Below are 72089 nucleotides of genomic sequence, written 5' to 3' on the forward strand. Positions count from 1 at the left end.
ATTTCTCCATGTAATTCATCCAACAATTCATCAATGATAGGAATGGGAAATTTATCTTTAATAGTGAGCTTGTTGAGATCCCTATAATGTGGACACATAGGGCCATGATCCATCCTTCTTCTGCACCAATATTACTGGAGCAGAGAAAGAACTCTGACTAGGTTGAATTATACCAACCTCTAGCATTTTTGCAACCATACGTTTAATTTCACTCTTTTGGGAATAAGGATATATGTAAGGTCTGATGTTTGGAGGAACACTTCCTGGAATCAAATGAATAGCATGATCCTGACCAAGAATAGGTGGGAGACCTTTGGGAGTCTCAAATACCTTGGAATGATTGTCCAATACTTTTTGGAGATCTGGAGAAATAGATGATTTTGATGTTTGAACCTCTAGTGAGCATAATTGTACAATTACTTCTTGTTGTTCTTTCTTCAAAATATTTGTCATGACATTAGAGCTTATTACCTTTCCTAGTTTCCTTGCGATACCCCTTAATTCAACTTGCTTTCCTTCCCAAAACAAATTCAAGAAAAGTTCTTGAAAATTAAAACTTATCGTCCCCAAAGCTTGTAACCATTGGACTCCTAGTCCAACATCAATGCCACCCATTGGAATAGAAATCATTGGACTATTCAATACATATTCCTCCATGGTTAGCTTGATATTATGACACTTTCCAGAGAAATTTATAGTTCCTCCATTTGCAATCATCAATTGACACTTTGGTGCTAGATATAGGAATAAATTCAATTCCTTGGCTATATTACAATGAATAAAATTATGGGTACTACCCAAATCAATCAAACCTATTACCTTTTTCTTCTTGATATATCCTTCTATCTTGAGATTTTGAGGAGTGGTAATTCCTACCAATGCATTACAAGATATGGTCAGATTCATTTATTCTTTCTTTGGGGTTTGTTCCTGGTGTATATCCTCCTCTTTTGATGTTTCTTGTTCATTTTCTTCCTCCTCTTCTCAATCTATGTAGAATAATTTATTCTCAGCACACTTATGACCTTTAGTTTATTTGTTATCACAACTATAACAAATCTCTTTTGCTCATTTTTTCCTCCAATTGTTGTGGAGTCAGCCTTGTAGGTTATGGAAGACTAGGAGTAGAAACACTTCCATCTTTATAGTTGTGAGTGATAGACTTCCTTGTTGCCATAATTTTTCTTTCAACTTTTCTTGCCACCCTGAATTCCTTCTCCAATGAATTAGGTTCCCAAAGGAAAACCTCATGTTGGATGTTATCCTTTAAAGTCCCTATGAATACATTACTCCTATGCTCCTCTGGAATATCAGTTACGCTAATATTCAATTTTTTGAAGTTTTCAGTGTGCTCTGCCATTGAACCCTTTTGTTTGAGATTTACCAATTGCTTAAAGAAGGTGTTTCTCTTTGTATCTTCATAATGCGTTATCATTTCCTCTGTAAAAATTGACCACATGAAAAGTGGTTTACGATAACAAATCCATCTATATCATACAAACTGGTTGGGTTCTAAATATAAAGATGCAATATATACCTTTTGTGAGGGTTGCACATCATGTAGATCAAAATATTGTTCCATTTGTAGTATCCATGTTACCAGATCCTTTCCATCAAACTTCCTCATATCAATCTTTGGAATGTGGTAGGTCTTCAACCCAAAGTTAGAGTCTCTAAAATCATGATTAATATTCCTTTTGTTCTCATCATGAGTTTCATGGAATACCTTGTCACAATTAAGAATAATTTCTTGTAGAAACTTTGTCAAACCTTCCATTTTTTCTTTTAAACCATCCTTAAAATCTTCCATTTTTTATTCTAAAGCATCCATATTCCCTTTTAAACCATCCATCTTAACATTCATCACCACTTCCAATTCATTTTTTATTACACTTTGTGAGAGTGAAATTTGTTGCACTTGGTCTCATAATTTTGATATATCATGTTGCATGTCATCCTCTTCTTCATGCGTCATAGAAGAGTTTTATGGTTTCTTACTAGGTGTGACCTTTTTTTTGTTTTGAGGAATTTTGAAATTAAACAATGATATCTATGCTTCTCTATGCCCTTTGAATCACTTCAAACTATTTTTTTTCAAACAAAAGTTATGAAAAATATAAAAAAATACACGTTTGTTTCTTGTTTTTTAGGAGCTCGATATTGAAGTTGTTGTATCTTTGTAATTTTGAATCTCTAAGGTCTGAAATTTAATCCTATGGTATCCCTTTGAGTCTTTTTTCCAACCCCACAAGTCAGAATGAGATTGGATTCTTCAAGAAAGAGTTATGCCCAATCTCCCACGATGGCTTGATTATTCACTGGTTTAGTAGAGAGGACTTGTATGGAGTGACACGTGTCATTGTTTTGACCTTTGGCCCTGAAAATGATATACGAAAAACTAAAGTTTGTGGAATTTCAATCACCTTTTACGAAATTCAAATCCGATGCTCGAAGAGAAATTTACGACAATTTTTACTAGGTCACATGCTTGAGAATGAATTCTAGAGCCTACAAAACCCTAACTTCCTCGGATCATATCTCCAAAAATGTAGTGAACCAAGATTTGAAATTTGTACATGAAGTTCACCAATATTTTGGCTCCATGTAGTTGCAATTTCATCTTTTGAAACCTCGTAGAAAAAATGTTATAGCAAAAATTCCAAGATGACCTGTTTGAAGAAGCGAAACCCTAGAATCCAAAGTTTTGATACCAAATGTTATGCAACCAGATCACAAAATAAAAGAAAAGATAGATCAAAAACTTAAAAATTAGCCTCTTCAAGGGGGAAACCTATTTTACATCACATACATGAACAATTCTTGGATAATACAAATGATAATACTTCCTTGGCATATATATAGGAGTCTAAGGGGTCACATTTTAATCAAAGCCTGCATAACAATAATAATGTAAGGGCACAACAATAACAATAGTGGGATTTTATGGGGCACAATAATGACGACATGGGGGATACAGGGGCATAAAAATCACAGCAGGAGGCTATAATAACAATAAAAATAAGGGGAATACACTGTTGGAATATATTATATTCCTTGGGATAGGTAATAATTTGTAATATGTTGGAATTTGTGCCACAATCTTAGCAAGAGTAGATACATTATATCCCATATTTATTATGGCATAGTATACTTTTGTATCCATTTATTATATTAAAGAGGTGTTATTTTGGAGAGAACACATTTAATCCACATACTCCTGGAGAATTATATTATCCCACATTTAATATGTGAGAGAAATTCCTCCACATCTCTGGGTATATAAAAGGGTCAAGGGAGCCTCTTAAGGCAGATACCATTTTATGATACCATCACATCTTATCCTGTTCTCACATCATACTACTATTTGTATCGGGTTATTTGTAGTTGATCTCTTTGTAATATTGCAGGAGATTTATGGAGATAATAGAAGACAATCTTCCCATGGTCATAGCCCAATTGGGTGAACCACATATATATTTTGTATTATTTTTCCTTGTTCTCTTTCTGTTCTTATTTATATGTTGATATATTGATGGTTTCTTAGATAGATAGCTAGTTCAGTAGATCTAATATTCTAGCATGGTATCAGAGCCATGTCTACTATGATCTAGCGTCTTCTTTTAATTTAACCATCAATGTGTATCTTCATTTTTTGTTATCTAGGCACTCATTATTTTTTGTAGATTTGCTTTCTATCTGGTCGCCATTAGGCTTCTCTTCAGATCTAGGCATGATTCTACATATTTGGGTTTTTTTCTCATAACCCTAACTTTGTTATGTAGTATTTTGCATATTTTTTTTTTCAAGGGGCTCTTGATTGTTTTTGTGTAATATCTATATGGTTTTTGAATTCTCCTCAAGGAGATTTATCTTCCAATTGTAAGATCTATGATTTTCATCCAGTTTTTTGGTCCTCTTTTTTTGCAGGGCAGAAGATTAGTGGTTTGAGGGTTCAGATCAGGATTTTAGCTACATAAGTGGATGCAGAGTGGCTGTCTCATTTCCGAAAGTTGGTTTTAATAAGCATTTGGAGAATTATTGAGTGTTTTTTATTTTGACACCCGATGTTTTTTATCAAATATGTTACCTTCTATGAAAAATTTCCCAGAACATAGTAGATATTTGGGTTCCTCTCACCAAGATACCCAATTTCAAAAAAACAAATTAGCTCGAATGGAGCACCGGAAGCAAAATTATCGTTGATTTAATATTGACAATTTTTTCAGGTTTTCTGGTGACAGCAGGACAAACTGCAGAAATTTACAATTTTCTATCCACTTTTTCTCTTGTCATTTCTTGCATTTGGGATTATATTTCTTGTCAAAATTTCTATCATTATGACTTCAGAAGTAGCTTATGTTCTTGAACTTGTCGGTTCTAACTATCTTGCATCGAAAAGGAAAATGATTGATGTTCTCAGGAGTGAGAATCTATGTTGGTTGGTTAATGGTGAACACAAGAAACCCACATATGCTCAAGCCTTGATTAAATGGGAAGAAAAGTGTGATCAAGAAAGGGGGCTCATTGGTCAAACGGTTTCAGATAGTCTTCAGGTAAGTATTGAGGTAGAAGACAACCTGGTTGAGGTATGGATAATTCTTGCTTCTTTATTTGATAAATCTAATGAAATTTCTACGTATTACCTTGAAAACAAGATTCATGAGCTAGATCCTACTAATTTTGATAGAGTAGAATTATATCTTACTGAATTGAAAACCTTAAATGAAAAGTTAAATAATTGTGGTAAATATTAGAAGAAGAAAAACACTTCTCTTATCATTCTTGTAAAAAAAAAATTGCCATCTTGTTTTGACATGTTCATCCAAAATAGGAATAGGGCTCTTGAATTGTCTCAAAGTACCACGAAACCTACTTTTGATGATTTCTATAAAGGGTTGATAAATAAGCAAGAAAGGTTGATTTCTTCAGGACAAGTCTCACCTAATAAAGCTCTTATGGCACATAATAAGAATCCTAAGAAACATTTTAATAATGCTAAAGGTTCTTATTCACACACTTCTAATCATACTAATAATAATGGTCATGCTTCTCATGCACATCATGAAACTAGTAAGAGGAAGAAAGTGTATGATCCTTGTAAGCATTGTGGTAAAACTAACCATCTTAAAAAGAATTTCTTTAAGGCGAAACACTTAATGGATAAACCTAATAAGAAAAATTCTAACGAATCTCAAGTAGCTTTATGTGCATATGTTGTTTCGTCCAGTGATTCTTCTTCTAATGTGGAATGGATAATGGATTCTGGTGCTTCTAAACATGATTGGTAGTTTTTATTTATTTACATCTTATGACATTAATAAGCACTCATATTAAAAAGTTTCTATTGGTGATGGTAAACAACTTTCCGTAATTGGTTCTCGTAATATTAATGTTGCTAATGGTCAATGGAAGATGTTTTTCATGGTCAAAACATGCCCATCAACTTACTTTCTATTTATCGTGCATGTCAGAAAGGTTTTAAATTTGAAGCTTGGCCTGATAAATATGTTCTTAAAGATATCAACCAAAATTACAAAGTAGTCTCTTTTGGTCTTGTTGTTAATTTTAGGTATATTCTATGCTTAGAGCAATTTATTTCAATTTTCACAATTAGCTCAATATCTTTTTCAGATTAGCAATCACATCAGCATTAAAGTAAAATGCAGATAGAACATAAACATAAATCATAGAAGACAAGCCAAGACAAGAGGACACAAGATGTGGTGCTAGCCAGGGACAAACCCCAATGTGGGGAAACCCTTGATCAATTCTTCTTATATGTTCTTCAATAGTTCAATAGAGAGAGAGAGAGAGAGAGAGAGAGAGAGAGAGATAGTACATTTACAACAGAAGTCGACACTTTGGCTTATCTAAATAAGAGCATAGATCATCTCTAAGAAGATGATACATGAGGTAGCTGAACTCAGTTGAAGACAACTACTTCAGCTGATTTTCCGAGGTGACTCCATCACCTATCATAGTGTTGCACCTCACTGTGTTGCACCATGTTGCATTCATCATCACTATGTTGGACCTCATTATCATATTGTTGCGCCCACTAGTGCTGCCTCATCTTGTATCTCACCGTGCCCATCATGTTTCATCTAATTGTTGCACCATAATGCTTGTTGTCCCATGTACCATGCTTCACCAAGCATTGTCCTTGTTGTCCCATTTTCCATTGTTGCACCATGCTGTCACACTGTTTATCCCAATGTTTAGCACTGTTGTACCTTGTTGTCACACATGTTGTTCCAATTTTTAGCACCTATGATTTCTTGCTATCCCAGTGCTAATCATGGTTGCTCCTATGATTTCTTGTTGTCCCATTGACCTACAACAACCCAACAATCATGCCCAAAACATTCCTTGGACATGGCTGCCTCCCCATTCTGTTATTTTGGGCATGTGGTAGCCCCTAACACTTCCATGCTGACCTATTTAGGAGTGACTAGGCCAGTGGCCTGCCACAGACCTTAGCTGCACACACACCAAGCACCTAAGATGCATGCTACAGCTCACAGTTCTGAGGTCTGTTGGTTGCAACAAACTAGGTCTGGTTAGGGCACACAACAGTCCTTAACCAACCTTATTTTTGTGCACAAAACACTCCCAAGAGATGTGGTTGTCCTTCTTTGAGGGGTCGAGGGTGGTTGCTTCAATTTAGGGCTGCTCTAGCCCTTGTCTACCCTTCTGCCTACCTTTAAATTGCTGCGGCACCCTACTGCAAGACTGTGTAGGGTTGTGGCTACCTTTCCATGGATCTGCAACCCTCCAAAGTGCCCTTAAAAATGTCCTATGGTTGCGGATCTTCTAGCAAGGGAACTCGTCCCCTTCTCCAGCACTTTGGACCCCTGAAATAGACCCAAAACAGTCCTCCTTTTACACGCTATCCCAACCTCTTCTTGTTGTAGCTACCACAGGGAATTATCCTCCTTCAATGAGCTCTCTTCCTCCACAAACGGATGCGTAGAGATGTCATATGCTAGGGCTGCTAAGAGCTCCTCCATAGCTTTGTAGATCCTCCTTCTTAGGACTGCGTTAGGGCATCCTCCTTAGGATTGCGTTAAGGCTTGTAGACACTGTGTCTAGGGCTTCAAACTAGGGCTCCTTTACCTTCTACGTTTTAGGGCTTCCTCTCTTAAATTTCTCTTCCACTAAAACCTAGAACAAGTGGAGAGAAATCAAGAGTGAAGAGTGTGTGAAATGACTCTCAAGTCATCTCCTTTTATACTAAAACGTTGACCACATGTGGGTTTTATTTGGTTGCTTGCCGACGTTGATGAATTGTCTATTAACACAAATAAATTCATAACTCCATGAATACTTATCGGAATCGGATGATCTTTAGATCAATCCTACACCTCTCGATGAGAGGGATCAAAGAAAAATATCAGCTGCCATAAATAAGTTGACCCACATGGAGTTTGGCCCTAGTTGCCAATTTTAACACTCCCTCTCAACTAGGGAGAACTCCATCCGCTGATCCATATTTCTGATTGTACTATCTCTACCATCAGTTCCCTGCACTGCTCTGCTCTGCTCTGCTTTACTCTGCTTAACTCTACTCTACTCTACTGAGCTCTGCTCTTTTGAACCATGAAGAAGAATAATTGATCGAGAATGTCTCATACCATTCTCTACTGACTTGAAGTTAGTTCCATATGAAGAGAGTGTATCATACCACTCTTACTGATCCCAGATCAGTTCCAAGAGAGTGAGTCATATCACTCTTACTGACCCGAATTCAGTTTCATTGATCCCATATCAATATCACAAGAGAGTGTCTCAAACCACTCATATTGATCCCAAATCAATGTAGGTCATCCTATCATAGGGAGTACGGTAGATACAATGATGCGTCCATCAATAGTACTACTATGGTCCCTAACCCCATTTCCCTGCTCATTGGCCAGATGAGAGGTACCTCCCATGAGTCCCAGACTGCATGGGCAGGATGCCTCGACAGGAGAACCACTCATCCTGTCCCTAAGTTTCTATGGGGTATCATAGGAGAAGGTTGAGCCATTCACCCTATACACAATGCACCATTAGGGGAGAGTGAGTCGCCCTATGGTCGCTTGTTGCTCCAAGAAGTACCGTAAGCCCCTTGGAGCTCCAAGAGCTCAATGCATGCATCATTCAAGACCCTCATAAGAGGGTCTCTCAACGACTCCAAGTCATTCGGGAAAGTCATAAAGTTGACCTTTCCCTGGGGCTTCGACAAAATGTCTACGACCTGTACATCTGTCTCAATGTGATGGAGCCTCCTCACTCATCGATGTACCATATCCCAAATAAGGTAGTATCTGATGTCTATATGCTGGAGCAATCACAGAATACGGGATTCATCAACAATTGAATTCCCCCTGGTTGACACAAAAGATCATGGTGGTATCCATCATGTGTATGAACAACTCACTGAAGAGCTTCTGCAACCAAGCAGCTTTACACGAGGTCATACTCGTAGTTATGTATTCAGTCTCAGGGGTGCTCAAAGCAACCGTCTTCTGCTTCCTGCTCATCCAAGATATCAAGCAAAACCCAAAGGGAATAAACACTCAGAAGTGCTCTTGAGGTCCTCCACACTGCTTGCCCAGTCAGCATTCGAATAATCAAGCAGCTTCATATTTCCAACAGTGTATCTCAATCCATGAGAGATTGTGCCTTGAAGATATCTGAGAAGCTTCTTGTCACCTAAGTCACCAGATACGCCGAATTTGAAGCATTAAATTCGAAATTCGGCGTTTTTCAAGGGAAAACGAACATATTCGTTCGAGTTCGCCATTAAATTCGGCGAACTCGAATTTCGACCCGAATTTGATTGTCTGTCGAATAAAATCGAATGAAATTCATTTAAAATCGTTTAAATTCGGCTACATTTCATTAAATTCGTTTTTTTTTTTCGCGCGCCCGCGGGTTTTATTGTTCCTGTTTGGGACGGCCTGGGTTTCATTGTTTCGTTGTTTCATTGGCGCCGACAGTCCAGACTCGTCACTCAGCAGACATACTCCAGTCTCCAGTCTTTGTAAGGGCTTCTGTTCACTGTTTACCAGGCCGAGAAAACTGCAGGCGTGCCCACTGGCGCGTGAGTCTACAGCTTGAAATTTACCACAGGCGTGCCGGTGCCGCGTGCCCACTGCCGCGTGAGTATTTACCTGCGATTGTTTTTATGTTTTATTTAGGCTCATATAATCGTTGCTCAACTAATCGTTAGTAACATATGGATTCGTTACATATAAATTTATAATCGTTTACGGTTTCCGTTTATCTATCCCAGCATTCCCAGCATAACATTCCCAGCATAACATTCGATTCCTCATCCTACGGCACAAACTGCCTCGCGATTCGCAACAATTCTGTCGGGTGTATAACTATTGCCATGCTGATTGACTGTACCAACTCCCCCGTATAAGCGAACAATCATTTTCCATAATTAATTAGTGTGTGAAGGGTGATTTTGACCCCACAATAGCTGGGCACATGTATCGCAGATTTGCATGTTATCATTGCATGTGCATCGTTTATCGTCCCCCAAGCACTCTGTCAATCTCTACAAAATATTTTCTAAAGCACCGTGTGAATATATGCAAGATAAGAATCACGAGATCGGCAAAATATACTTATTTATTTATTAATCTAACTTATTTTAAAGTTTAATTTGATCATTTTCAAAATTTCATTATATAAAAAATATATGTTAGAACATTAAGTACAGCGGTGGTGAGATTCAATATCAACAACCCATAAATATTTTATGACCATAGACCTCACAAAAACAATCTTAGAAAGTGAACACAGTTTTAAGACAAACGCTTTTTAACAATAACCATGCGTTCCCACAAACATCTTAAGAAAAACATTAAAATTTGACCATTATAAAAAGTTCATTATGTAAAAAATTATATATGTTAACATATTAATTGCAGCGGTGGTGATTTAACATGAACAACCCGTATATATTTTATGACCACAGTCATCACAAAACTATGACTACGACTTCCCAAAAAGAATCTTCAGAACAAACATTAAGCTTAAGAATGTTACAAGATTATGGCCACTAAGAGAACAAACATTATAAGATTATGTTATATTGTTATAATGTTATGGCCACTAAGAGAATAACCACTCAGATAATGTTATAAGATTAATGTTAGATTATAAGTGTTACAACTTTTAATAGTCTGATTATAAGGATAATCATGATAAAACTCACTCCATACCATTTCTCATATGCATATGATATATCTATCTTTAATATACATTTTTTTTTTCGAATTTCTATATGTCGAATTTTATCGACAAAATTTGAGTTGCCGAACTTTATTCGAATTTCATGGTCCTTGAACTCGAACTCGAACTCGAACCTGGTGACTTAGCTTGTCACCAATCTAGTGAGGCTCAACCAAAATATGAGCCCAACATGTTAACTGCAAAACATATATCTAGATGGAAGTTCACCAAGAACATCAATGCAAATGAGTTTATGAAACTCAGAGGCATTTCCAAAATCTGGTTCGACATCACTACCATATAACTTTTGAAAGTTAAGATCCTCGAAGTAGTCAAGGGCTTGCAGTTTACCATTCCACATCTAGAATCCAACTCCCTCTTACTTCTGTAAATCAGAGGGTCTGCACCTATCAGAAATAGGTCGTCCTCAGAAGGTGCCAGTATGAGAGGTCTATCATCCACAACCTTCAAGCAATGGTTTGGATCAGCTTCACTACTAGAGAATCTCAGCTTCATCAGACAACTATCAATCCTCTCATATTAAGCTCGGGGTGTTTGCTTCACACCATTAAGGGATTTCTTCCACCTGCATACATGAGATTCCTGATCATGAATCTCAAACCCCTTGGGTTGTTCCAAACCTGTGGACCTGCTACATGAGGGGAATGGTCCCCTTGTAAGATTTTCCTTCGGTACATCTCAGACATGTACCTTAATGCTCTTCTTGAATTCAGGCATCCCTGTCACCATTTGACTCACATCATGTAGGGCCCCACAATAAGTAGACCTCCAGTGCTATAGATGAGATGTGTCAACTGACATGGTCCCCAATGGACTTCCTACAACTTGATACAAATTGCCAACCCTGAACCCATGAGTAAAAGCATCTTTGAAAATTTTATTTTCAAACACATATCTTTCCATAGATGAATGCCACCTAGAAACATTTTATTTCCATTGCCAGAATGAACGCTAGGTTCTTCTCGCGATCAAGTACATAAAAGAGATTTTGTAAACGAATCGAGTTACCCTCAGTAAATTGAGGGGTAACATTCCCTACACCCTTTCTGGGATAGGTGGCATTGACTCCGATAATCCCATGATTGTTTTTATCTCTACCATATTCAAGAGTGCACCTTTCTACCCGATGAAGTGCCTTGAAGCACTATAATTAATAAGCCAAATTCCCAAAGAGTCTAGAGGAGAGGACCAATATAAGATAATGCTTCTTTATCTTACTAGAAACAAAATTTGATTCTTCATACCTGGGGTTCCTTGCTTTCTTGAAGAGTCGGTCGTTTCCTTGATGACCTGCATTACCTGTCATTCCTCTAATCATTGAAGATGTCCCTGGAATGATTGTTATCATCATCAAGTGATGTGTCCCTATCATTCAGACACTCCTTTGCATAATGGTTGAACTTATTACAAACAAGGCATTTGCCTTTCCTTTTACCCTGAGATCCAAACTTCCCATTGAAGTGATCTTAAGTAGGCCATCAAAAGCTTCCACTGTGCCTTTCTAACAATATACTCTGCTTCAACTTCACCCTTGGTGAATTTGAAGAGGGATGAGGAATCCACTAATCCTATTGTCCTTTCCCAACGGTCTTCGGTGATTGCTCTTTCCCTCTTGCTTGGGCTTTGTCTTCACCTCACCTCTGATACCATGTTAATTTTAGGTATGTTCTATGCTTATAGCAATTTATTTCAATTTTCACAGTTAGCTCAATATCTTTTCCAGATTAGCAATCACATCAACATTGAAGTAAACTACAGATAGAACATAAACATAAATCGCAGAAGACAAGCCAACATAAGAGGACACAAGATGTGGTGCTAGCCAGGGACAAACCCCAATGTGGGGAAACCCTTGATCAATTCTTCTTATATGTTCTTCAATAGTTCAGCAGAGAGAGAGAGATAGTAAATTTACAACAGAAGTCAACACTTTGACTTATCTAAATAAGAGCATAGATCATCCCTAAGAAGATGATACATGAGGTAGCTAAACTCAGTTGAAGACAGTTGCTTCAACTGATTCTCCGAGGTGACTCCATCACCTATCAGAGTGTTGCACCTCGTCATCATGTTGCACCTCCCTGTGTTGCACCATGCTGCACTCATCATCACTATTTTGGACCTCATTATCATACTATTGTGCCCACTAGTGCCACCTCATCTTGTATCTCACCATACCCATCATACCGCATGTCATTGTTGCACCATAATGCTTGTTGTCCCATGTACCATGCTTCACCAAGCATTGCCCTTGTTGTCTCATTTGCCATTGCTGCACCATGTTGTCATGCTGCTTATCCCAATGTTTAGCACTGTTGTACCTTGCTATCATACACGTTGTTCCAATGTTTAGCACCTATGATTGCTTGTTGTCCCAGTGTTAGTCATGGCTGCTCCTATGATTGCTTGTTGTCCCATTGACTTACAACAACCCAACAATCATTCCCAAAGCATTCCTTGAACATGGCTGCCTCATCATGTTGTTGTTTTGGGCATGTGGCAACCCCTAACACTTCCATGATGACATGTTTAGGAGTGACTAGCCCTGTGGCTTGCCATAGACCTTAGTTGCACACAAACCAAGCACCTAAGATGCATTCTACAACTCACTGTTCTAAGGTCTGTTTGGTTGCAGCAAACTAGGCCTAGTTAGGGAACACAACAGTCCTTACCAATCCTCCTTTTTGTGCCCAAAAACACTCCCAAGAGATGTGGTTGTCCTTATTTGAGGGGCCGAGGGTGGATGCTTGAATTTAGGGCTATCCTAGCCCTTGTCTACCCTTCGGCCTGCATGTAATTTATTGTGGCACTCTACAACAAGACTATGTAGAGTTGTGGCTGCCTTTCCATGGATTTGCACTCCTCCAAAGTTCCCTAAAAACTGTCCTATGGTTGCGGCTCTTCTAGCAAGGGAACTCGGCCACTTCTCTAGCACTTCAGACCCCTAAAATAGACCCAAAACAATCCTCCTTTTACACGTTGTCCCAACCTATTCTTGCTGCAGCTACCACAGGGAATTATCCTCCTTCAATGAGCTCTCTTCCTCCACAAATGGATGCGTAGAGTTGTCATAGGCTAGGGCTGCTAAGACCTCCTCCATAACTGCGTAGATCCTCCTTCTTAGGACTACGTTAGGGCTCGTAGAGACTGCATCTAGGGCTTCATACTAGGGCTCCTTTACCTTCTGTGTTTTAGGGCTTCCTCTCTTAGATTTCTCTTCCACTAAAACCCAGAACAAGTGGAGATAAATCAAGAGTGAAGTGTGTGTGAAATGACTCTCAAGTCATCTCCTTTTATACTAAAACGTTGAACACATGTGGGGTTTATTTGGTTGCTCACCGACCTTGACGAATTTTCTATTAACACAAATAAATTCATAACTCCATGAATACGTATCAGAATCAGATGATCTTTAGATCAATCCTACACCTCTCGATGAGACGAATCCAAGAAAAATATCAACTACCATAAATAAGATGACGCACATGGATTTTGGCCCTAGTTTCCAATTTTAACACTTGTTGATCATACAACTAGTTTATATAAATTTGTTGATTTTAATTCATCTAAGAGACAACCCTTTTATTCCTATTGTTCTCATGTTGATGAACTAAGTCAATTATGGCATGAAAGATTGGGCTGCTTGAATTATGGTAAAATTCTAATGCTAACTAAAATGGTTCATGGTTTGCCTAATATTTCTTCTACTACTGGTGTTTGTCAAGGATGTGTTCTTGGTAAACATCATAGAGAAATGTTTGATAAAGGTAAAGCCTGGCATGCTAAAGAACGTTTGCAATTAATTCATAGTGATATCTATGGTCCTATTGAAGTTCCTTCAATATCTCATGCAGTTTATTTTCTTACCTTTATTGATGACTTTAGTAGAAAATCTTGGGTTTATTTTTGAAAAATAAAAGTGAAACATTTGTAAAATTTCAAGAAATTAAATCCATGGTTGAAAATGCATCTGGTAAGATTATTAAGACCTTGTGATATGATAATGGGGGGAATTTGTTAAGCAAGAATTTGATGCATATTTATGTAAACATGGTATTCAACATCATAAGATTGTTCCTTACACACCTCAACAAAATGGTGTTGCTGAAAAGAAAAACAAAACTTTAGCTGAAATGGCTAGATGTATGCTCTATTCTAAAGGACTGCATAAGAAATTTTGGGCTGAATCTATCTATTGTGCTAATTTTATTTTAAATAGAGTTCCTACTAAAGTTGTTAAGCATGTTACCCCTAAGGAAAATTGAAATGGATGTAAACTAGATATTAGTAATTTTAAGGTGTTTGGTTTTGAATGCTGGGTTCATATTCCTGATGAAAACAGAAAAAGTTAGAACCCAAATCTCACAAGTGTATCTTCATTGGTTATGATGAGAATTCCAAGGCTTACAAGTTGTTTGATCATTCTAATCAAAGTTTCATAATCAGAAGGGATGTTCAATTTCAAGAAGTCTCTTCCCCACCTAAGTCTGTAGAATCTCATGTTACCCTGAATTTACCAATACCACTTGTTACTCCTTCTAGTTTTGTGCCTCTTATTGATCTTGATTCTTTCTCTCCCTCATGTATTCCACCTGAAACTCATGAAGCTCCTAAAGTGACTCTTGTTCCTTCTACTCTTCTTGTTTGGGCTCAGAAAAATCTTGAATTTGCAGGTAGTGAGGTTGGAAATCCTTCCGACACTTGTTGAACTAGATCTAACTTTTCTCTTATGACCAAAGTTTTGGCCACAGATTAATCATCCTACTACCTATGCTCAAGTTGAGGGTAAGCCTCATTAGAAACACGCTATATATGTTGAATATGAATCTCTTTTGAGAAACGAGACTTGGTCTCTTGTTCCTCTTCCTTTAGGAAAGAATATAGTTGGTTGTAAATGGGTTTATAAAACTAAGTTCACTATAGAAGGATAGATCGAAAAGAATAAAGCTAGATTAGTTGCAAAATGTTTTAATCAACTTGAAGGTATTGATTATAATGAAACTTTTGCTCCTGTTGCTAAAATCAACACAATAAGAACCATTTTATCACTTGTTGCATCTTATAAGTTGGAAATTCATCAAATGGATGTTAAACGTGCCTTCTTAAATGGTGATATTACTAAATAAATTTATATGAAACAACCTCCTGATTTTATTTCTACTGAATACTCAATTTTAGTATGAAAATCACAAAAATCTTTATAGGGTCTCAAACAATCATCTAGGGCTTGGTATGATAAAATTGATGCATATTTCTTGAATAATGGTTATAAGAGTTGTATATCTCATCCAAATATGTATGTTAAGAACTTTGGTGATAATTTCCTAATTATTGTTTTATATGTGGATAATCTAATTATCGCTGGAAGCCAGCTTGTATTAATTCAAGATATGAAAATTGCTCTTCAAAAGCAGTTTGAGATGACATATCTCGGTACATTGCACTATTTCTTAGGTCTTCAGATCTGGCATATGTCTGATGGTATTTTTCTCTCTTAGCCTAAGTATGCATAGATTTATTGGCTCGTTTCCATATGAGTGATTATAAAACTTCTCCTACGCATTTCAACCCGGTGTAAAGTTAACTATTGAGTGTACCACTCCACTGGTTGATGCTACTCTTTATCATCAGCTTGTTTTCAGTTTGATATATTTAACTCACAGCATACCAGATATTTCTTTTGCAGTCAGTATGGTTTCTCGATTCATGCAGCAACCTCGTGAAACTTATTGGCAAGAAACCAAGAGAATTCTACGATATTTACAAGGGACATTGAATTATGGTGTATTTTATTTGAGCAGTGCTACAATTTTACTCTTTGGTTATACAAATTATGATTAGGCAGGTGACAGTTCTGATCGATGGTCAACTACTAGTTACATATTTCAACTTGGTTCAGGTCCGATCTCTTGGTCCAACAAAAAGGTGAAGACTCTTTCTTTATATTCATGTGAAGCAGAGTATAGAGAAGCCAAGGAAGCAACTAAAGAAGTTGTTTGGTTATGGCATGTTCTTACTGAGCTTGGTTTGGTTCCAAAATCATCCACTGTGTTGAAATGTGACAATCAGGGTAATTCAGTATATCACTCCAAGACGAAGCATCTTGACCTTGATGCTCATTATATTCGAGGTCTTGTCGCCGATCGTATTATTTATCTGGAGTATTGTCCTACCGAGTAGCAGGCAGCCGATATATTCACCAAATCCTTGACATAAGCGAAGTATGTGCATCTTAATTCTTTGCTTGGTAGGAGGGAAGTTGTCATCAAGGGGGAGTAGTAATGGCTCCTTCCTTCCTTAGTGTTAAGATGGACCCTCCTCCCATCCATTATTAAGGGGGAGTGTTGGAATATATTATATTCCTTGGAAGGTAATAATGTCTTTGTATTATGTCGAAAGTTGTCCACAATCTTATGTAAAAGAGTAATACATTATATCCCATATTTATTATGGCATAGTATACTCTTGTTTCCATTTATTAAATAAAGAGGTGTTATTTTGGAGAATTATATTATCCCACATTTAATATGTAAGAGTAATGCCTCCACATCTCTGGGTATATAATAGGGTCAAGGGAGCCTCTTAAGGCAGATACCATTTTGTGAAACCATCACATCTTATCCTGTGCTCACAACATACTGCTATTTTTATCGAGTTATTTGTAGTTGCTCTCTTTGTAAGATTGTAGGAGATTTCTGGAGATAATAGAAGACAACCTTCCCATGGATGTAGCCTAATTGGGTGAACCACGTATATATGTTGTATTATTTTTCCTTGTTCTCTTTCTGTTCTTATTTATATGTTAATATATTGTTGGTTTCTTAGATAGATAGCTAGTTTAGTAGATCTAATATTCTAACATACACTATTATTATAGGGACCTAACACAATAATGGAAAACATAGGCATATAAGGCCAAGAAAAGGTTTGTTAGAGAGGTATAATTAATAATAAGCTTACACAAGCCTTCAAAAATCCCTAAGTTGAAGTTTTAATGCTATACTAGGGTTTTCCTAAGGTAAAATTGCATAGGGATTGTGATGTCAACCCTGGGGAGGATATTCCAACCATGCAAAGGGGAAGATTTTGATGTTGTGAGGTCCAATCAGTAACGAGAACCTCAAAACTAGCCAACGACTTGAACCTAGTTGAATTCGTCCCTATGCCCTGGCCCTAAAGACTTTCCTTGTAGAGACAAAATTGAAAGAATGTTAAAATTGGGAACTAGGGCCAAACTCCATGTGGGTCATCTTATTTATGGCAGCTGATATTTTTCTTGGATCCCTCTCATCGAGAGTTGTAGGATTGATCTAAAGATCATCTGATTTTGATAAGTATTCATGGAGTTATGAATTTATTTGTGTTATAAGACAATTCGTCAAGGTCGGCGAGCAACCAAAGAACCCACACATGTGCTCTATGATTTAGTATAAAAAGAGGTGACTGGATAGTGATTTCTGCACACACTTCTATCTTGATTTCTCTCCACTTGTCTTGGGTTTTAGTGGAAAAGAAATCTAGTAGTGGAAGCCCTAGACATTGGAGGAAAAGAGGTTGCCCTAGATGCGGCTAGAAGGTAGCCCTAGACATAGATGGAAGGTAGCCCTAACACTATCCTAAGGCAGCCCTAACCTACGCTATTTCAAGGGTAACCTAGCCGCAGTCAAGAAAAGGATATACGTTGCCCTAATAGGTCCTGGCCGTAGCAAAGTCATGATTCTTTTGTAGGACTGAGCTGTTGTTAGGAGGGCCTAGGAGCTGGCCTAGAAGGCAGAAATAAAAGTCCTACTTTAGCGAAGGAGAAGGGACATTAAGGTCACCCTTGTGACCACTTGAAGAGGAAGCAAGGTTTGTGTGAAAGCCGCACGCCTCTAAGTATTGTTTTGATGGTCAAAACAACCCTTTACATGGAGCTGTAGGTGTATCCTCAACCAGCGAGGTCACCTACCTTGTAAAGATAGGGAGGATGCATAATTCAAGGTGAGTTATTGGTTGATCATTGGACTGTTGTAAGTTACAGGAGGGTTCCCTAACCCGTGATCTAATTCTGTCCATGAACAACAGTACAGAGGTGTTGGATACTGCCACATAGGAGCTGCAATGTCACTAACAAATAGGACATTAGGACAACAACATGTTAGGACGACAAATTTTATGGGACAACCCAATGACATAGGACATCTATGACAATTGTGTTGAAATTTGGTACCGGAGGACAGGTGGTTCCCTTAGGCTTTGATATTTGGCCTAGGGAAAAGTGTCCAAAAGAATTTAATTTTTCTCCTAAAGTAACTTATAATTTTATAAAGTTAAATCTAATTTAAAAGTGACTTTAAATGATAAAGTTACTAAGTATAATTTTAAAGTGACTTTTACAAAGTCAATGAAAAATTAGAAAGGAAAAGTGACTTTGGAAATAAATGACTAAGTGCGTCTTTATTAAAGTGGGGTGAATTAAAAAAATAAAAAGTGAGATTTAAATGAGAATTTAATCTCAGCCTTAGATCTCAATCTATTTCAGACATTGGATTTAGGGATCACCCAAAAGTCACTTGGGGTTAGATTAAAGGAGGAAAATGAGGAAAAGGTCATTCATTCTTTCATGAGAAGATTGAGAGAAGGAGAGCAAGAGAGCAAGAGAGATTTCTGAGTAGGGAGGAGAAGGAGACAGCAGCTTGGCACACATTCCAAGGCAGCAGTTGAACAAATTTGTACAGCTGATTCAGCACATAGTGAAAGGCAGATTTTGGCACAATTTTCGAGGAGTGGTTTGCACAAAAATCGAGGAGCAGTTAGCTGATTTTTCCGCACGTAAAACGAGGTCCATACAATGCATTTATTGCAATCCGTACAACGCATTTAATGTTGGCCATACAACAGCATTTAATGCTGGAAGTGGGCACGAAAATCGAGGAGGCCGTACAACATTTATTGTTGTCATGTTTGCTGTAATTTCTAGTTTGCTGTGAGGCATGGGAAAAGAGATAAGTTGTAAAAGTTTGCTTGCTGATTTTTGCTGAATATTTCTCTTACTGTAAAAAGGCATTTTCCAGAAATAAAGAAGAGCTCTCAAACTGGTTTTTCCCAAGAGTTATAGGGGGTTTTTCCAGGGTCACATTGACCAAAAATCTCAGTGTTTAAATGTGTTTTAATGGTTGTTTATTACTGCTGATTTTTATTTCTGCAATTTCCAGCATTCTATAAAATTTCCAGAATTTGTGTTTTCAGCAAATTTATTTTTTCCAGATTGTTAAATGTATGGTTATGGGAAAGGGCATTTAACTATATGGGAGAAATAAGGAGAAACTGAAAACCGGGGTGGGAAATGAGAAATTTCTACAAATTGTGTAGCAGTGGCACAAGTGGGACAATAGTTATGACAAGACAGTGAAGTGGGACAGTAGCTATTACATGATAGTAGCAAACATGACAACAACAACCATGGATAGCATGGCAAGCATGGTGCAGCTTGGCAAGCATGGATAGCAGTGGCAAGCATGGTGCTGCAAGAACATGAGACATGTTGTATGACAACATGGTTCAACAATGGAACATGGGACAACAGTGCAGCATAAGGTGTAGCAGTCATGAGGTCCAGCATTGTAATGATGGATGCAGCATAGTGCATCATGGTGTGGTGCAACATGATGACAAGATGCAGCACAATGATAGGTGAAGGAGTCACCTTGGAGAATCAGTTGAAGCAACATGTATTCAACTGATCTCATGTATCATCTTTTCGAGATGATCTATTCTCTTATCTAGATAAGTCAAAGTGTTGACTTATGTTGTAAATGTACTCTCTCTCTCTCTCTCTCTCTCTGTTGAACTATTGAAGAACATAAAAGAAGAATTGATCAAGGGTTTCCCCACATTTTGTTTTGTCCCTAGCTAGTGCCACATCTTGTGTCCTCTTGTCTTGGCTTGTCTTCTGCGATTTACGTTTATGTTCTATCTGCAATTTACTTTAATGTTGATGTGATTGATAATATGGAAAAAATATTGAGCTAACTGTGAAAATTGAAATAAATTTCTCTAAGCATAGAACATACCTAAAATTAACATGGTATCGGAGCTGAGGTGAAAACAATGCCCAAGCAAGAGTGAAAGAGCAATCACCGAAGACAATTGGGAAAGGACAAAAGGATCAATGGATTCCTTATCCCTCTTCAAATTCGCCAAGGGTGAAGTCGAAGCAGAGAACATTATCAGAATGGCGTAGCGGAAGCTTCCGATGGCCTACCTAAAGACCACTTCAATGGGAAGTCTGGATCTAAGGGTGGAAGGAAAGGCGGATGCCTTGTTTGTAATAAGTACAATCATTATACGAAGGAGTGTCCGAATAATAGGGACACAACACTTGATGATGATAACAATCATTCCAGGGACATCTTCAATGATCAGAGGAATGACAAGTAATGTAGGTCATTAAGGAAATAGCCGACTCTTCAAAGAAAGCAAGGAACTCTAGGTATGAAGAATCAAATGTTGTTTCTGATTAGATATAGAAGCGTTATCTTGTATTGGCCCTCTCCTTCAAACTCTTTGGGAATCTGGCTTATTGATTGTAGTGCTTCAAGGCACTTCATCAGATAGAAGGGTGCTCTCTCTAATTTGGTAGAGATGGAAACAATCATGGGATTATACTTGGAGTCGATTCCACCTATCCCAGAAAGGGTGTAGGGAATGATACCCGTCAATTGGATGAGGGTAACTCGATTCATTTACAAGAATCTCTTTTATGTACCTAATCACAAGAAGAACCTGGTGTCCATTTCGGCAATGGAAGTCAAAGGTTTCAGGGTGGCATTCATCGATGGAAAGTTGCGCGTTTGAAAATAGAATTTTCAAAGATGCTTTTGAGTTTAGGGTTGGAAATTGTATCAAGTTGCAGGATGGTCCATTGGGGACCATGTTAGTTGACACATTTCATAGCACTGAAGGTCTACTTATCATGGGGCCCTACTCGATGTGAGTCAGATGGTGACATGGACGTCTGAATTCAAAAGGAGCATGAAGGTACATGTCTGAGTTGTACCGAAGGAAAATCTTACAAGGGGATCATTCCCCTCATATAGCAAGTCCACAGGTTTGGAATAACCCGAGGGGTTTGAGATTCATGATCGGGGATCTCATGTATGCAGGTGGAAGAAAGCCCTCTATGGATTGAAGTAAAACACCCTGGGCATAGTATGAAAGGATTGATAGTTGTCTGATGAAGCTGAGATTCACTAGGAGTGAAGCCGATCCAAACCATTGCTTGAAGGTTGTGGATAATAGACCTCTCATACCGACACCTTATGAGGATGACCTCTTTCTGACAGGTGCAGACCCTCTCATTTGCAGAAGTAAGAGGGAGTTGGATTCCCGATGTGGAATGGTGAACAGCAAGCCCGCGAGTACCTCGATGGAGCTTAACCTTCAAAAGTTATGTGATAGGGATACCAGACCTGATTTTGGAAATGCCTCTGAGTTTCACAAACTCATACTAGCATTGATGTTCTTGGTGAACTCCTGTCTGGATATATGTTTTGCAGTTAACATGGTGAGCTCATATATGGTTGAGCCTCACTAGGTTGGTGAAAAGAATCTTCTTAGATATCTTCGGGGCACAATCTCTCATGGATTGAGATACACTGCCAGAAATATGAAGCTGATTGATTATTCGAGTGTTGACTGGGCAGGCAATGTGGAGGATCTCAAGAGCACTTATGAATGTTAATTCTCTTTGGGTTTTGTTCGATATCCTGGATCAAAAGGAAGCAGAAGTCAATTACTATAAGAAATGTTGAGACCAAATACATAGCTATGAGCATGATCTCGTGTGAAGCTGCCTGGTTGTGGAAGCTCTTCAGCGAGTTGTTTGTACACACGATGGATACCACCATAATCCTTTGTGTCAACCAGGGGGGGATTCGATTGTTGAGGAATCTTGCATTCTATAATTTCTCCAGCATATAGACATTAGATAATACCTTATCTAGGATATGGTACATTGATCAGCGAGGAGGCTCCATCACATTGAGACTGATGTACAGGTCGCAGACACTTTGTCTATGCCCCGGGGAAAGGTCGAATTTGTGACTTTCCTGAACAACTTGGAGTTGTTAAGAGACCTTCTTATGAGGGTCTTGCATGATGCATGCATTGAGATCTAAGAGCTCCGGGGGGCTTGGGGTCCTGCTTGGAGCAACAAGCGACCATAGGGTGACTCACCCTCCCCTAATAGTGCACTGTGTATAGGGTGAAGGGTTTAGCCTTCCCCTGTGATACCCAGTGGCGACTTAGGGACATGATGAGTGGTTCTCTTATTGAGGCATCCTACCCATGCAATCTGGGATTCATGGGAAGTACCTCTCATCTGGCCACTGAGTAAGGAAATGGGGTTAGGGACCATAGTAGTACTATCGATGGATGCATCGTTGTATCTATTGTACTCCCTATGCTATGATGACCTACATTGATCTGGGATCAATAAAACTAATATGGGTTCGGTATGAGTGGTTTCAGACACTCTCTTGTGATATTGATCTGGGATCAATGAAACTCACTTCAGGTCAGTAAGAGTGGTATGACACATTCTCTTCATATGGAACTGACTTCGGGTCAGTAGAGAATGGTATGAGACATTCTTGACCAATTCTTCTTCTTCATGGTTCAGTAGAGTAGAGCTCAGCAGAGTAGAGTAGGGCAGAGCAGTGCAGGCAACTAATGGCAGAGATAGTACAGTCGGACAGATGGATCAGCAAATGGAGTTCTCCCTAGTTGAGAGGGAGTGTCAAAATTGGCAACTAGGGCCAAACGCCATGTGGGTCATCTTATTTATGGCAGCTGATATTTTTCTTGGATCCCTCTCATCGAGAGCTGTAGGACTAATCTAAAGATCATTCGATTCTGATAAGTATTCATGGAGTTATGAATTTATTTGTGTTATAAGACAATTCGTCAAGGTCAATGAGCAACCAAAGAACCCACACATGTGCTCTACGATTTAGTATAAAAAGAGGTGACTTGATATTCATTTCTACACACACTTCTATCTTGATTTCTCTCCACTTGTCTTGGGTTTTAGTGGAAAAGAAATCTAGGAGTGGAAGACCTAGACGTTGTAGGAAAAGAGGCTACACTAGATGCAGATAGAAGGCAGCCCTAGATGCAGATGGAAGGAAGCCCTAACACTATCCTAAGGCAGCCCTAACCTACGCTATTTGAAGGGTAACCTAGCCACAGTCAAGAAAAGGATATACGCTACCCTAATAGGTCCTAGCCGCAGTAAAGTCATGGGTCTTTTGGAGGACTAAGCTGTTGTTAGAAGGGCCTAGGAGCTAGGCTAGAAGGCAACAATACAAGGCCTACTTCAGCAAAGGAGAAGGGATGTTAAGGTCACCCTTGTGACCACTTGAAGAGGAAGCAAGGTCTGTGTGAAAACTGCAGGCCTGTAAGTATTGTTTTGATGGTCAAAACAACCCTCTACATGGAGCTGTCGGTGTCTCCTCAACCAACGAGGTCACTTACCTTGTAAAGAGAGGGAGGCTGCATAATTCAAGGTGAGTTATGGGCTGATCGTTGGATTGTTGTAAGTTACAGGAGGGTGCCCTAACCAGTGATCGAATTCTATCCATGAAAAATAGTACAGATGTGTTGGATACTACCACATAGGAGCTGCAATGTCACTAACAAATAGGACAATGGGACAACAACATGTTGGGACGAAAACTTTGATGGAACAACCTAATGGCATAGGACATCTATGACAATTGTGTAGCAGTGGCACAAGTGGGACAACAGCTATGACAAGGCAACAAAGTGGGATAACACCTATTACATGACAACAACAACCATGGACAGCAGCAAACATGACAGTAGCAAGCATGCACAGTAGCAAGCATGGACAATAGCAAGCATGGATAGCATGGCAAGCATGGTGTCGCATGGCAAGCATGGATAGCAGTGGCAAGGATGGTTCTACAAGCACATGAGACATGTTGTATGGCAACATGATTCAACAATGGCACATGGGACAATAGTGCAGCATAAGGTGCAACAGTCATGAGGTCCAACATTGTAATGATGGGTGCATCATGGTGCAACACGGTGAGGTGCAACATGATGATGAGATGAAGCACAATGATAGGTGAAGGAGTCACCTTGGAGAATCAGTTGAATCAGCATGTCTTCAACTGATCTCATGTATCATATTCTTAGAGATGATCTATTCTCTTATCTAGATAAGTCAAAGTGTTGACTTCTATTGTAAATGTACTATCTCTCTCTCTCTCTCTCTATTGAACTATTGAAGAACATAAAAGAAAAATTGATCAAGGGTTTCCCCACATTGGGTTTTGTCCCTGGCGAGCACCACATCTTGTGTCCTCTTGTCATGGCTTGGCTTCTGCGATTTATGTTTATGTTCTATTTGCAATTTACTTTAATGCTAATGTGATTGCTAATATGGAAAAGATATTGAGCTAACTGTGAAAAATGAAATAAATTGCTCTAAGCATATAACATACCTAAAATTAACAGATAAAGATGAAAAAATGAAGTTATAGTAGTTTTTGACCATATATGTGGAAACCAATGCCTACTACTTGGGTAATTGAGTCTATGGAAAAAATTATTATGGAGATATCAAACCCTAAATGAGAGTATGGGGGACAATGTCAGTTTTCCTCTTTCAATACCCTAGTTGTCACTCAATACAAGAACTAAAGCATGAGAAAATATCTCTAGAGGCTCCCAAAAGATGCTCAGTATTTTTTAATCAAAGCATGCAACATTTCACCAAAATTTCACATAAAGATACGCATTTAGGCAAGGAAATTAGAAACTCAAGCAAATATATTGCATACAATAACCATAAAAGATATTCAATAATAAAAGTACTCACAAGATATTAATGAATAATCCTTTATTATCCGAAAGTTACATCTCCACAACAACGACTGGTTTCCAGTTGCAAAAATATCCACAAAAATCACATATCCACAAGTGTAGCAAGCTACAAGAGCTAGGCTGAAATCTCTAAGAGGGATGAAATAGTCCATAAGTGATGATGAAATGAAAGAGTGAGATGACCTTTATTTATATAAGGTATACTTCACCTAATTTTATCTAATGAAGCCCCTAAGCAAGTTTTACAATGAGTAAACATACAATAATCCTTGGGTTACAAGTCAACCCACTATATCAACATGAAATTATGTTAAAATAGACCCACATGTGTGAGTTATAAGCCTATAAAATGATAATGTCGTGCCCTTTTTGGGCTCCAAATTCTATGTAATGGTGAGGAGAATGTTCAAGGTGTCTCCAAGCATCATAATTATCCATCATTTGAGGAAAATTCCTCAAATCCAACCTCAAAGTAGCTCCAAAGGTCCCAAATCAAGTTGGGGTGCCCCCATGTCATCTCCATGGGTCTCCAATGGTCAACATAGTGCCTCCTTTCTCCAACATTAGGGCTCCATCAGGTGCAACAAGCCCTCCCCATTCATCTCATGGAAGACCATCCTCATCTGGGCTCTAAATCATGGTTTTCCCATCAAGTAATGTCAAGGCCATCCTCGAGGCATGTTGAATCCAATGGTGAAATAATAAAGAATCCCTTATGTTAGGAAAAAGAAGATCAATATCTTGCATTCTAGGGGTACTCTAGGATGTGTATTAGCTGCTCAAGTCATCATAATAGCAAACACTCTGATGTAGGTGGGCAACACAACATCTGCTAAGTCATCAACCTCTGTGTAAGGCCTAGGTAAATTTGCAGTGGGTATCCTCAAGGCCTATGTTGTTGTGGACCACTTGAGAAGACCAACCTAAATTCAAGTGAAAACAACTATTCATTAGAGATAAAGATCATATAAGCATATAAGTGGACCAAACTTATATGTCAAGGGCATACTAATATTTCAAACTGGGATCACCTTCCAATATCTAACTAGATGAAGTGCCGTAAAGGGGTTCCTCACCTTAGTAGGGGTGGCCAATGTTGAAATATATAACTAGGTTTGGTCTTCATAATGACATATGTAATCATGATTTTGATGTAATGAGAAAAAAAAAATTATTGTTGATCTTGAGGCATGGGTTTCATGCTCAAGAAGATTTATTTTTAGTTCAAGCTCCCATTGAGAGCTCTTGGAATTTTTCATTGAGGAATAAAGCCATTATAGTCATTTTCTTGTATGGAAAGACCCATTTGGGCATGTTACATATTGTAAGAAAAATCTATTTGAGTCAAAGTCTAGTCAAAGAACTCTCCAAGACAAAGTCATAAGATAAAATCTCAAGTAGGCCTTCTCAAAGATCAAGTCGTCCTAGGGACAACTTCAAGTTGACCTCGAATCATGGATGAGGGGGTATATATATAGCAAGACTCGACCTCATTCTAGTATCATCAATCAAGCATTACAAAACTTCGATTAAGGGACAAGAAAGAGCCTCATACTCTAGTGAAGGAAGGAGAATAATAGAATAAGGAAAATTAGAATTGTTTGGGTTTGTTTTGGGTATTTTGTCTCACATGTGCGAACTGCTATCAAGGCACACTTTCAGCTACAAAAGGAATAATTCACAGTTATATTTAGAAGGTGCTACAAGGGTCAAGAAGATTTTAAATACAAGTCAAGTTGGTGTAAACGGAGCCTTTATTCAAGTGAAGAAAAGAGGAAAAGGTCTTGTCCATTTTCCAAGGTCACTCAAGTAACCTAGGGTTTATGTAATAGGGTTATATCAGATCTTGAAGGAAGTCGAGATAAGGATCAATAAGGAAGAATTTATACTAGCCAAAGACACAAGGATAAGTGTATAAGTATAGCGAAGGACTAAAGCCTTATAAATCTTCTCCATTAAGTACACACATGTGGCATATTGACATTTACAAGAAGGTTGAGGATTGCAGGTTTGTAATAGAAGGTCAAAATTCTAGAGAAGTCAAGAACAGTGATACAAAACTCAATTTAACCATCGTTGACCTGTAGAAGAAGAAGAGTTGGTGTGACTTGGTAAGTAATTTACCATGGTCCCTATGTATTAAAATTAGAAACATAAAAAGAAATATATGACAAAATTGTTCTTTGTAAGCACTACAAGAGAAGTGATCTTGTTAAGACAAGAACTCTACAAGATGAAAATATCAAAAGAAGAAGGAATAGCCTCATACTCTATGAGTGTGTCTGGAATAAGGGACCAACTACAAGAGTTGGGAGAGATCATGTCTGGCAAGGAAATGACTACTATAGTACTCAATGCACTACTAGAGGAATGGGGTAACTTTACATCAAGCATTTATGGGAAGAAGGAAGCTACTCCATTCAATGATCTATGATTTAAGAAACTAGGTTGAAGGCAACAACTAATGTAGGATCAAATGAGAAAACTCAAGCATATGCTTCCATGGCAAAGAGAAAAGGAAAGTTTGGGAAATTTGGTCCATAGAAAAGGAAGAAGAATATGGCAAGGTTTAATGCTATGGATGTCAAGAATATGGGCACTACAAGAGAGATTGCCCTAAGCTCAAGAAGGAAAACAAGAAAAGAGGAAAGGAAGAAGCACATATCATTGAAGAAGTGGAAGAAGCTGAAAAGAATAAATCCAAGAAGGAAGAAGTGAAAGATCTCTATTATGATTGAGATAAGTCTTTTCCACCTAGTTCTTTTCAGTTCTTGTAAAACATGGCTATCATGGTAGGAATCATTAGAAGCATGATAGGTTGCATCATTTTAAGAAATGGCATCATAGGAGCATACAACTAAAGCAAGAGCTCAAGACATCATCATAAGAAGCTTGAAAGATAGTTAAAGTAGGATTCTATGACAGTCTTCATTAGAAGGAATTAGCTCTTGGTAACATCATTAGAAGCATAACACTTACGGGTAAAATAAGTCATCTAGTATAGAACTCATCATACATCATTGGGAAGGAGCATCTATAAGATGAGGATAACTAGGACCCTCTACTGGAATATTCATTAGAAGGTTCACCTCTTGAAAGATGTCTCGCTAAGAATTCCATTAGGGGTGGGATTCATTGTTTAGAAGAATGATGGTGCGATGATAAAGGAATGCATCAAGACAGATATGATTGAAGCCCTCTCAATCAAGGATAGGAAGTTGTTGAAGGAAGTTTAGATGAACAAAGAAGAAAAAAGGTATGTATGCATATATTAAGTGAGTCAAGTCACATCATTATATAGTTGCAGATAGTAAGAATGCATGAGCATGATCAAGGGAAAATGGATATCTTTGATTAAAAGATGTCTCGCTAAGAATTCCACTAGGGGTGGGATTCATTGTTTAGAAGAATGATGGTGCGATGATAAAGGAATGCATCAAGACAGATATGATTGAAGCACTCTCAATCAAGGATAGGAAGTTGTTGAAGGAAGTTTAGATGAACAAAGAAGAAAAAAGGTATGTATGCATATATTAAGTGAGTCAAGTCACATCATTATATAGTTGCAGATAGTAAGAATGCATGAGCATGATCAAGGGAAAATGGATATCTTTGATTAAAAGGGATGCATAAAGGCATGGGTCACGTATTAACTATATGAAATCAACATAACATGTCCTCATGTGGAATATGAGGTGGTTGAAAAAATGAAGTAACTATGGTTGTGAGTTCCTGGGAAGTAATATGTGAATAAAGAGAAAAGAAGAGATCGTGAAATTATTCAACTATGGAGAAGGAACTCAACATCCTATGACTAGAATAATTTACTATGATATCTCCATGGGAAAGATATGAAGACCTTGAAAAAGTCTGAAAAGAGAGAAGACCCTTGACAAATGAATATCTTGGAGATGTGTCAATTTAATGCGGGATATTGATTTTGCAACAAGCAAATGTCATGATCAAGATTCATCACAAAAGGTAATTTTTTATTTGATGTTCATTTCTGACTTTTTATCAATATCTGGATGGGCTAATACAGGGCTACCGAAAGAAAGGTGTGGATGTCATCTACAAATGGTACTCATGTGGTGGGATGGAAGATCCTGAAGGATACATGATGTGAAAAAGGTAGTTGTATGAGGAAAATCCAAATATGGTCTAATGGATCACTTTCTGATAAAAGGAAGAAAGGCATGACTACCCTAATTTGAGAAGGAAAGTGATGGATGGTCGATTCCCTACAAAGAATTCCTAAATATGAAGGCTCCATAATGTTAAAAAATTAAATTCATGACATAGAATGGAGGAGCACTACAAGTAGCTGCAAGTCCCAAGATCTCCACCAATGAAGAAAGGATGTTGCTCGAAACAGGTCCCTGATTAAGAGGGAGCTTGGAAGCAAGTTTCTAATTAATAAGAAACTTGGAAGAAAATCCCTAGCTAAGAGGGAGCTTGGACAAGTCCCTGGTTAAGAGGGAGCTTGGGTACATTCCTTTTATAGGAATGGGTATATTCCTTCATTGGAATGGGTATATCCCACCTAATTGAAAGGGAGAGATAGATACATCATTCTTGTCTTCACTTGGGAAGAAATGAATGAAGAATTGGGTAAGCATATGGCATCTGATACTATTTGAGGGTGTGGTAGGGCATCTAAGATAAAAGTAGTCATAGAGGACTGGTATTCTTTGAGGACTGGGAATCCACGCTAAGAATAGTCCTAGAAGGACATACCCTGTGAACACCTGGGTGGGGTATGCTCCTGGAGAGACAATGATGAAGGTTTCTATAAATCATTGGTCTCACCCACATCATGCTCTAATCTTATGGAGAGATAGAGTTGCTAGTCAAGGCCTTACTATGTGACAATGATGGATGATATGATGCTATATAGATGGGTTACCAATCCGACTCTTCTTATGAGAATTCTTCAGTTTGATAATGACCAAGCACCTTGTATAGATTATGAATACCTCCCTAGTTAAGAGGGAGTGTTGAAATATGTAATTGGGTTTGGTCTTCATAATGACATATGTAATCATGATTTTGATGTAATGAGAAAAAAAAATTATTATTGATTTTGAGGCATGGGTTTCAGGCTCAAAAATATTTATTTTTAGTTCAATCTCCCATTGAGAGCTCTTAAGATTTTTCATTGAGTCATCAAGTCATTAGAGTCATTTTCATGTATGAAAAGACCCATTTGGGAAGGTTACAGATTGCAAAAAAAAATAATTGAGTCAACGTCTAGTCAAAGAACTCTCCAAGACCAAGTCATAAGAGCAAATCTCCAATCGGTCTTCTCAAATATGGTCAGCCTAGGGACAACTTCAAGTCAGCCTAAAATCATGGATGAGGAAGTCTATATATAGGAAGACTCGACCTCATTATAGTATTATTAATCATGTTGACCTAGGTTGTCATTGATGTCAATATGGCAATATTCTGGATACTAGAGGATGACATGAAGCTAAGGGGAAGCCGAGTAGTCCATGAAGAGACAAGAGCAAGGCCATTAGGATAGCCAAGCCATAAGAAAAGAGGAGCTACCTAAGGAGGCATATCAAAGCATATTACAAGATATCAGAGCAAGAGAGGCATTCGTATATGCAAGGAGGTCTTTGAAAGACACTGCCAAGCCAGAGGAGCCACATTTGACTAAGAGAAGCTACAGGAGGAGCTATATATATATATATATATATAGACATATATGCAAGGAGCAGATGGAAACGAGAGGAGCCACATTGGAGCAAGAGGAGCTACATGAGGAACCACATATATATATGCAATATATGTATGCCAAAGTAGACATATATATATATATATATATATATATATATATATATATATATATATATATATAGATATATATATATATATATATATATATATATATATATGCCATATATATTCCAAAGAAGAGGAGCACACAGAGACCGATCAAAGGAGCATAGAGGAAGAGCGGAGGACACAGTCATCGGAGCAACAGAGAAGTAGACAGAGCATCAGAGGAAGCACACAGCTATCAGGAGCCTATTGGGAGCCATATATCCATGGGACGCAACAATCATATCTATCGGAGCAACAGTGCCAAAGGAATACTCTATCTCAGGAGTAGAGCTATTGCATATCGCATAGGGCAAGAGTAAGGTTCACAAGCAGAGTAACATATATATATATCTATATCTATATCTATATATATATATATATAAACAAAGTAAAAAACAATGGAACAATATATATTTGCATGCAATAAACACTATCGGAGGCGGAGCAGTATATAATATCAGAGAAATCATATCGGCGGGCTTTATTAAGTGTCACCCCCAAAACCTTGGATTGCGATAATGTACGCGGACCCGATGCGGGATTGTGTTATGGTTGAATGTTTATCGCATCCACCCATCGCAATGCTACACAGAGGGTTGTCCAACTAGAAGTGCTGATAGCAATATGCATACGGACCCGACTACACCAGTGCAATATAATTTAATATGCTATCGCATCCGTCACAATCGCATATGTTATGAAGCCTTGCCACACCCAAGCACCGATTGCGATGAACGTTGCAGACCCGAGGTGACATTATAACATGGTTAAATGCTACGTCACATCCGGTTCATTGGAGCAATGGAGGATCGGCCATCGGCCATTGGCGAAGTCATGGGTCTGATATATAAAGGACCCCTAGAAGTCTTGAACGCCGATTACGATTGCAAGCATGGAAGTACTTTTACTCTTACAGGATTTCTAATACCTACAATTATAGATACTTTACAATCCAAGGATTATCATTATGAGGATATTTGGCCCGAAGATGTAATTCACAAGGGATACAGTTTAGGTGCAGATGTAATATTGCTTGAAGTCTGTCCCTTAGTCTTTTGGGCTGTTTGTATCACATTCTCTGTGTAATTAAATATTTGTATATATTGCTTGTGTGGGGCTTGGAGACAGAGATACGTTACGGAATGCCCCCGATAGTTCAGGACGCTGAAATAATGTTGATGGCGATTGCGATCAGGACGTGGCTATCCGTTAAATGAAGCCGCCCTTGTGTATGCCTGCGATCATGAGAAAAACAGGAGCGTTGTTACAATTTTGATATATGTGTCCTCTGCGTATGACTCAGTTCTTGCCATTGATTCAACGCGTCCTGTGAGTATTGGAACACTCGAATAGACAAAGGAAGCCATGGATTGGGAAGCCGAAGTGTTAAGAGAGCATAGAAGATCAAGCAAGTCAGAGGAAACAAGAAGCCAAAGAGCTAGCGTGTAAGAGGAAATGAATGGATAGAGGCACGGGAATGCATAAAACAGTAAAAACAGAGGACTGTGGTAGTTTTTGGTATGGTGAAGAACCAGAGTGTGAGATAGTAGAAGCAGCAGCGGTGAATGCTGTGGAAAATAAGCTGGAGGAGACAGAGGCAGGGAGAGGATCCAACAAAACAGAAAGAGGGCATAAGGCCCAACAGGACAACACACAGTCGAAGGGGAGAAGTAGCCAGCAGAGAACACAAGCTTGAACAAGAATTTGTTCTTTATGCAGAGTTTAGTGCAACTAACAGTAGACTGACTAGAGTTGTGTGAAGACATTATCAGAGAGCATGAAGGCTATTGGAGACTCTATGTGAATGGTAGGAAGAGTTGTAAAGACTCCTTCAAGAGAAGACTGGTTGTCATTGATGTTGTAGCTTGGAGACTATAGAGAAACTATAACTAGACAAAACTCAGTAGAGAAGAGTTTTGAGAGTAGAACATTATTATCAAAAGTGCCTTGACAGGATTGGAGTCCTTGGGGCTAGTGCCTCAAAAGAAAGAAGGATAGGAGTCCTTGGGGCTGGTGCCTCAGAAGAAAGAAGGATAGGAGTCCTTGGGGCTGGTGCCTCAAAAGCAAGAAGGATAGGAGTCCTTGGGGATGGTGCCTCAGAAGTAAGTAGGATTGGAGTCCTTGGGGTTGATGCCTCAGAAGTAGGAAGGATTGAAGTCCTTGGGATTTGGTGCTCCTAAGTCCAAGATTGGTGTCTTGGCAAAATAGAGTTGGTGCTCTGGAGGTTGGAGCCTCACCAAAGTCCAAGTTGGAGCTTGGCAACTGATTGTAACCATCTATATATTGTATCTATTTTACTGCACAGTTTATATTAATAAAAGCATTTATTCTTGCTATTCATCTTGTGTTCTGAATATATATGTTTTAACTGGTAAAACAATAGTGGGAAAAAGAAATATTGATTCACCCCCCCCCCCCCAAGTATTTCCAACAATTGGTATCAGAGCAGGTACCTTCATTCAAAGCTTAATAGCTTGAAGGTTGACCCTTAGAACACAAATGGAGAAGTCAAGGAAGAAAGTCTCCAATCCTCCTAAGGATGTGTCTCCCTCTACTACTAAAATAGAAGATAGTCAATTTGAGGAGGCTCCAAGGCTCAATGGGAACTTTAATATATGGGAAGCAAGAATGAGGAATTTCTTACAGACTCAAGGCATTGAAATCTGGAAATCAGTGATTGATGATAGTAGGATGGATAGAGAATCCAAGGAGTACAATGCAAAAGTAGTAAAGGCAATCTTGAATGGGCTCCCTAATTCTGTAAAGAACAATCTAGGAAAAGATTCATCAGCAAAGGGCATATGGGACAAACTTCATGATCTTCACTCAAAAGGAGCATTGACCATGACCATCAATCAAGAAAGAGATCTTGAACGAATCATAGAAGCTGAAAATGAGAATGATGACATCAAGGCTAAAGCAGACCTAGAAGATGAAGAGAATGAAAAAGACTTTGTAGAAGAACTCCTCGCTCAACTATGACTGCCATGGAAGAGATTAAGAATTTGAAAAAGGAAAATGAGAAACTTAAGAAGACAACTCTAGATGGTGACCAAGATCAAACAAGGAAGAAAGTTGACCTCATCAAGCTTCAAGTACAAGAAACGGATGCAGAGCTTTCCAAGCTTAAGAAGGAATTTCATCAAAGCAAAAGGAAGCATCATGAAGAAGTCATATCGATGACAAATCAATTGAATAAAGCAAAGAAGTAGGAAAATACCTTGTCAAGTCAACTTAAACAAAGGCACAAGAGCGTGAACAAACTTGAAGAAGAGATTGGTCAGTACAAGGTAGAGGTCTCCTCCCTTAAGTCTCAATTACAAGAAGCCAGAAAACATGCACAAGGAGCTGAGAAGAGAATGGAGAGTAGTCAAGCAAAGAATGAAGAAATTTTCAAAATGAAGTCAGATATCATCTCCCTTAAAATAGTAGCAGCTGAAGCTACTCGTAGCAAGGAAGAAACTGAGGAACAACTTGCAAAGAAGAATAATGAGTGTGAAATATTGGAAGAAGAGATTGTCCTCCTCAGAAAAAGGTTGAAGGGATGAACAAAATCTTGAAGAGCTCTCAAGCCTTGGATGACATGCTCAGCTATCACAGATGTCCATCTAATAAATCAGGTCTCAGATATGGTGGTGAACCCTAAAACAAGGATGAAAGTGCTTTAAACAAAAGAGAAGTGAAGAAGCCATAAAGAAATGGTGATGCTCCCAGTTCTAGCAAATGCAAGGAGAAAAATCAAGGCTACAATAGAAGAGAACCAGCTCCAAGAAGAAATGTAGATGATGACAAAGAGGCGAGAGGCAATGGTTATCATCAAAGGATCTCAAGGCAGAAAGGCTTCAGAAGTACATCAAGGAAACCTCCATCTCCCAGGTACCAAAGTTCATTTTTTGGTTATTGTTATTCTTGTTCAAACTTTGGTCACATGGAAAAAGACTGTAATGCATATCATAAAGATAGATGGTATAGTCCCCAACAATGTACTAGAAACAATTTTTCAAGAAGAAATCATGAATTCTTATTCATGAACAATGTAGAATGTTTCAAGTGTCATAACATTGGTCATATGGCACGTGATTGTAACTTAAACTGGGCTCTTACACAAGCTAGAACCATGCAAAAGAAGAAAGTTACACAAGTATGGAGAAGGAAGGAAATACAATCTGAAAGTCCCTTGAGTTCTTCAGCCAACAACATATGTCATTGGCCTGAATTTTGCCAATCTAAGCATTTTATGAGTAGACTCTGCCCAAAAGAGATGATGCATATAGTTAGGGGGAGCCTGTAAGTCTTGATCACTATTGCAGAAGCTGTTAGTGAAAAGGGTCCTGATGAAATCCTTGTTGAACTATATTAACAATCATTCTTTGATGAAGATCATGTCTCAAGAGCACTCCATTGAAGCATATGATCCTGTAACCATTCTTTGGACTGCTGTTAAAGAAATAGAGCAAACAACCATGGTGTTATTATCACAAAAGTTTATGTCTTAACTTAGGGATTTAATGTGAGAACAGATAAATTCTGGACACTAATAAAGGGAGTCTTCAAACAAACAGATACATTTGGAATGGAGTTTGAAGTAAGAGCAGCTGGCAACATATAACAAAACTAAAGCATTGCATGAAGATGCAAATCAGCAGAATAAATTTAAAGGACAGTCACAGATTGGATATCTGAATTTGCAAAGATATGTACAAGAACACAAGAAAAATATGGCTCATAGGAAGGACAATGTTGTGCAGTCAAGCATAACTTAAGCTGATACAGATCACTTAAGAAATATAGCAATAGTAAGGCACAACCCCTCACATGTTTGTCCAAAATGCAATGATGATTCAATACTAGATGGCAGTAACTTAAGGGGAAGCACGGAGACACAAAGAAACTCAGATATGGATAAAGATAGCAAGAAAGACAATCTCAGGGGAATTTTCCCTTGATTTGAACTATGAAGGTCTCTCAATTCTACCTATGGAGACAACAATATGGATTGAAGCATAAAATCTTGGACTTGGACACTTGGTGTATGGCCATTTGCAATCTAAATGAAAGCATTAAAGTAGAGCATATTTAAGCATTGTTGAAGCCATGATAAAGCAGTTCTGAGACATGAAGAGGGAATAATGTGTTAATTGATGATAAAGCATCAATCCTTCTATCTTGAGTAAAAAGAAGAAGAGCACTATGATAGGGGGAGTCACAGACCCATGAAGATCTACAATTCATAAAGAACAGAAGCAGTTTGATAGTGGGAGTCCCAGAGCACTCCTTTGCCATTGATGTCAAAGGGGAAGAGAAGAAGAATATTGCCATCAATAACAAAGGGGGATATTTTTGACCTAGGTTGTCATTGATGTCAATATGGCAATATTCTGGATACTAGAGGATGACATGAAGCTAAGGGAAAGCCGAGTGGTCCATGAAGAGACAATAGCAAGGCCAACAGGATAGCCAAGCCATAAGCAAAGAGGAGCTACTTAAGGAGGCATATCAAAGCATATTACAAGATATCAGAGCAAGAGAGGCATCCGTATATGCAAGGAGGTCTTTGAAAGACACTGCCAAGCAAGAGGAGCCACATTGGACTAAGAGGAGCTACAGGAGGAACTATATATATATATATATATATATATATATATATGCGGAAACAGACATATATGCAAGGAGCAGATGGAAACGAGAGGAGCCACATTGGAGCAAGAGGAGCTACAGGAGGAGCCACATATATATATGCAATATATGTATGCCAAAGTAGACATATATATGCAAAGATATATGTGGCTCCTCATGTAGCTCCTCTTGCTCCAATCTGGCTCCTCTTGTTTCCATCTGCTCCTTGCATATATGTCTGTTTCCGCTATATATATATATATATATATATATATATATATATATATATATAGCTCCTCCTGCAGCTGCTCTTAGTCCAATGTGGCTCCTCTGGCTTGGCAGTGTCTTTCAAAGACCTCCTTGCATATACGGATGCCTCTCTTGCTCTGATATCTTGTAATATGCTTTGATATGCCTCCTTAGATAGCTCCTCTTTGCTTATGGCTTGGCTATCCTGATGGCCTTGCTCTTGTCTCTTCATGGACCACTCGGCTTCCCCTTAGCTTCATGTCATCTTCTAGTATCCAGAATATTTCCATATTGACATCAATGACAACCTAGGAATTTAACAACCATGGGAGCCATATATATATATATATATATACATGCCAAAGAAGAGGAGCACACAGAGACCGATCAAAGGAGCATAGAGGAAGAGCGGAGGACACAACCATCAAAGCAACATAGGAGTAGATAGAGCATTAGAGGAGGCACACAACTATCGGGAGCCTATTGGGAGCCATATATCCATGGGACGCAACAATCACAGCTATCGGAGCAACAGTGCCAAAGGAATACTCTATCGGAGGAGTAGAGCTATCGCATATCGCATAGGGCAAGAGTAAGGTTCATAAGCGGAGCAATATATATATATATATATATATATATATATATATATAAACAAAGTAAAAAACAATGGAACAATATATATTTGCATGCAATAAACACTATCAGAGGTGGAGCAATATATAATATCAGAGAAATCATATCGGCGGGCTTTATTAAGTGTCACCCCCAAAACCTCTGATTGCGATAATGTATGCGGACCTGATGCGGGATTGTGTTATGGTTGAATGTTTATCGCATCCGCGCATCGCAATGCTACACAGAGGGTTGTCCAACTAGAAGCACTAATAGTGATATGCATACGGACCCGACTACACCAGTGCAATATAATTTAATATGCTATTGCATCCATCACAATCGCATATGTTATGAAGCCTTGCCACACCCAAGCGCCGATTATGATGAACGTTGCGGACCCGAGGTGACATTATAACATGGTTAAATGCTACGTTGCATCCGGTTCATCGGAGCAGTGGAGGATCGACCATCGGCCATCGGCGAAGTCATGGGTCTGATATATAAAGGACCCCCAGAAGTCTTGAATGCCGATTGCGATTACAAGCATGGACCCGATACAGTTTAGGTGCAGATGTAATATTGCTTGAAGTCCTCCCCTTAGTCTTTTGGACTGTTTGTATCACATGCTCTGTGTAATTAAATATTTGTATATATTGCTTGCGCGGGGCTTGGAGATAGAGATACGTTACGGAATGCTCTTGATAGTTCAGGAGGCTGAAATAATGTCGATGGCGATTGCAATCAGGACGTGGATGTCGTTAAATGAAGCAACCCCTATGTATGCCTGCGATCATGAGAAAAACAGGAGTGTTGTTACAATTTTGATATATGTGTCCTCTGCGTATGACTCAGTTCTTGCCATTGATTCAACGCGTCCTATGAGTATTGGAACACTCGAATAGACAGAGGAAGCCATGGATTGGGAAGCTGAAGTGTCAAGCGAGCATAGAAGATCAAGTAAGTCAGAGGAAATGACAGCGACTGAGGAGGAAGCCAAAGAGCCAGTGTGTAAGAGGAAATGAATGGACAGAGGCACGGGAATGCATAAAACAGTAAAAACAGAGGACTGTGGTCATTGTTGGTATGGTGAAGAACCAGAGTGTGAGATAGCAGAAGCAGCAGCGATGAATGCTGTTGAAGGCTGTTGAACGCTGTGGAAAATAAGCTGGAGGAGACAAAGGTAGCAAGAGGATCCAGCAGAACAGAAAGAGGGCCGAAGGGCCAACAGGACAGCAGACAGTCGAAGGGGAGAAGTAGCCAGCAGAGAACATAAGCTTGAACAAGAATTTGTTCTTTATGCAGAGCTTAGTGCAGCTAACTGTAGACTGACTAGAGTTGTGTGAAGACATTATCAGAGAGCATGAAGGCTATCGAAGACTTTGTGTGAATGGTAGGAAGAGTTGTAAAGAATCCTTCAAGAGAAGACTGGTTTTCATTGATGTTGTAGCTTGGAGACTACAGAGAAATTATAACCAGACAGAACTCAGCAGAGAAGATTTTTGAGAGTAGAACATTATTATCAAAAGTGCCTTGACAGGATTGGAGTCCTTGGGGCTGGTGCCTCAAAAGCAAGAAGGATAGGAGTCCTTGGGGCTGGTGCCTCAGAAGCAAGAAGGATAGGAGTCCTTGGGGCTGGTGCCTCAAAAGCAAGAAGGATAGGAGTCCTTGGGGTTGGTGCCTCAGAAGTAAGTAGGATTGGAGTCCTTGGGGTTGATGCCTCAGAAGTAGGAAGGATTGAAGTCCTTGGGAGTTGGTGCTCCTAAGTCCAAGATTGGTGTCTTGGCAAAATAGAGTTGGTGCTCTGGAGGTTGGAGCCTCACCAAAGTCCATGTTGGAGCTTGGAAACTGATTGTAACCATCTATATATTGTATCTATTTTACTGCACAATTTATATTAATAAAAGCATTTATTCTTGTTGTTCATCTTGTGTTCAGAATATATATGTTTTAACTAGTAAAACAATAGTGGGAAAAAGAAATACTGATTCACCCCCCCCAGTATTTCCAACAAATCAAGCATTGCATAATTAAGGGACAAGAAATAGCCTCATACTCTAGTGAAGAAAGGAGAATCATAGAAGAAGGAAAAGTAGAATTGTTTGGGTCTATTTTGGGTCTTCTCCCTCACACGTACAAACTACTATTAGGGCACACTTTCAAATATAAAAGGATGAATTCATAGTCATATTTAGAAGGTGCTTCAAGGGTCAAGAAGATTGGGAATACAAGTCAAGTTGGTGTAAAAGGAGCCTCTATTCAAGCAAAGAAAAGAGGAGAAGGTCTTGCCCATTTTTCTAGGTCACTCAAGTAACCTAGGGTTTCTGCAGTAGGATTACACCAAATCTTGAAGGAAGTCAAGATAAGGATCAAGAAGGAAGCATTTCTACTAGCCAAAGACACAAGGAGAAGTGTGCAAGTATAGCAAAGGAGGAAAGACTTGTAAATATGCTCCATTAAGCACACATGTGTGGCATCTTGAAATTTACAAGAAGGTCGAGGATTGCAGGTCTATAATAGAAGGTTGAAATTCTAGATAAGTCAAGAACAATGATACAAAAGCTAGTTTTACCATCATTAACTTATAGAAGAAGAAGAGTTGGTGTGACTTGGCCTTGGAGAGGTTCTTGGTCAAGGGTTTAGATCTTGGAATTCATCAATTGAAGATTCTATAAGAAGAAGAATTTTGTGGGTTTTCATCTTAAGATTGGATAGGTTATGGCCCTGGTTGATCACCTATATATCGTGTCCTTTGTCTCATTGTTATTTATGTTGTTGGTAGATGTTTGATGAAGAGAACATATAATAATAATCAAGAGAAAAAATGAAGTGATGAAGTAAAATAAATATACATCACAAACAATTATCAAGAAAGAGAAATCATCTTATTTAACTGCCCTAGATTTCTCAACGTGGTATTAGAGCTAAGGTGACAAGTCAAGTAACAGAAAATCCTCAAAGGACCGAAGTTCTAGAATGTTACCAAAGGCATCAAATCATCAAGAAGATCCTATCATGTCCAAGGCATCTTCAAGGTTAAGGATTACATCATCATCTTGAAGGAAGAAGACCTACAAAACCCTAGTTCATTCAAATAAGCATCTACACTTGGAACATTCTTGGGATCCTCGCTAAATCATCACCTCAAAGAAGAAGACCTAAAAGACCCTATCTCTACTCAAGGAAAGGAAGGGTGTTGTAATAATCATCAAAATCAAGAAGGTGGCAGATTGAAGGTATTGTCATCAAAAAGAATCTTCTCAAGTAAGTATCTTTAATGACCACATCAGAATCTATCCAAATAGTTTTTTGTAAGGATAGAAACAAGTTGGTTGGGGTTTCAAACTTTCTTGCATGGAAGAAAAAGACAAAACTGAACCTCATAGAAAATGAGGTTATGGAACATGTTAAGAGATCAATCAATAAACCTCCAAAGGCAGAATCTCAAACTCATGAAAAATTCATGAAAGGGGAACTAAGCGCTAAAAGGATTCTCATAGAATCCATTAAGGATCCCCCTGTTCCCTATGTACCAAAATTACAAACATCAAAAGAAATATATGACAAAATTGTTCTATGTAAGCACTGCAGGAGGAGTGATCTCGTTAATACAAGAACTCTATAAGATGAAAATACCAAAAGAAGAAGGAATAACCTCATACTTTATGAGGGTGTCTAAAATAAGGGACCAACCACAAGGGTTAGGAGAGATAATGTCTGGAAAGGAAATGACTACTATAATAGTCAATGCACTACCAGAGGAATGGGTTAATTTTACATCAAGCATTTATGGGAAGAAGGAAGCTACTACATTCAGTGATCTATGATTGGAAAAACTAGGTTGAAGGAAAAAACTGATGTAGGATCAAATGAGCAAACTCAAGCATATGTTTCCATGGCAAAGAGATAAGGAAATTTTGGGAAATTTGGTCCTTAGAAAAGGAAGAAGAATATGGTGAAGGTTCAATGCTATGGATGTCAAGAATATGGGCATTTTTACCACTCAAACTAGAACAGGACCTGAAGGGGATCCCTAAAGGGGAAAATGCTAGACCAAGGGCAACAAATGGATACTTAGCCCATTGTCACCTCAGCTAAGTCTCCTTACTATTTGTTGGAAAATGTAACTATATTCGGTCTTCATTCATGTATTTGAGTCATCATGAAATGTACTTGTCAAAAGAATAAATAAAAGAATTTTTATTACTGTAACAATGTCTTATTAAATCATGGGTTTCATGCTTGGGTCATCATTATATTAGTCAAAGTCCCCATTGAGGATTCCTAGGATTAATATTGAGTTTATAGAGTCATTGTACATTCAAAGATACCCTTCTTGGGCTTTTGAATCATGTAAAAAGGTTTAGAATTGAGTCAAATATATTTTATGTCTCCTCAACACCAAGTCGGCCTAGAAGAGATCAAGTCAGCCTAAGGACACTTATTCAACCTCACATGGAGCCTATAAATACAAGCTAGTTGAATTCATTTGGAGCATCACATCTCAAGCTAGTTTGATATCTCAAGAGTAGCTTGGAAGTGAGAATTCTGAAGTCGAGAAGCCAAAGGAAGTATGAGTTTCAGAAGTCTAAGGAGAAGAAGAAGATAGAACTTTTGGTGCTCTCTCTCTCTATTTCATGCCCTAGATTGGGAGATCAAAGTGTTCCAATTTTCGCTGATGCCGGAAGCTAGTGCCTAGTCAAAGTTGCTAGAAAGGAGGTCGAAGATCTGGGAGGTTGACTTGGTATGGAGGGAAGGTCTTGTCTTTTTCTAGGGTGAAAAGTCTCAAAGAATATTACTGGAAGGAAGAATTTTCTTGATTGGGTTTTCCCCTTGAGGGGGGTTTTTCCTTGGCATAGTGCCTACATCTGTTTTGTGATCTTCATAGACACATAATATGGTAATTTCTTGATGAAATATTAGATAATAAGTAAGTAAAAGAATCCAACACACTCACAAGTAATTATCAAGAAAGAAGAATCAAACCCTAATATAACTGCTTTGATTTTCCAACATGGTTTCAGAGCTAAGGTCAGAAAAAGTCGAAGATCACTTTGTTGGCATGAATTCTCCCTCTTTGATGAACTATATAAGAATGGGTATAAACACTACTGGAAGCTAGATCAAGAAGGTCATCTACTACTTATTCAACAAGTTCAAGAGTCAAGGGTTCTTGGATGATCTTACAGGTTCTCTTAATGATGACAATGCATGGATCATTGATAGTGGAGCATCAAGACACATGATAGGAGAAAGTAAATAACTTCATACACTATCAAAGGAACCATCTTCTCATGCAGTGGAATTGGGTGACAACAAAAGCTATTTTGTTAGAGGAATGGGATCAACATCGTTGAAGTTGGATAATGGATCAAATTGCACCTCAACAACATTCTATATGTTCCAAGTTTGAAAAAGAATTTGTTTTCTATTTCTTGTTTAGACGATAAAGGGGAAATAGTTGCTTTTTTTGATGGTGTTAGTGCTTGAAATTTCACCTCAGGCTGAGAAAGGTAAACCTCAAGGCAACATCAAACCATTTAGCCTCGTAGCTAGCCCTACGGGGCAGGAGAAGGCTCTCTCCGGTCTATCTCGGTAAAATCTTCAATAGATGAGATGACCAATAAGGTAACACTGATATTAGGCTAGTAAACTGATCAAAAAGGTTGATTTAGGGTTTTTAGGGTTTTTGGTGGCAAATTGAGGGGATGGCAATTTTGGGTGCGGGGATTGGACACAGTTTCTGCAGGGGGTTCTTTGGGGCGAGGTAGGAGACAGTATTGATGCCTTTGATTGAGGTGGATGGTCAGGAATGAAAGGTGAGGAGCTAAAGAGAGCAAACAATAACTTTGAATTCTCTTTAGACAGTAGAAAACATTGAAATTAAACAAACTTAAAAGCAGAGCATGGCAGGCATGAATTCTTACTTTAACACTTCATTTGTTTAATGTGCAGAAGTAAAAGAAAGGAAATGAGTCACATAAAAAACTTGCAAGTACATTGAGAAACACACCATCAACACATGAGTCCACAAGAATCCCAAAGAGGACTGCAAAACCCTGGTCTTCCTTAGCCAAAAATTGCAGAGATACAGTGAATAATACAATGATAGCTTCTCCCTCAAGAGTCCAACCATGAAAATGAGAAAGAAAGTACATAATATAGATGATCTAACCTCTTTCCCTGCCTCCATGGGTCGAGCTCACTATCCTAGGAGCTGTTTCAACCACTTCTAAACTAAGCACTACAAACTAGGCAGTCAAAACAACTTGCCTCTATAAGCTAGGAAACCAATTCATTCATTTAATATTTACCCTTTTCATGAATGAATCTTCTAGAAGTGTTACATAAGAGTAAAAGCGTCTTAAAAGTACAATAATTACATCAAAGAGAATCATAATTCACCCCAAAAAGTCAAACTGAGTCAAACTGCGCTTTTCTGAGCTGTACAGTGCATTTTGGAAAAATCTACCTGACGGGTCGCGCGCCTTTGGAGCCACTTTTGGGGCACTTGCAGGTGTTCGAATTGGGCAAGAGTAGACTTGTTGGAAAGGTTTGTGAGTCTACTTTCCAACCCAACTGGAATTTTTGAATTTGGAGTTCATTTTCCCTGTCAAAAACCAAATCTCCCAAGACTGCTTTCTGCAATTCAAAAAAGTGGCAGAAAGTCATTTTTTGCTAGTTTTTTGACTTTCTGGAGGCCCAAAACTTCACCAAATCTCAAGTCCATCCATGAGCATGTGTAACTTTACATGAAAAATCTGGAAATGCTGAGTTTTTGTCAAATGGAGTTGCCATGATGAAGGGTCGCACGGGGGGTGAGACCCGTTAATGGGAAAAACCTGCAAATTGCCTAAAAATGCCAAAATTCACCCAAAATTCTCAAAATTTCTTGGGATTTGTGCTGTGGCTAGGCTATTTAGTGCCTTGATCCTTGAGTGAAGCCTCAGCCAAGATACGGAGGGGATTGGGCCTCTTTCTCCGTTTTAGTGCCTCGGTCAACCGCCTTTGAAACATTTTCATCTTTGCTTTGCACACATGCATCCTTGCCCAGTAATGGTTCTTCATGTTCCTCAGCAATTTCTTCTCTTGGTTGGCCTTAGCCAACAGCCTCTCCAAGTGTGCATTTACCTGGATGAGCATGGACTCTCGGTCAGCGGGCAATGGGTCACCGGGTCTTCTTCGGTTCAAGATTCGGTCACTACGAATCCTCCACAGCTCATCAAGTGCTTTCTCATCCTCCAACTGTTTGTTGCGCTGCTCCAGGTATGAGATTGTCCATTGTGCACCTTCTAGTCTCTTTTGCAATACCTCATTTTCAGCTCTAAGGTGCTGAATGACCTCCTTTGCCTCTTGGCTCGGAGAAATGGCCTCAAGATCAACAAGCTCAATATCTGGAACTCCTGATGGGCCCTCATCAATCTTGGGCTGCTTGCCCCTCTGTGCTGCATGTGTTGCTGAAGAGAGCGAGGCCCCTTCCACCTGATGTGGAGATAACACTCGCTGAGTTGATGATGAAGGCGAGACCCCTTCCACCTGCTGTGGAGATAGTACTCGCTGAGCTGCTGCAAATAAGGCCCTTGGGCCTTTCTGATAAGTAACCAAAGGTGAGGAGCTGACATGTCTAGTGACAGGGATGTCATGCTGCTGGGATGGTCCTCCCTCCTCGTGAACAACCTCAGGATATGGCGAGGGTGGTGCTGTGAAAAACTCACGAGAGATGAACTCCTCCCATGAGATGCCCTGCTGAGCCAACTGATGCAATACTACAAGCTGAATCAAACCATAATGGTACAGGCTCCTATACTGCTGTGCTGGGCTCTTCCTCTGCAACATGGGCACCATCCTCTGAATGTTCTGATAGAAGAAAACAGGGATGTTCATCATCCTCACTCGAGTGAAGTGCATCAAGAGGCGAATATGGTATGAATATACCTGTGAAAATCTGCCCTCACAGGTAAAATAGTGCATGATGAGCCTCATCATGGGAGCATACTCGCTCCTAAGAAACCTGAATGGAAACACACCTGCCAAATGTCTCATGAATGGTGGCCGGACAAAAGGCTCAAAGTGAACACTATCCAGCACCTTGCGCTTATTCCACACCTCCCCAACATTAGGTATCCTGTGGCATGTGAGATCACCTCGAGTGTCAAAGTGAAGTCCACCCCGGCAAGGTTGACATGTCCATCATGCAAGTGTAAAACAAAAAGGCGAGCCAACTCTCGGTGGTGTTGAATCCGAGAGATCCTCTCACAAAACTCATAGCAAGACATATACTGGAAACATGTGACTGCCATAGGACAAGCCTGTAACTCTGCTAAAGAGGTGGGCTCCTCTCGCCTATGATGACCACCCTTTCCACCCTTATGAGGCCTCCTCTGTACCTCAATCTCTGAAGCTGATGACTGGTCATCACTTTGCTCATAGGTTTCGGTTTCTGACATTGTTTAAAGAGCGAAGTGGACAAACTGTGCTGCTGTTTCTGCCTGTAAAAAGCTGATTTATATGTTGTTTCAAGGGGACAAGGAACATGAGGGAAATGTTAGGGGAGGGACATTTTTACAAGGAAAATGGGAATACATGTATACAACAGGGAATTTAGGGAAAAACACTGCAAACATCACTGCATATGCATCATTAAATACATGTGTTTACATGGGTATTATGAGGGGTAGGGTTAGGGCTTGATTTTTATTTTTTAGGGAAAAGGGGTAGGGTTTATTTTCTTTACAAATTTAAAAGGGAGATTTATATGGACATACACGGAAAATGAAATGGGAATGAGGAAAAATGAGTACAAGGGAAAAAACCATTGAAACAGCAAAAAACCCTAGCAAATTTTACAAATTTAATATACAACCATATGGAGTGTTTTCTCTTGCACAATTTGATCATTAAAAACACAATCATGATGTCCTTCAAACATAACCAGCAGTCATTTCCAAGTTTAGAGAACCTACCTCAAGCAATTTGATGATTTGGAGGGTGCTTGAACAAATTTGCAACGAGTTTGGGAGGGAGGTCACTAACGGGTCGTGCGCCTCACCCAACGGGTCGCGCGCCTCTGACGGGTCGCGCCCGTTAAAAAACTGAACTGTGGGAACCCCTCTGACGGGTCGCGCGCCTGTCAAACGCCCGGATTCGCTCAACTTTCACTCCTTTCACTCAATCACTCGCCCAAACTCTCTTGCAACTGTCTTGGATGCACAATGAGAGTAAAAGGAGGGAGATTTGGTCTTTATAGGTTTCATTTGAATAAATTTCATGCTCAAACCCACTTTCTAATGTTTCTCTTTGACACTTTATAAAACTGACTTTTTGGTTTCCTTTGTCCTGAAATTGACTCATTTAGTGCTTTGGCTTGATTCTTTTTGCAGGGAGATCATCTGAGGGATCTTGGCAAGGGGACCAGGGTTACATGCTTTCCGCTGAAGTCTTTTGAAATTTCATCACTTTTTACAAAAATTTGAAAAATGACCTTGGCTTTAAAAACAGAGTTTTTAAATCCAAGGTGAAAATTAACTGTACAAGATAAAAAACTTCGAAGAAACATCTTTACAATCATCCCTCTGGCTTGTTGAACACTTATTTACCTTCAGACACATGACCTTGTAAACATACTTGACCAAAACCCTAGACCTAGGAAATTGACCTCAAGACAAGACAAGGCAAGCTTGAAAGAGCTTAATGACTGAAATGACCTGATCCAACAATGGCAAGAGGGGTACAAATACAACAGCTCCTCCATCAGGGTTATGGCATGCCTAATGGGATGCAAAAATTGACACTGATGAGACACCTACCTATGCAAATGCAAAGAGTTTTGATCGCTGATGGAGGGCTCAAGACCGACTCTAACAGATGGAAAAGTATTTGTTTGGGGAAAAGACTCTAGCATTGATAAAGCTATGGTTATTGGAGTTCGTGAAGGAAGTCTTTATAGAGTTATTACACCACCTCCTCAAGCGTTGGTTCATATGGAAATAAGTCCCATTGAACCGTGGCATAGGAGGTATGGTCATCTACATTACAAGGTCATCCCTACTCTTAGTTGGTTCATGGTATTCCTAATATGAAGTTAGATCATGAAGGTGTGTGCAAGGGATGCTCTTTGGGAAAACATATAAGAAATCCATTTCATAATAGTGAAACTAGGTCTAAAGAGATATTAGACCTCATCCATTCCGATGTGTGTGGGCCCATGTCTGACAAATCACTTGGAGGTCATCTCTATTATGTGGCATTCATTGATGACCATTCTAGAAAGACATGGTTCTACCTCCTCAAAACAAAATATGAAGTATTTTAAAAGTTCAAGGAGTTTAGGGCCGCAGTGGAAACCCTATTCGAAAGAAAGACTAAAACTCTAAGGTCTGACAATGGTGGGGAATACACTTCTAAGGAATTGATTCATATTGTAAGGAAGCATATATTAAGAGGGACTTCATTGTCCCCTATTATCCTGAACAAAATGGATTGACCGAAAGAAATAATAGGTCAATTGAAGAAGGCATTTGAACTATGCTCCTTGATCAAGACCTACCAAAACTCTTATGGGGAGAAGCAACAATGGCAGTTGTATACATTCAAAATAGAAGTCCTCATAAGAGTCTTGATAATACAACACCCAAAGAAGTATTCACAGGAAAGAAGCCGAGTGTGGATCACCTCTGAATCTTTGGAAGTCCAACATATATCCATGTTCCAAAGGATAAACGAAAGAAGTTGGACTCTACAAGTATCAAGGGAATATTCGTTGGATATAGTCTCTCCTCAAAAGCATATAGAATCTACATAAAGGAAGGAAGACACGTAGAAGTAAGCAGGGATATCATATTTGATGAAAATCAAGCATACAAGAAATCAAAGGATATTCCTATTGATTCTGATAACGAAGAAGTTCCCATATTTGAATAAAAAGAAGTTCATCATGAAAATCCTACTACAAATCAAGAAGAAGAAGAAGGGCCAAGTGAGCATATTCAGTCAGTGGTCATCCCAACCACAAGGAAAATGCCTAATTGGTTATAAGCCACATTAGAAGACGTTGAAGGACATGAAGTTGTGAAAGGATCCTTCAGGGAAAGTAAGAGTCCAAAGAGATATTCTGGTTATGCTACATATATAACGAAATTGATTGAAGCCAAACCATCTACATTCAAAGAAGTTGTGCATCAAGAGATTTAGAAGAAAGCAATGCAGGAAGAATATCAATCCATCATGAAGAATGGGGTTTGGGAGATTGTTCCTAGACCTAGTGACAAATCGGTTTTCACATCTTAATGGATATATAAAATCAAACATGTTGTTGATGGTGTTGAAAAGTGTAACTAGGTTCAATATTCATAATGACAAGTAATTGTGATTTTTGTAAATGATGAAAAGAAGAAAATAAAATTATTATCGTAATGCTTGCTTCATGGGTTTCATGAGCAAGATATTTTATTTTTAAAAGGCTCCCATTGAGAGCCTTTAGGATTTGTCATTCTAGTCAAAGATTCAATGTCATAAATGAAGAACTCGGCTTGCAATATTACAAATGTATATGAGTCAATATAATATTCTAGTATCCCTCCAAAGACAAGCACAAGTTCTCTTATTCATGTCGGCTTCAAAATGAAATTAAATAACTCAAGTCAACTCACCTTATGAAGACACACATATTCATATTTATAGGTTAGCTTATTTATGGGACAAACTACTATATATATGAGCGTAGGGTCTTCACATTTCCATGGTCAACAGTTCAAATATCTCTATGTGATTTTCAGGTGAACAGTCAAGCTCAGATCAACGCTAAGATTCACATAACTATTTCAAAGAAGTTCCGGTGCCCTAACAGAGAAATATAGTTCGGTGAAGAGGCTACAGTTCGGAGAATTCCAAGGGGTGCAGTTTACTTCTGTGATTCTGATAAACATTACAGTGACACGTAAAGAGTCAAGTTCCGATAGATTGCAGTGACAAGAATTTCGGTATGAGAACTCGGATTGCAGTGATTGTTGATTTGGGGTAGCATCGGATGTGATCCAACCATGAAAATTGGTGGAGATTCTAAAGCACATGAGATCTCCAAGGCCCAGAAAGGGTTTGGGCAGATTCTAACCGGTTTGGGAGATATTAAAATAATTAATATTTTTAATGGAGTTCCTACGTATAAACTTAGGAAAATTAAAATATTAATGGGTATTAATATAAAATTGGGTTAGAATGTTCCAAGAGACATGAATCAAGCCAAATATAATCTTAGTTGTTGATTAGAGATTTAATCTCGGTCCTTGAAGGACCAACAAGAAAAGTATAAGAGGAGGCTTGAGGGTCAGTTGGAGAACACACCAGAGTGATCAATGATTCATTTTTCTAGAGCAGCGTTGCTAAGCAAAATTGAATCAATGATCAACAGCGAGGGGCAATGAGTATGAGGCAGAGAGGCAAGGACAATACTGGTAGACCAACACAAAATCTGAGAGAGCGAGAGCAGCAGCCAGTCCAGGCTACGTAGAGCCCAGCAGAAGCAACACAGAGAGCCTAGAGACACTACTTCATCCACACAGAGGGAGTGACAGAGAGGCTCCCAGAGGTTGCACAGTGCCTCAAAGGGCTGACGTAGAGGGTCCTGGGGTTGATGTAGGTCAGCGGGAGGCTGACACAGTGGCCAGAAGGGCCAGTACTGAGCTTTAGTTGTGCCAGAGAGGGTTTCGTGGAACAGGTTTTCTGAATATATAGAGGTATTGTTGTCGTATATTTTTCTCTGTCGAGTGAGCCAGTTAGGCACCCAAATGTACTCAGATAAACTGCATAATAATAAAACCCTCTTAATAGTTGCACCAATTTTCCCGCATTGGGTTTTTCCGAGGACATTTGTCCAAAAATAACGGTGTCACTTGTGTGCTTGTTTTCTTTCAGTTGATGATTTGTAGATGTTGTGACTGTATTATGTTTATTTCGGTATTTAATGTATTAAATACTTGTTCGATTTTAAACAAGTAGAACAAATAAACTAGCAGAATACAGATTAATTTTATAATGGATAGACTTATAAAATTCAACATGGTATCAGAGGGTGGTTGCAGATCACAGGAAAACTGAACGCATCAGCTTAGCAGAGAATTTGAAGCAGATTCAGTTGTCCCGAGTGACAGAGTTGATCCTTGAAAAAAGCGATAGAGGAAGTAGTGACATAGAGGGACTATGTCATCAGTCTGGGCCAGAGAGAGGCAGTGCAGAGGCTAAGGAGGGCAGAAAGAGACTCACACAGAGCCACACAGAGCCTAGGTGGGCTGACACAATTTCCTGAGGGATTTGTTTTGCCGGTGCTGAGATTGCGCAGAGCTAAGAGGCTCAATCCTTCAGTTGCTGGGGCATAGGATGCTGTGGGTAGTTTGCGAAGCGAAGCTGGTGGGGTACTGTGGTTAGAACAGTACCTAATAGGGCAAGGCCAAGGTGGAGGGAGTTGTTGTCGAGGCAGATTTCTAGACAAGGAATTTGGATCAGTGTTGTAGTTGCACAGATGATCAGAGTGGGGTAACTTGACATTGGAAAAAGCATTTCCAGGAGGGAAATATGGACTCAGAGGGAGTCCAAAAGAGAAATTCTAGACAGGAAGTAGAGAGACTCAACAGGAGTCAAACAGAGGACTTCCAGGAGGGAAGTAGAGAGACTCTGAGGAGTCGAAAGAAGAGCAGCGAGATGGTCGTGAATGGGTTGAGAGATCAGGATAGGCTGGACAAAGCGTCCAACTTTGTGGTCTGGAAAGCCAGGATCTTGTCCATTATAGACAAACATCGCATCAAGGGCTTCGCCTTGAGAATGATGGCTATCCCAGTTGACACAGTAGCAAATGATAGGTACAAGGAGGCAATGGCTAAGGCAAAATGCATCATCCTTGATGGGGTCAAGGATCATGTGGTACCACATATTGCTAAGAAGGAAATGACAAAGGAGATGTGGAACACTTTGAAGACGTTGTTCCGTGCAAAGGAAGATGCTCCTGGAGAATCAGCTAAGGTCATACCAAATGCATAAGGGAGAGCAGATAGATGTCTTCCTCAGTCAATTGAACGAGATTTATGACCAGCTAACTTCCATAGGGGCCACGTTGGATCAAGAATTGATGGTGAGGACTGCACTAAATGCAGTCTCAGAGGATTGGGAGGTATTTGTCCAGAGCATACTGGGTAGGACGAGTCTTCCAAATTGGGAATAACTATGGGCGGCTCTTCGTTAAGAAGAGATCGGATGGCTGACCAAGGCGGGGAGTAGCAAAAAAGGGGTCAGAATCAAGAAGGAGGAAGAAGAGGATGCAACTCTAGCATCTGTGGGAAAGTAGGAGAAGAGGAAGAAGAAGGACCTCTCCAAGGTCAAGGGCTTCCATTATGGGGAACTGGGTTTTTTTGCAAACCAATGTCTGAGGAAGAAGAGTAAGGGAGAGGCTTCTGACTCAAAGGAAGCACCATCAAAGGCAGTGAAATAAGTCGAGGAGGATGATGATTATGCCATGAGTGTTCATGTGCCACTTGATAAGAAGTGGGGAGATATCGAGCTATAGTCAAACGGACTACAGGCGATGAGGTGCAGGATTCTTGAGATACCCAACCTCTTGGATTATATTTTGCTACAGGAGCCCCGAAGAGGAGTAGCAGGATTGGCGGATGTAGGTAGAGACGAATGTGGATGAAGCGACAGAGAGTGCTATAGTGCAGGAGTCCCCATGCAGTGCGAGGCTAGTAGGCTGCAACAATGCGAGAGGCACGGGAGTGTTGCACCAGTGCAGGATGGAACAGATAGGTGTGCAATGGTGCAAGATGTAGGGAGTTGTTGCAGCAACGCAGAGGTCAGTAGAGGAAGCACTTGTTAGCGGCAGAGGGAGCTTCAACATTGGGAGTGTTTCTAGCCTGACAGGGATATCAGAATTTGGGTGGATCAGTTACTTACTTCTCAGTAACTTGGTTGCAGTTTAGTAGCAGTATGTAGTAGCACGATGTAGCATGATGAGAGGGGGTTGCAGTGTTGGGATTATGGGCCAGCAGTAACACGAATGTAAAGGGAGCTTCCGTACGAATGCAGCAATGACAGAGCCATGGGAAGAAGTACATGATGCAGCAATGCAGAGAACGTTGGGCAGGGAGGCCTAGCATTAGCATAGTGACCGATGTCAGATAATCAGGGTGATAGTCATTCAGGAGTATTACTATAGCACAGTCCTCGCTAATAGAGAGTGTAGATTTGGGGTAGCATCAGATGTTCTCTAGCCATTAAAATTGGTGAAGAGGCTAAAGCAAATGAGATCTCCAAGACCCAGAAAGGGTCTGGGCAGATTCTAACCGGTTTGGGAGATATTAAAAAAATTAATATTTTTAATGGAGTTCCTAAGTCTAAACTTAGGAAAACTAAAATATTAATGGGTATTAATATAAAACTAGGTTGGAATGTTCCAAAAGACATGGATCAAGCCAAATCTATGTTGGAAATAATACTAGGGGGGGGTGAATCAATATTAACAAATCAATAATCTTTTCATTTCCATTATCAGATTCATATATGCTACTTCAATTAAGGATACCCGCGTGTATACGCAACTATGTTTAATGCAACCAGCGTATATCCAGTAAACTTATGATTCAGTTAGTTGATCTTCAATGAGTGCATCAGAACATTATTAACCATATGAACAATAAATAGATGCAGTAAAATAGAATAGATCATCACACATAAGAAGCACAAATGAACACCATGATATAAGGTGGAAACCCAATGTGGGTGAAAACCACCTGCTGCAATTCGTCTCTATCTTCTTCTAATAAGAAAATTCTTTTTACAATATTTCTATATTGGTGCAGTCTTATACCAGTACGTAGGCTTCTACCTGCAAAAGGCTACAACCTTCTATCGTTCTCCAGCTTCTCCTGGAAGGGAGCTACAACCCCCTTAGCTTGTGTACTAGCTGATGTACTAGTACGTAGGTGCTGACCTACAGAAGGCTACAACCTTTTCTTTCCTTCCAGGGACCACGTTTCATAAATTTTTAGACTGGAACCATCAATACAAAACAATCACTATTGCAATATAACCATCAACTCTTAATCACACTACAACTGAATCACTGAAACCCTGTCCTCAAAACACAATCACCAGAACACAGAGCAGAGCCCAGAACTCTGCAACAACCACTAGAACCAACAACAACCTCAAATATCAAATCTCATAAAGTATACGCTACTTTACTGTGTCGAACCAGCGTGTATACGCTCTTTCACCAAAGGGAACCCACGTACAGATCTGAAAATAATTACTTATACCTTTGCTGCAATTTTCAACTTCAGATATACCCAGAACATAAGATATAAAGGATAAGACATGCGTCAATATTCAGATCTATTCATGATCATACCATATATTGATAATGCATTTTAGTCTTCATGTTCCCGATCCATCAACCTTCATCAACCGCATAGGAGCCTCCTTGGTTCAGATCGAGCAAAGCATCACAAACCCATAACCAGCATACTAGATCTCACACTTCATCAGATATTCATCACTTGAATGCTTGCCCTCTTGGCCTAATGATCTTCTCCTTATATAGGTTTAGGCCTCTCTCAATACCATAGTCCAAAACCACGTAGAACCAATACCTGGGGTCAACACTTTGGACCAAATACCATGGACCAATACCAAAATACCATGGACCAAATACCACAGACTAAAACTTAGTTTTCCAACATGTACATGCCTTTCCTTCTGTGAACCTATGTGTGTACATATACGCCTTTTGTTCTGCTAACCCGCATGTATACGCACTTTCATCAAGGTTAACCTGCGTATACCTCTCTCTTGACTTGTTGCACTATGGTCTGTCATTTGAGTGAGTTTCCATCAAGGACAACAGCTATATCATACCTCTGAGTGAGTTGCCATCAAGGACAACACCTGTATCATAATGCCAACAATATCCCCCTTTGGACTTGATGGCAACCACCACACCAAGTCACTCTCCCCCTTTGACATCAAGGGCAAAGGGTAGACCAAGAAGTTCTCTCCCTTGGTATACCTTCTGCTTTCCATACTCACCCTGAGTACCTGCTAAAATCTCTGATTGAGCTCCCCCTTTGTATATGCCAAGATGTACCAATCCGTTCGTGCTCCCCCTAAGCACATGCAAGGTCTGCAAAAGCATAACATGACTCTATACATACATCAATCTCCCAATCAAGTGGGAATACACCATTTTTTACTCATCCACCCAACCAAGTGGGGATATACCAAATGTTTATACACGACTCAAAAACAAGAAACATTACATCATCCATCCCATGCATAGTGGGGTAACAAAATATATCATATGACTCACAAATACCAAGGACCTAAACACGACCATGATAGTTATCAGCAACTATCATACACCATATGATCTGCACTATAAGCATCTGTCACTAGCATCCAAACCTGTAACCTGCAATCCATTCTCTTGGCCAATCAACAATCAGTAGCAAGATGTGTCAATAAGCATCATCACCAAAGACTTCTAACCATAATGTCAACAATGCATTATTCAAAGCATATGCTCCCCCTGAGCCTGTGCCAACCATCATTTACCATGACCGAACCATTTCCTGAGTCTGTTTTGCTGCCTTTTTCTTCAGAGCTCCATATACGCAACTTTGCAGCCTCTAACTCGCGTATATACGTGACTTATCTTCATAATATCTGCGTATGCAAATTGGAATATTGAAGGTCTACACTTTCAGTGTCTCCTGTGTCTGTTATGTCAGCTAACTGAGTTATGCCACATCTTTCTGTCTCTAATTCTGTCTTCTTCAACACCTGGAATTGTGATGATGTATGATCCTCTTGCTTTGGAGTTCGAATTTTTCTCCTGCATTCCCTTACTTTATGTCCAAACTTGTTACATGCATAACATCTTACATGTTTCATATTCCTCCTATAGCAGTCAATGGCTTTGTGACCAAACATATTGCAAGCAAAACAATATCTGGAGTGTGATGATCTTTTTGTGTGATGGTCTTGACCCATTTTGCTTCTGCATCTAGCTGCAATATGTCCAAAGTTATGACATACATAACATTCAACATTATTCATTTGAGGAAATAACCGACTATTACTTCCATAGTTAGGAGGAAAAGATCTTCCTTGAATAATTTCTTTCCTTGGTTGTTGATGGGGTTGACCACTTATCTCTTCGTTGATCATTTCAGATTTTGCATTAGAATTCCTTTCCTCACCCTGTGAGCTAGATTCACCTTCGACAGTTTCATAAAAACCAAGACCAGTTTTGATAGCATGGGATCTTTGACTACTAAGAATATCATCCAAAATCTTAGTACTGTTTTGAAATTGTAACAGTTTATCCTTTTCTTCTAATTTACCTTTTAAGATATTTACCTCAACCTGATGTTCTTCTTCCTTTTCCAGATATTGCTTCCTTATGTTTTCTTCAGCTTTTTTTCCTTCTTCCACTTGTTGCCTTAATTCGAGCACTTCGTGTTCTTGTTCTTCAAGAGCTTCTTTATTCTACTTATTTGATTCTTTAAGATCTTATTTTAGAGAGAGTATCATAGATTCAAGTCTCTGAATTGTTATGCTCTAATATTTTACTACATCTTGCAGTTGCTCCCTTACTCTGGTTACTGTCTCCAGCTGTTCTTTTAATATGGTAACTTCTTTTGTTTCTACGTCCTTATTTTCATATGCCATGAGAAGTCTAATTTATTCATCACTATTGGATGAGTCATTACTTTTATCATGAGTATAATAACTTCTATTACCTTCTTCAGACATCTTTCCTTTGTTATGAGGGCATCTAGCAACGTAGTGACCAACTCTACCACAAGAAAGGCATTTGAAAGGTAGCTTACCTTTGAACCTTCCATATCCCCATTCAAGATTCTTGACAAAATTTACCTCATATTCTTCTTTTGAAATGTATCCTGATTCACTAAGTTTTTCTTTTCCATTTGCTGATACTTTAAATGTGGCTTCTCTCATATCTGATGGTCCTCCTTGTCTCATCTCAAAAGCAGTTAAGATTCCGTGAAGCTTCGTCATAGTGATTTTCTGCAGATCCTCCTTTTCTTCTATGGCAGACACTTTGGATTCAAATTTAGCAGACTAGGATCTCAAAACTTTCTCAACTAAGACAACTTCCTTAATTTCTTCACCCAGATTCCTCATACAATTGACAATCTCATCTATACGCAGGAAGTAATTAGCTATGCATCATAAGAGTTTCATACCGTATTCTAAGAGTTTGAAGCTTAGCACGTTTTACCTGATCATCTCCTTCGTAGCTTAGAATGATTTTGTCCCATATTTCTTTGGCTGATTTGAACTGCATGACCTTGACAAATTCTGATTGTGACAAACCTCCCAATAAGACAGTAACAACTTTGGCATTGAGTTCCTATTGGTTTCTATCTGTTGTATTTATAGGAATTGCTGATGGATATGTATATCCTCCTTCCACAATTCCCCAAACATCAGTTCCAAGCAATTGTAGATATGTTGTGGTTCTTATCTTCCAGTAGACAAAGTTTCTCCCAAAGATTGGTGGCCTGACGGATGCCTCTCTTTCTTGATTACTCATCCTGATGGATCTTCCTTCAAGCGATCAAGCTTCTTCTAAAGGACCTGCTCTGATTCCAATTGTTGAAATAATACTGAGAGTGGGTTGAATCAGTATTAGCAAATCAATAATATTTTCATTTCCATTATCAAATTCATATACGCTACTTCAGTTAAGGATACGCGCATGTATACACAACTGTGTTTAATGCAACCAGCGTATATCCAGTAAACTTATGATTCAGTTAGTTGATCTTCAATGAGTGCATCAGAACATTATTAACCATATGAACAGTAAACAGATGCAGTAAAACAGAACAGATTATCACACATAAGAAGCACAAATGAACACCACGATATAAGGTGGAAACCCAATGTGGGTGAAAACCACCTGCTGCAATTCGTCTCTATCTTATTTTAATAAGAAACTTCTTTTTACAATATTTCTATACTGGTGCAGTCTTATACCAGTACAGGGTTCTACCTGGAGAAGGCTACAACCTTCCCTCATTCTCCAGCTTCTCCTGGAAGGGAGCTACAACCCCCTTACCTCGTGTACTAGTTGATGTACTAGTACGTAGGTGCTGACCTACAGAAGGCTACAACCTTTTCTTTCCTTCCAGGGACCACGTTTCATAAATTTTCAGACTGGAACCATCAATACAAAACAATCACTATTGCAATATAACCATCAACTCTTAATCACACTACAACTGAATCACTGAAACCCTGTCCTCAAAACACAATCACCAGAACACAGAGCAGAGCCCAGAACTTTGCAACAACAACTAGAACCAACAGCAACCTCAAATATCAAATCTCATAAACTATGCGCTACTTTACTGTGTCGAACCAGTGTGTATACGCTCTTTCACCAAAGGGAACTCGCGTACAGATCTGAAAATAATTACTTATACCTTCACTGCAATTTTCAACTTCAGATATACCCAGAACATAAGATATAAAGGATAATACATGCGTCAGTATTCAGATCTATTCATGATCATACCATATATTGATAATGCATTTTAGTCTTCATGTTCCCGGTTCATCATCCTTCATCAACCGCATAGGAGCCTCCTTGGTTCAGACTGAGCAAAGCATCACAAACCCATAACCAGCATACTAGATCTCACACTTTATCAGATATTCATCACTTGAATGCTTGCCCTCTTGGCCTAATGATCTTCTCCTTATATAGGCTTAGGGCTCTCTCAATACCATGGTCCAAAACCACGTAGAACCAATACCTTGGACCCAATACCTGGGGTCAACACTTCAGACCAAATACAATGGACCAATACCAAAATACCATGGACCAAATACCACGGCCTAAAACTTAGTTTTCCAACATGTACACGCCTTTCCTTCTGTGAACCTGCATGTGTATATATACGCACCTTTTTTTTGCTAATCCGCGTGTATACGCACTTTCATCAAGGTTAACCTGCGTATACCTATCTCTTGACCTGCTGCACTATGGTCTGTCATCTGAGTGAGTTTCCATCAAGGACAACACCTGTATCTTAATGCCAACAATCTAATCTTAGCCGTTTATTAGAGATTTAATCTCGGCCATTGAAGGACCAACAAGAAAAGTATAAGAGGAGGCTTGAGGGTTAGTTGGAGAACACACCAAAGTGATCAATCATTCATTTTACTAGAGAGGGGTTGCTAAGCAAAGTTGAATCAATGATCAGCAGCGAGGGGCAGTGAGTACGAGGCAGAGTGGTAGGGACAATACTGGGAGACCAGTACAGACGTTGAGAGAGCGAGAGCAACAGCTAGTCCAGGCTACACAGAGCCCAACAAAGGCAACACAGAGCCCAGGGAGACTGCGTCATCCACGAAAAGGGCAGAGGGAGTGACACAGAGGCTCCCAGAGGCTGCACAGTGCCTCAGAGGGCTGACATGGAGGGTCCTGGGGCTAATGCAGGTCAGAAGGAGACTAATGCATTGGCCAAAAGGGCCAGCGTTGAGCTTCAATTGTGTCGGAGAGGGTTTCGTGGGACAGGTTTTCTGAATCCCTGTTTCTAAATATAGAGGTATTGATGTCGTATATTTTTCTCTGTCGGGTGAGCTGGTTAGGCACCCAGATGTACTCAGATAGATTGCATAATAATAAAACCCTCTTAATAGTTTCACTAGTTTTCCCGCAATGGGTTTTTCGGGGACATTTGTCCAAAAATAACGGTGTCACTTGTGTGCTTGTTTTCTTTCAGTTGACGATCTATAGATGTTGTGACTGTATTGTGTTTATTTCGGTATTCAATGTATTCAATAACTTGTTCAATTTTAAACAAGTAGAAAAAATAAACCAGCAAAATACATACTATTTTTCTAACGGATAGACTTAAAAAATTCAACAGTGACAAGTATTTCGGTGGCATTGCAGTGATATGTCTCGGTGCTCCCACAGTTCGTTGATATCACAATTTGGTGACTATCTCAGTGTAGGAGATGATCTCAGTCTATCCACAATTTGTTTTGGAGCTATCACTATGTTAAATTGGCAACTAGGGCCACACTCCATGTGGGTCAGCTTATTTATGGCAGCTGATATTTTTGTTAGATCCCTCTCGTCGAGAGGTGTAGGATTGATCCTAAGATCATCCGATTCTGATAAGTATTTATGGAGATATGAATTTATTTTGGTTATGTAATTATTATCAAGCCGACCAGCTCTTATGTAGGCTCCAGAAGCCCAACCGACGTGTCTATTCAACCTCTACGTTTTAGTATAAATTGGCAAAGACTTGAAGTCATTTGGACACATATTCTTGAGGTGATCTCCTCTCCACGTCTTGGGTTTTTGGAGAAGGAGAGAACATAGAATACGCTGGCTTAGATGATGCCCTAGCTCACACGCAGATGATGCCCTAAATTACAGTCAGTATGCAAACCTATACACTGTTCATGATAATCTCTATATGCTGTTCAGGAAGTGAAACCCTACGCTGTTCATGGAAACACTTCATACATATTCGCATGGCATTACGCTGGCCATACGCATAGCATTACGTTTGCCATATAATATATGCAGGTGGAAACATATATGTTGTCATATGCAGCAAATGTATGTGGTTGAAAGAATCGCACATTATTCACGGATATATATACATGCAGGTGGAAAAACATAAACTGCCATGCACAGCATAAGCAATATATATATATATACGCTTCATGCTATATGGAACATAGTGATATAGACTGTCATACTTATACACTTCATGATGTATGGAACGCAGTCACATACAATACACTGTCCTGAAGTAAAACGTAGTCAAAGCATATGGAACTATGTTGCTCGTTGAAGACCTAGCCGCAGTCATAACCACAGCCGCAGGACCTAGCTACAATCTTCATGAAGCACCCATACGCAGGTCAATGGGACTATACGGTGGTCAATGAAACGATGATATCATGTGTATTCAATAAAACATAGATACGTTGTCATGAATATCACGCAGTCATCTATACTCAGGCAATGAACGCAACAATTATATATACGCTGGTCATTGAGATAGCTTACACAACATTTCATACGCTGTAATGGGATAGTAATATATATATACGCTCATCATGGAAAATACGTTGACACTTTCCACGTAGTCATGAAGACGTCTAAACACTGAGACCTATTCACGAGTTGATGCCCTAAATGCAAAGATCTGTTCACTCAACCATAGAAGCACAGAACTCACGCATATTCAGATGGCTCTGTGATTTCACATGGAAAAGGAGTCGCTGTCAGGAGGCCGCATTCTAGACATGGAGCCGCAGTCAAAACTTGAAGTTGCAGGCAAGATATGAGGGTATCCGGAATGAAGAAGCAACAGAACTTGTCTAAGGGCATCAACAATTGAGGTAAAAATCTTGCATTCCTCTCGCATGAAGGAGCAGATCCAAATCTAGGGCTTGACTGCACCTCGATTGGGTATTAGGTGCAGTCACAGTCAAGACCTCGGATAACTGGAGCGTATAGACACAACAGTGACATAACATTTGAACAATCTCGGCATTCCAGTGTTGTTCTAATTCCGCATGAATAAGAACAGTCATGACATCATACTCTTGTAGCTACAGAACATCGGATGGAGATGGAACAGTAAGACTGTCATGCCATAAAGATGATCTCGGTATTACAGTGAACCTGTAAAAGGACTCAGTCTCGACATCATGAAAATGATTAGGATAAACAGCTATGGTGTATAATCCTCTCATCAAAGCAGTGATGTATGATGATGAATGAAGCAGTGGGCATGATAAATAATGAGCAGCATGATGATGAGAGCAGGAGCAGCTCAGTCATCAAGGTTCAACACATGTGACAGTATAGCATGGTGTCACACAGTTATGTGCAGCAAATGGACGAAAGGCAGCACTACGATAGGTGAAGCCGTCACCTTGGAGAATCAGTTGAAGCAGAATGTCTTCAACTGATCTCATCATTATAGGAGATGATCTATGCTTAGATCTAGATAAGTCAAAGTGTTGACTTCTATTGTAAATGTACTCTCTCTCTCTTTCTCTGCAGAACTTTGAAGATAAAAGAAGATTTGATCAAAGGGTTTCCCCACACATTGTGGGGTTTGTCCCTGGCTAGTGCCACATCTTGTGTCCTCTTGTCTTGGCTTGTCTTCTGCGATTTATATTTATGTTCTATCTGTAGTTTACTTTAATGCTGATGTGATTTATAACTGTGAAAATTTAAATAAATTGCTCTAGCATAGAACATACCTAAACTTAACACATTGTAACTTGGTTTTAGTGCCTCCATAGTTAGAAAGGCTCAGTACTATCACAATATGGAGTACTCAATGTCATCAAAGAAATAAGATCTTTGTGACATGTCAGTGATGAGGTCTCGATGGTAACAATGTCTTGATGCTAAGAAGTTCAAAGTGAAAGAGGAGTCAAGAAGAATAAAAGATAAAAACTAGTGTCTTAGTCTTGGAGTGGCTAATAGGTCAAGGGTCTTGGTCTTGGTATCTGTTAATTGGAATCTCTATAAGAAGAATTTGTGCGGGTTTTCCTCTCAAAGAGTGAGAGGTTTTGGCCCTGGTTGATAGCCTACATTATGTGTCTCTTGTTTATTCATGTTCATGCATTGGTAGTTGTTTGGTGAAGAAGAGCACTAATAATATAATTAGAAGAAGATCATAATCTAAAGTTGTAAAAAGCACTCACAAGCAATTACTAATTAAGAGAAATCACCTAATACTTGATGCCCTAGATTTCTCAACATGGTATCAAAGCTAAGGTGACTAAGTCAAGGAAGGGCATCTAATAAAAGAGACACTCAAGGATCAAGTTTCAAAAAAGGCTTCAAAGCAAGTCGAATGATATCAAAGTGAAAGTTCAAAGATATTCAAGGAAGCATCATAACCCTAGATCGAGGGAAAATGTCTACAAAGAAGCTGGTGGATCCTTCAAGCCATATCAAGAGACCACAAAGACCCTACATCTAATAAAGTTGAATAGATCTACGAGTCAAGGTAGCTTGAAGTTTATTTATCCAAGAATAGCACTTTAAGATCAAGGTTACATCATCATCTTAAAGAAAGAAAAAGCCCTAGCTCAATCAAGGAAGCATTCCTGGGATCCAATCTCAATCAATTTGAAATTGAAGTATCTTGAAGCCGTAGTTTTAAAAACCGGAACCAGTGACTGGACCGGTCCACCTAATAAACCGGGTTTCAAATCGCGACTGGTCAGGGCTAAATGAATTGGTCTTTAAAAAATACATGAAATAATTAGTTTTTAATTAAAAAAACTATTTTTAATATTTAAAACCATGATTCCAAATCAATAGAGACAAAATATGCAAGGTTTTCTCATCTATATACCATGTAAATGTGAATATATCAAAATGGCATCGAGTGCAATACATATTAGCAACAAGATACATAATCAATGAGGCTCTAAATGGCCTCTAGAGTCCGAAAACAATGCTCTAAGTTATGGGGTCACTAACCTACTAAAAAAAACATATCAATGATCAACAACATGATCACTCCTCATCAGGAACAAAATCATCACCTCTACTAAACAAGATATCATCAACATGAGCTACATAAATCATATGGCTCAGAGTTTGAGGACTCCTAAAACTTCTACAAGTTTAGTAGTAGTAGCAAAAATAGACATCAAAACTACAAATCATTGATCAACATGGTCACTCATGAAACTCATCATTGATTCAACACTACTAGAAATGGGATCAACAAGAGATACATAAACATCATCTAGCTCAAAGTCTTCAGACTTGGATTGCTCAACCTTATAACACGATAGAAATTGAAAAGGTTTAACATGCCTAACCAATGATTTTGGTTTGAGTGAAGGGTTCATCTCCTCAACCCTATAATGTGGTAGAAAAAGATTAGCATGCCTAACCAGTTGTTTTCCTTTGAGTGAAGGGTGCATTCTTGTTAAGGCCATGGTAGAGGAGTTCAACAATCAATACCACCAACATCAACAAAGTTCAACAATCAATGCCACCAACATCAAGGTTCTTAAAAGGCTTCATTCTCTTGATCAAATGCAAATCTCATACCCTCACGCATGATAGAATCAAATGGAAACATTGCAAACCCCCAAACCATGAAATCCTGAAAACCACTGAGTCTGTTGAATTTTGAGTAAAATCTAAAATTATACTTTCTCTATATGAAATCCAATGAGGTCGAAACCACTCTCAAACATCCTAAGTCATTTCATGGTAATGTTAAAAATTTAAGTAAAAGGATGAAAATGAACTTTTACATTAAGAACTTAACATTACCATTAATTGCCAACATTGCTAGGGTTGAGATGTGTCAGGAAAATGAGAGGGTAGGCATGTTTTTCTTGGAGGGACTATTTTTGGAGGAAAACAACCCCAAATTTCCCTCAAAACAACTTCAAAACTCACAAAAATACCTTATGTGGGTTTTATAGTTGCCCTAGCAATAAACCAGCCGATTTATGATGGAACCGGCTGGTTTGACCATAAATCGACTGGTTTGGTTATGTTTTTGCAAAATTTGGGTGAAATGGACCCTTCAATCGGGTTTTTTGGCTGGCCGGTTTGACATGGAAGCCCAATGAACCGGCTAGTTTGACCAGTTTCCAGTTCAAGCCAACCGATTTTTAAAACTATGCTTGAAGTTTGTTCATCCATAAAAGGCTAGATCGAAAGGCAATATCATAAAAGGGACAATATTCTCTTTATTGAAGCAAGGATCTCATTTGGAAAAAGATCATCCAAAAGGAGGTAGTCTCCCCCTTGTTGAAGCAAGGACCTCCTTATCCTTAAAAACGATTATCCGAGAAGCATCAAGTCATCTTAATTGATCATCATCAACAAACAAATCAAGTTGTAGATTTCATCTTCACCTAACAAGTATCTTTATTCTATAATCTAAATCTAGTAAAATGACTTTGTTTTTCAAGGACATCTATAAGTTGGTTGGGTCATCGAGTTTCCTTGCATGCAAAAAGGAGGATAGCCATAGTCCTCGAAGAAAGTGAAGTCATTGTTCATATCAATGGAAAAGTCTGAACCATTTGAAGGTCAAGCATTATCTGGATACATGGAAAGGGATCGAAGGGCTTGAGGGATTCTTATGAAATTAGTCAAAGGTCCCCTCATTCCCTATATAGAAGAATTGGAGACATCAAAGAGATATATGATAAGTTGGTAAAACTATTCTTTGAAGAAGTGATAAGAAAGGTCATATCACTTAGACCTAATCTACACAAATTGAAGGTATCAAAGGATGAAGGGATATCTTCATAAGATCTCAACTGCAAGATCTGGGAGAGATGATTTCAGATAAGGAAATAATATCCTTTGTTCTAAATACACTAACTAATGAACAAGGTAACAAATTTCTGTAAGGATAAGAGGGTTGTCCCATTCAACAATTTGTGGTTTCTATGCAAGATAAGAGAAGACAGGTTGAGGGAAAAAAGTGTTGAAGGATCAAATCTTTGTCAGAAAGAAAGAAGAACATAGCTAAGATTCAATGCTATGAGAATTATAGGAAAGATTGTCCTAAACTCATGAAGGCAATAAAGATAGAGAAGAATTCCATTTCACTGAAGAAGTGCAGGAAGTTGAAAAGAAGGAATTCCAAGAAAAAGGAAAAGCATTAGAAGCAAGAGGTCATGACATCACCATAGGGAAACATGAAAGACAATTCGAACAAATTCTATGGCAGTAAAATATGAAGGATATAGCTCTTGGGAACCCCATTGGAAGCTTAAGGAAAGGAAGAATTCATCTAGGAAAAGGCTCATCATACATCAAAAGGTAACATCCGCTAGACGGGGATATGCAAGATCCTCAAGATTCTCTGATGGAATCTTTATCGGAAGGTTCACCAATCTAAAGAGGAAGCAAGCGTTTCATTAGGAATTCCAACTTGCAGAATCTTGGGGTGATGTTATGATGACATAATAAATCAAGCAGATCAAGGTGTTGAAGCTCTTTTCAATCAAGGAAGTTGTTAAAAGAATCCTAGATGACCTAAAGGTAAATGAGGTATGTATGCTTGTATTCAATATTATAAAGTCATGTTGTATGGTTGCAGGTAACATGGATCACTACTCTATCTTTTGAAGCATGGTCAATGGAAAGGAATCTCCTTCCATTAAAGGATGTCGGAAGGCATGGGTCACACTAGTTAAAATCAACATAATATGTGCTCATATGAAGTATGAGATGGTTGACTACAATTGAGGAACTCTGATTGGAAGCTCTTGGGAATAAAATGTGTGAAGAAAGGAAGGAAGAGATCAGGAGATATGCAACCATGGTAAAGGAAATCAACATTCGGAAGGTCAAGAAGATTTGACTAGGATATCTCAATGGAAGATATGAAGACTCTGATGGAAGTATGAAAAAGATGGAAACCCTTAAGAATGGATATCTTTGGGAGATATGTCAATATGTATGCGGGATGTTGACGAAAACTGGAAGATGTCATGATAAAATACCATCACAAAGGTAATTTTGATTTAAGTGTTCATTTCTTATTTTTGAACAAATATTTGGATGGGCTTATGCAAGACTGCCAAGGGAAGAACTGTGAATGTCTTCCAAGAGGACCATATAGAAGGATGTAAGATCCTTCCGGAAAATATGGCATGAAGAAGGCAGCATGACATGAAGCAAGACCAGATGTAAACTGATGGATAGCTTTCTGATTAAAGGAATGATGACATGACTAACTCATGGATGAAAGTGATGGATGGTCTGTGCCCTATGAAGAAATCCCATAAGATAAAGACTCCATAACGAAGAATAAATTCATGACATTGAAGGAAGGATTTATTCAAGCAGTTGGTTGTCCCGTTATCTCCAACTGAGGCGCTGTTGTATGTCCCTAATTAAGAGGGAGCCTGGAAACAAGTTTCTTACTTGGAAGAAATGTGGAAATTCCTAAGGCAAGAGGGAGATTAGGTACATTCCTTCTATAGGAATTAGTACATTCCTTTATAGGACCTAATTGAGAGGGATAGATAGACACATCATTCTAGTCTTCACCTAGGAAGACAGGATGGAGGATTGGGTAATAATTTGGCATCTGATGTTCTTTGAGGTTGAGATAGGGCATCCAAGAGAAGAGTAGTCGTAGAGGACCGATATTATTTAAGGACTGGGGAGTCCAAGATAAGAATAGTCTTGATGGAACACACCTTGAGAACCCGGGTGAGGTATGTTTCGAGAGAGACAATGATGAGAGTGTCTATAAATAATTGGTCTCGTAGGCATTGAGCTCAGATCTTGTGGAGAGATAGAGTTGTTAGTCAAAGCCTTGCTATGTAACAATGCTAATTGATATGATGTTATATAGATAGGTTACCAATCTTATTCTTCTTATGAGAAATTCTTCATATTGAGAATGACCAAGTACCATTATGAATACCTCCCTAGTTAAGAGGAAGTGTTGAAAAGTGTAACTAGTTTCAGTCTTCATAATGACATGTAATTGTGATTTTTGTAAATGATGAAAAGAAGAAAATAAAATTAATATTGTAATGCTTGCTTCATGGGTTTCATGAGAAAGAGATTTATTTTTAGATGGCTCCCATTGAGAGCCTTTAGGATTTGTCAATAAATACAAAGAGTCAATGCCATGTATGAAGAACCCGCCTTGGGGATACTACAAATGTATATGAGTCAATAGAATAGTCTAGTAGCCCTCCAAAGACAAGCACAAGTTCTCGTATTCATGTCAGCTTCAAAATGAAATGAAAGAACTCATGTCGGCTCACCTTATGAAGACACACATATTTGTATTTATAGGTTGGTTTTTTTTAATGGGACAGACTCCTATGTATATGAGCGTCGGGTCTTCACATTTCCATAGTCAATAGTTCAAATATCTCTCTTTGATTTTTGGGTGAACAGTAAAGTTCGGATCAGCGCTGAGATCCGCATAACTATTTTAGAGGAAGTTCCAGTGCCCTAACAGAGAAATACAGTTCGATGAAGAGGCTATAGTTCATAGAAGTCAAGGGGTATAATTGACTTCTGTGATTCGGATAAAAATTGCAGTGACACATAAAGAGTCGAGTTTGGATATATTGCAGTGACAAGTATTTCGGTATGAGAACTCGGATTGCAGTGACAAGTATTTCGATGACATTGCAATGATATGTCTCAGTGCCCCCTATTGAAGAAAGTGTAACTAGGTTCAAACTTCATAAATCTATCTTTGATATTTGTATTTATTCAATAAAAGAGAAATTATTTTTATGATATTTTTCAATGAGTTTCTTGGTCATTGAAGTAAGGTCAAGAACATGTTTAAGTGCTTCTAGGAAGTCAAAGAGTCAATGTATTTATGTAAGACCCTTTAAGGGCATGTTACAACGTCAAAGTCATCTCCTTGCAACAAAAGCCTTCAACCAACAAAATAATGAATAAATAGTCAAGTCAGCCTAAGGACAACAAGTCGGCCTCAAGCCAGCCTAAAGGAGGGATAGTCCTCTATTTGTCCACTCCCTCTCAACGTCAATAAAGCATCTCTAAAATTTGCGAAGAAAGGAGGCAAGAGAAAGGGTAACAAAGGACGAAGAAGAGGTATCCTAGTGCAATGAAGGAAGGAGAAGGAGAATCGAAGTGAAGAGGATTGTTTATAGGGCTAGAAACAGCCACACATGCAAAGAAAGGAAGGTCAACTCTGCAAATATGATAGCAGGGAAAAACAATCCATAAACTAGTATTGTTTAGAATTGAAACTAGGTCTCCAAGGCCTCCCAAGTAAAGCGAAGAAGCTTATCTCTCTAGTGAAGGAAAGGGACCCTAATTCTCTAGAGTATGTACCACACTTGGGAAAACAAGGGCAGGTGTATAGTCATACACCTATACTTCAAGAAGAGTCTCAAGAAGGGTGTCTCCTTAAGTGAAGAACTTCTTGAAGGAAGGAAGAAGAATATCGCATCAAGAAGCTAACATAGTTGAGGTCTATCTCTAGACAAATCAATGAAGAAAAGGACGAAGTGTTGGGGAGAAAAGTGCCAGAAGGAGGAAGTCCATGTGTTGGGAAACATAGTGCAGAAAAGAGGGAAGACTTGACTTGTGCTTGGAGGATATCCTAGTCAAGGGTATAGGGTTTGACATTGATCAATAAGAATCTTCAATAAGAGAAACTTACTAAATGGTTTTCCTCTCAAGAGAAGAGAGGTTTTGGCCCTGGCAGAGGGCCAATATCTTGTGTTCTTGTTCTTATGTTTTTGGTAGAAGTTTAGTGAAGTACACACACATGAATTAATAAGAAGAAAAAGAAGATTAAACTAAGAAGAAAAAGTAAAAGGACTCCACAAATTGTTATCAAGTCAAAGAAGAATCACACTACACGTAATTGCCCTAGATCCTTCAACATGGAATATGAGCTAAGGTGACACATCAAGGAAAGGGCATCTCAAGAACACTCATAAGGTGATTCATCAAAGAAGGACATCTACAATGTTGAAGCATCAAGCCAAGAAGTCTCAATCACTTCAAGGACAAGAATGTCTACCATCTATCATTCATCAAGGAGGACTAAATAGCAAGAAGAAGAGCCTTACATAAAGGCACCTACAAAGAAGAACAAATCAAAGAGGGACCTACATCATCTACAAGTCATCAAGCAAATCTCATCATCAAGCAAGTCCACTTGGAGAAGGAAACTTGAAGAACATCAAGATCCTAGGAAGGCAAGCCATCAAGTCTTCAAGAAGAAAGCAAATCCACTACATCTAAAAATTTATCAAGTATATGTCCTCTTACGAATATACATCAATGTCTTTTTGCGAGGAAAGCAACAAATTGGAAGGTACCAATAACTTTCTTTCATGGAAGAAGAGGATTGATTTACTTCTCAAGGAGCATGAACTCCTAGAACACATCAAAGGGAATGTTACTATTCCTGCTAAGGAACAATCTCAAGCCTTAGCCAAGTACAATAAGGATGATACAAGAGCTCAAAGGATTCTAATAGAATCTATCAAGGACTCTCTCATTCTTTATGTCTCCAAATTTGAAACTTCAAAAGAAATCTATGATAAACTAGTAGAGCTATTCTCAGTAACCACAGCCGGGGACATGATGTCTCTAAGAAATGAATTGTACAAGATGAAGATATCAAAGGAAGGAATAGCTCCCTACTTCATGAAGATCTATGAGATGATAGAACAACTTCAAGAGCTAGGGAAGTCATGTCCAACAAAGAAATGACAACTATAGTACTCAATGATCTACCTGAGGATTGGGGCAACTTCACATCTAGCATATATGCCAAGAAGGAAGCTACCACACTAAGTGAAATGTGGTCTCTATGCAAAACAGAGGAAACCAGACTCAAAACCAAGGAATGTGGGATCAAAGGAGCAAGCATTTGCTACCATGGCCAAGAGAAAGGGAAAATTTGGCAAATTTGTTCCACGAAGAACAAAAAACACAGATATGTCCAAAATCCAATGATATGGATGCCAAGAATATGTCACTACAAAAGGAATTGTCCTAAGATTAAGAAGGATAACAACAACAAAAGAAAGAGGGAAGAATCTCACATGACTCAAGAGGTGAAAGAAGAAGAAAAGAAACAAAAGAAGTAAGATCCTCTAGATCTCTACTATGACTAAGTCAAACTCTTTACTTAAAGTCTTCTTTCAAAGTTTTGAGTAGGTCCGATAGAAGCATGTAGGAATAAAATAAAATTACATGGCTAGAAAAATCTTCTAGAATCTAGAAGCATGAGGTATATAGAGTTCTAGATACTCATGTAGAAATAACATTTATAAATGACAACAAAAATGCATGGTTAGAAATATCTTCTAAGAATATAGGAGCATGGTAGATATAGCTCAAGATATTTATGGAGAAGAAGCATACCTAGAATAGGACCTCATCCACTATGAAAGAAAATTGACCATGATTAAGAATCTTAGAAGACCCCCATCATCAAAAGGAAAGAAACATTTACAGGGTGAGGGTCTTCAAGATCCTATGACGGAATCTTCAAAAGAAGATTCATAAACAAAAACAGATGTCTCATTGGGAATCCCATTCATGGGATTCAAGAAAAATGATGATATGCAGGCAAGCTAAGATGGAGCAAGAAGGGCCACATCAAGGACAACCAAATGAAGCTAAGATGATCAAAGGAGAATCACAATGAGGTATGTATGCATCAAAAGTTTAATCATGTTATCATTTGTATATTATTGAGTCATGGGAATAGTTCTATAACATGATCAACTAGGAAAGAATATCTTTCACTAAGGACATGCTCGAAGGCATGTACTACAATTAAATGAAGGTCAACAAAAGAAATACTCACATAAGGAGTATAATATTTCTAACTAAGAAGCAAGTGAAGAAGGAATGCTGACTAGTCCTAGAAGCAAGCAATGAAGAAGTTCTCTCACAAGGAGCATAAGGTGGTTGACCAATATATCCAAGAAGAAGCAAGTAAAGAAAGAGACCAAGCATGTGAAGAACACCATGATCACCAAGAATCACTATCTAACAAGATCCATTGAGGATATTTCCCGAAAGAAGGCAGGACAACTCTGACTAAGAAAGGAAAAGATCAAAGGACCCTTGACACCTATGAAGGCCTTGGAGATATGAAAGATGTCGATAACTAATTCTAATCTACGAAGATGTCATGATGAAGAAGCCATCCAGCAAAAACACCATTTAATGTTGAAGCAATATCAAGATGAAGTCCTCAAAGGCTACTAGATCAAAGCATGGGAACAAGCAAGTACAAAGAAGCATCCATGTAAAGAGTAGTCTGAAACATAGACAAGATGACAAGAGACCCTGATATATGACAAGAAAGTCACTTTCCACAAAGGAAGCAATGACATGACTAAGAAGGAAGGAAAGTGATTGATGGATGGTGCCCTACCAAGAAGAAGTTCAAACAAAGACTTCATGACATCAAAGGAAGGAAGGAGATGAAGCAGCTGGAGAACCCACAAAGAAGAAGTTGTCAATGAATGGACAGGTCCCTAGCTAAGAGGGAGTTATAACAAGTTCCCAATTACAAAGGAACTTGGACAAGTACCTTGTCATAGGATGCTTGGGCATGTTTTCCCCAATTGAGAGGAAGTGATAGACACAACATTCTTGTCTTCCCTTCGGAAGAAAGAATGGGAGGATTGGGTAATCATCTGTTATCCGATATTCTTTGAGGATGTGTAGGGAATCCAATACAAGAGTAGGCAAGAGGACCAATATTCTTTGAGGCCTCGGAACCCAAGATAAGAATAGTCCTAGAAGGTCATGCTCAGTGAACACCCAGGTGGGTATGCACCTTGAGAGACAATGATGAAGGTGTCTATAAATCATTGGTCTCACCAGCATTGTAGCTCATGGTCTCATGATGAGATGGAGTTGTTAGTCAAGGACTTGCACTATGACAATGTTGATTGATATGATGTTATAACAAATGGATTTCAAATCTGGTTTCTCTTATGTGAATTCTTCAATATTGAAAAATAGTCAAACGCCTTGTAATGATTTATGAATACCTCCCTAGTTAAGAGGGAGTGTTGAAGAA

Source organism: Pinus tabuliformis, chromosome J (assembly GCF_031772625.1).
Source record: "Pinus tabuliformis cultivar Carrire ecotype Pingquan chromosome J, CPIR1, whole genome shotgun sequence".
NCBI lineage: Eukaryota > Viridiplantae > Streptophyta > Pinopsida > Pinales > Pinaceae > Pinus > Pinus tabuliformis.